The sequence below is a fragment of the Bufo bufo genome, chromosome 6 (genome assembly GCF_905171765.1).
Source record: "Bufo bufo chromosome 6, aBufBuf1.1, whole genome shotgun sequence".
Taxonomy (NCBI): domain Eukaryota; kingdom Metazoa; phylum Chordata; class Amphibia; order Anura; family Bufonidae; genus Bufo; species Bufo bufo.
In genome coordinates, this window is record NC_053394.1 from 207351970 (window position 1) to 207424058 (window position 72089).

Below are 72089 nucleotides of genomic sequence, written 5' to 3' on the forward strand. Positions count from 1 at the left end.
GTACAATATGTGACGAAAAAACAATCTCAGAATGGCCTGGATAAGTCAAAGCGTTTTAAAGTTATTAGCACTTAAAGTGACACTGGTCAGATTTCCAAAAAATGGCCTGGTCCTTAAGGTGAAAATGAGCCCGGTCCTGAAGGGGTTAAACACCCATTTAGGGCAAGATCCTGGAGCTGCTGTTGCAGGGAGAGGACATGGTCGATCTGTGCCAGCTACATGCATAAGTGAAACCCCTTCCTCAGGAGTGAGTAGGTGACAAAACCTGCAGCGGTATTTGGTCGGGCATAATGCTGCTCTACGAATGGTGAGGCCTGAACAAGTTCAGGCGATAGTAGATTGGGTTGCTGACAGTGGATCCAGTTCCTTCACATTGTCTCCCACCTAGTCTCCTGCTGAAAGACCACAGTTGGCACCTGCAGCCGATGTCCATCAGTCTTTATCCTCACCCCCTTCCAAATCAGCCAAGCAGTCTGAGTCATGCAGCAGTCTCTTCTGCTTTTTGATGACTCTGTTAGCAGGGTTTCCAAAGGGCCATCCACCTAGCCCTGCCCTAGAAGTGGAAGAGATTGAGTGCACCGATGCCCAACCACAAATTTTTCAAGATGAGTACATGGGAGGACCATCGCAGCACGTCTCGGATGATGACGAAACACAGGTGCCAACTGCTGGGGCTTTGAAAAGTGTGCAGACCGATGATGTGGAGGACGATGAGGTCCTCGACCCCACATGGAATCAAGGTCATGCAAGTGACCGATGTAGTTCGGAGGAAGAAGCGGTGGTCGCACAGAGCCACCAGCACAGCAGAAGAGGGAGCAGGGTGGAAAAGCGGAGCGGCCGTCCTCTAGACAGTACGCCTCCTACTGCCCACCGCAGCAAGGGACCGAGCACACCAAAGCCAGCTTCAAGGAGTTCCCTGGCATGGCAGTTCTTCAGACAATGTGCTGACGACAAGACACGAGTGGTTTGCACGCTGTGCAATCAGAGCCTGAGGCGAGGCATAAACGTTCTCAACCTGAGCACAACCTGCATGACCAGGCATTTAAGTGCAAAGCACAAGCTGCAGTGGAGTAGATACCTCAAAAACCAAGAAAGGTCTCTGGCTCCTCCTGCTTCCTCTTCTGCTGCAGTCGCGGCTTCTTCATCCACCTCTGGAGTAACAGTGCCACCTAGCACCCCGCAAACAGAGGATCTGCCAGCAACACCAACACCTGGGTCACCAAGCATCTCCACAATGTCCCACGGAAGCGTTCAGCTCTCCATATCCCAAACGCTGGAGAGGAAGAGGAAGTACCCCTCTACCCACCCGCGATCCCTAGCCCTGAATGCCAGCATTTCTAAATTACTTGCCTTTGAAATGCTGTCATTCCGTCTGGTTGAGACGGATAGTTTTAAAGGCCTTATGGCGGTGGCTGTCCCACAGTACGTCATGCCTAGTCGCCACTACTTTTCAAGGCGGGCCATCCCTTCCCTTCACAACCAAGTAGGGGACAAAATCAGGTGTGCACTGCGAAACGCCATCTGTGGCAAGGTGCACCTGACTACGGATACGTGGACCAGTAAGCGCGGTCAGGGCCGTTATATCTCCATAACAGCCCACTGGGTAAATTCAGTGGCGGCTGGGCCTGAGGTGGATAGCAGTTTGGCGCATGTCCTTCCACCACCGAGGATTGCAGGGCGCTTTAGTTTGCCTCCTGTTGCTGCCTCCTCCTACTCTGTTTCCTCATCCTCTACCAGCTCCTCATCCGATCAGCGTAACACCTTCACCACCAACTTCAGCACAGCCAGGGGTAAACGACAGTAGGCAGTTTTAAAACTTATCTGTTTGGGGGACAAACCCCACACCACGCAGGAGCTGTGGACGGGCCTTGATCAACAGACCAATGAGTGGTTTGTGCCAGTCAGCCTCAAGCCCGGCCTGGTGGTGTGCGATAATGGGCGAAATCTCGTAGCAACTCTGGGACTAGCCGGTTTGACGCACATCCCTTGCCTGGCGCATGTGCTGAATTTGGTGGTGCAGAGATTCCTTAAAAATTACCCCAACATGTCAGAGCTGCTGCATAAAGTGCGGGCTGTCTGTGAGCACTTTCAGCGTTCTCACCCTGCTGCTGCTCGCCTGTCAGCGCTGCAGCGTAACTTCAGCCTTCCCACTCACCGCCTCATATGCGACGTGCCCACAAGGTGGAACACCTTGCACATGCTGGCCAGACTGTGCGAGCAGCAGCAGACGATAGTGGAGTTTCAGCTGCAGCACGCACGGGTGAGTCGCTCGGCGGAACAGCACCACGTCACCACCAATGACTGGGCCTCCATGCGAGACCTTTGTTCCTTGTTGCACTGTTTCGAGTACTCCACCAACATGGCCAGTGCCGATAACGCCATTCTCAGCGTTACTATCCCACTTCTATGCCTCCTTGAAAAAATGCTCCTGGCGATGATGGAAGAGGATGTGGCACAGGAGGAGGAGGAGGAGGAAGAGGGATCATTTCTCTAGGGTTTCCGGCCAGTCATTCCCAAGTGGCTCCGAGGGTGGGTTCCTGCACCCACAAACCCAAGGTACACAATTGTCCAGCCAGGCCACAGTTCTGGAGGATGAGGAGGTGGAGGATGAGGAGAAGGAGATGGAGGAGGAGGAACCATGTTCACAGCAGGGTGGCACCCAGACCAGCTCATGGCCATCACTGGTGCGTGAATGGAGAGATACAGAGGACACAGACGATACACCTCCCACAGAGGACAGCTTTTCGTTGCCTCTGGGCAGCCTGGCACACATGAGCGATTACATGCTGCAGAGTCTCCGCAACGACCGCCGAGTTGCCCACATTCTAACTTGTGCTGATTACTGGGTGGCCACGCTGCTGGATCCCTGTTATAAGGACAACGTACCGTCCTTAATTCCGTCACTGGAGCGTGATCGTAAGATGCGCGAGTACAAGCACACGCTGGTAGACGTGCTGCTGGTGGCATTCCCACCTGACAGCGGGGGCACAGTGGAAGCACAAGGCGAAGGCAGAGGACGAGGACGATGTCGCCAACGCAACTGGGGCACCGCCAGCACCTCAGAAGGCAGGGTTAGCATGGCCTAAATTTGGAAAAGCTTTGTCAGCACGCCACAACAACCAGCACCACCAGCTGATATGGAACGTCTTAGCAGGAGGCAGCATTTCACCAACATGGTGGAGCAGTATGTGTGCACACGCCTACACGTACTGAATGACGGATCTGCCCCCTTCAACTCCTGGGTCTCCAAATTGGGCACATGGCCTGAGTTTGCCCTTTACGCCTTGGAGGTGCTGGCCTGCCCTGCAGCCAGTGTATTATCTGAACGTGTGGTTAGCACGGCAGGGGGCGTCATCACAGACAAGCGCAGCCGCCTGTCCACAGCCAATGTGGACAGACTCACGTTCATTAAAATGAACTCAGGACTTGTCCGTACCTTGTCCAGAATTTACATGTATACCGGCACTAACCACACTAACCAGCCATTGCTATACTGCAGCGCAATTGCTCATGTTTGTATTTTGGATATTTCACACTCTTTTGGAGTGTACCTTAATTTTAAAAAATTTAATTAAAACCAAAAACCTGTGTTGGCTATCTAGTCTTCCTCCACCACCGCTTCCACCTACTCCGCTATGTCCACCGCCTCCTCAAACTCCTACTCAAAATAGAACTCCACCTCATAAATCCATTTTTATTTTTTTTGTACGTGTTTTATTTTATATCATTTCACTACTTTGTCATTTACATTTTCTGGTGAAATTCACCAATTTTTGGGTGTATAGTACCACTGCTATACCTAGTAGGCCGGTTAAAAAAATAAAAATAAATTGTCATTAACATTTTCGGGTGAAATTCACCAATTTTTGGGTGTATAGTACCACTGCTATACCTAGTAGGCCGGTTTAAAAAAAAAAAAATCTCATTAACATTTTCTGGTGAAATTAACCAATTTTTGGGTGTATAGTACCACTGCTATACCTAGTAGGCCGTTTAAAAAATAAAAATAAAATTGTCATTAAAATTTTCTGGTGAAATTAACCAATTTTTGGGTGAATAGAACCACTGCTATACCTAGTAGGTCGGTTAAAATTTTAAAAAAATTGTCATTAACATTTTCTGGTGAAATTAACCAATTTTTCGGTGTATAATACCACTGCTATACCTAGTAGGACAGTTAAAAAAAATTAAAAAATTGTCAATAACATTTTCTGGTGAAATTAACCAATTTTTGGGTGTATAGTACCACTACTATACCTAGTAGGCCGGTTAAAAAAAATTGTCATTAACATTTTCTGGTGAAATTAACCAATTTTTGGGTGTATAGTACCACTGCTATACCTAGTAGGATGGTTAGAAAAATAAAATTAAATTTTCATTAACATTTTCGGGTGAAATTCACCAATTTTTGGGTTTATAGTACCACTGCTATACCTAGTAGGCCGGTTAACAAAAAAAAATAATTTGTCAGTTACATTTTCAGTTGAAATTCAACAATTTTTGGGTGTGTAGTACCACTGCTATACCTAGTAGACAGGTTAACCCCTTAAGGACACAGGACGTACCGGTACGCCCTATTTCCCGAGTCCTTAAGGACACAGGACGTACCGGTACGTCCTAACTTTAAATAGGCATTCCGGCGCCCCAGGGGTTAATCTGAACAGGATGCCGGCTGAAATCATTCAGCCGGCATCCTGTCACAACGCCAGGGGGGGTCATGTGCCCCCCCCCGTGTCGGCGATCGCAGCAAACCGCAGGTCAATTCAGACCTGCGGTTTGCTGCGCTTTTTGCAGTTTCTGATCCCCGCGGTCCCTGACCGCGGGGATCAGAAACTTTAGAGTGCCTAAAATCAAGATTTTGCACCCCCCCTGCACCCCTGCACGATTTAATGCCGGCGGGTTGTGAGGGGGGGGTGTCGCAGGTGGTGGGGGCGTTGCGGGAGGCGGGCGGTGCGGCAGGTGGGATCGCGATCCCCCGCCCGCCTCCCCTTGAAAATTTGTTGGCTTCTAGTGGGTTATACAAGGGTGCCAGCACATTGCTGACACCCTGGTATAAACGGCTGACATCTGTGCAGATGTCAGCCGTTTAACCCTTTTCATACCGCGGTCCGTACGGACCGCTGCATGGAAAAGGTTAACAGTTCAGGGAGCACCCTCCCTCTCCTATCAGGGGGCTGCTGTGCCTTTGCAGCCCCCCGATGGAGAGGGAGAGAGCCCCCCGACAGCCCCCCCCGAAGCCCCGTGCTCACCCTTCCCCGTCTGCGAAGTTGTGGCAGACGGGGAAGGTTCCCATGGCAACAGGACGCCTGGCGTCCACAGAACCCTATATAGGGTTCTGTACTGTATTATACAGACATCAGACCCACTGGATCTTCAAAAATCAAGTGGGTCTGGGTCCAAAAAATTTTAAAAAAAGTGAAAAAAGTTAAGATAAAAAAAAAACATTTATCACTGAATAAAAATAAAAAAAATAAAATACACTACACATATTAGGTATCGCCGCGTCCGTAACGACCTGATCTAAAAAACGGTCATGTTACTTTCCCCGCATGGTGAACGCCATAAAAATAAAAAAATAAAAACTATGAGAAAATTGAAATTTTGCCCACCTTACTTCCCAAAAAAGGTAATAAAAGTGATCAAAAAAGTTGCATGTACGCCAAAATAGTACCAATCAAACCGTCATCTCATCCCGCAAAAAATGAGACCCTACTCAAGATAATCGCCCAAAAACTGAAAAAACTATGGCTCTTAGACTATGGAAACACTAAAACATGATTTTTTTTGGTTTCAAAAATGAAATCATTGTGTAAAACTTACATAAATAAAAATAAAGTATACATATTAGGTATCGCCGCGTCCGTATCGACTGGATCTATAAAAATATCACATGACCTAACCCCTCAGGTGACCACCGCAAAAAAAAAACGGTGTAAAAAAAGGCATTTTTTGCCATCTTACGTCACAAAAAGTGTAATAGCAAGCGATCAAAAAGTCATATGCACCCCAAAATAGTGCCAATCAAACCGTCATCTCATCCCACAAAAAATGAGACCCTACTCAAGATAATCGCCCAAAAACTGAAAAACTATGGCTCTTAGACTATGGAGACACTAAAACATTTTTTGGGTTTTAAAGATGAAGTTATTGTATAAAACTTACATAAATAAAAAAAAATCTATACATATTAGGTATCGCCGCGTCCGTGACAACCTGCTCTATAAAATGACCACATTATCTAACCTGTCAGATGAATTTTGTAAATAACAAAAAAAAAAAAAGTGCCAAAAAAGCTATTTCTTGTTACCTTGCCGCACAAAAAGTGTAATATAGAGCAACCAAAAATCATATATACCCTAAACTAGTACCAACAATACTGCCACCCTATTCCGTACTTTCTAAAATGGGGTCACTTTTTTGGAGTTTCTACTCTAGGGGTGCATCAGGGGGGCTTCAAATGGGACATGGTGTCAAAAAACCAGTCCAGCAAAATCTGCCTTCCAAAAATCGTATGGCATTCCTTTCCTTCTGCGCCCTACCGTGTGCCCGTACAGCAGTTTACGACCACATATGGGGTGTTTCTGTAAACTACAGAATCAGGGCCATAAATAATGAGTTTGGTTTGGTTGTTAACACTTGCTTTGTAACTGGAAAAAAAATATTAAAATGGAAAATCTGCCAAAAATGTGAAATTTTGAAATTGTATCTCTATTTTCCATTAAATCTTGTGCAACACCTAAAGGGTTAACAAAGTTTGTAAAATCAGTTTTGAATATCTTGAGGGGTGTAGTTTCTTACATGGGGTCACTTTTATGGAGTTTCTACTCTAGGGGTGCATCAGGGGGCTTCAAATCGGACATGGTGTCAAAAAAACAGTCCAGCAAAATCTGGCTTCCAAAAACCAAACGGCGCACCTTTCACTCTACGCCCCGCTGTGTGGCCGTACAGTAGTTTACGGCCACATATGGGGTGTTTCTGTAAACGGCAGAGTCAGGGCAATAAAGATACAGTCTTGTTTGGCTGTTAACCCTTGCTTTGTTAGTGGAAAAAATGGGTTAAAATGGAAAATTAGGCAACAAAATGAAATTCTCAAATTTCATCCCCATTTGCCAATAACTCTTGTGCAACACCTAAAGGGTTACATTTTTTTTATTTATGTAAGTTTTATACAATAACTTCATTTTTAAAACCAAAAAAATGTTTTAGTGTCTCCATAGTCTAAGAGCCATAGTTTTTTCAGTTTTTGGCCGATTATCTTGAGTAGGGTCTCTTTTGTGACGTAAGATAGCAAAAAATTGCTTTTTTTACACCGTTTTTTTTTTTTTTTTTACGGTGGTCACCTGAGGGGTTAGGTCATGTGATATTTTTATAGAGCCGGTCGATATGGACGCGGCGATATCTAATATGTATACTTTATTTTTATTTATGTAAGTTTTACACAATGATTTCATTTTGGAAACAAAAAAAAATCATGTTTTAGTGTTTCCATAGTGTAAGAGCCATAGTTTTTTCAGTTTTTGGGCGATTATCTTGAGTAGGGTCTCATTTTGGCATGCATGCGACTATTTTGATCACTTTTATTACCTTTTTTGGGAAGTAAGGTGGGCAGAATTTCAATTTTCTCATAGTTTTTATTTTTTTATTTTTATGGCGTTCACCATGCGGGGAAAGTAACATGACCGTTTTATAGATCAGGTCATTACGGACGTGGCGATACCTAATATATGTAGTGTATTTTTTTTTTTTTATTCAGTTATAAATGTTTTTTTTTCACTTTTTTTTAAAAAAAATTTGACCCAGACCCACTTGGTTCTTAAAGATCCAGTGGGTCTGATGTCTGTATAATACAGTACAGAACCCTATATAGGGTTCTGTACTGTATTTTACTTACACTGAACAGATCTATGCTTTTAGCATAGATCTGTTCAGCACCATGGACAGCAGGACGCCTGAGCAGGCGTCCTGTTGCCATGGGAACCTTCCCCGTCTGCCACAACTTCGCAGACGGGGAAGGGTGAGTACGGGGCTTCGAGGGGCTGTCGGGGGGCTCTCTCCCTCTCCATCGGGGGGCTGCAAAGGCACAGCAGCCCCCCGATGGGAGAGGGAGGGAGCCCCTTGACCCTGACAGTTAACCTTTTCCATACCGCGGTCCGTACGGACCACGGTATGGAAAGGGTTAAACGGCTAACATCTGCACAGATGTCAGCCGTTTATACTAGGGTGTCAGCAATGTGCTGGCACCCTGGTATAACCCACTAGAAGCCAAAAGAACATCGAAAGTTGATAGAGCAGATATCAAATTGGATCGTGAACATCACGGGGACGTGCGACATGGTGGGGCAGTAAGTGTGCATACGCCTACACGAACTGACTGACAGGGGTCAGCCCCTGCGACTTCTGGGTCTCCAAATTGGGCACATGGCCCGAGCTTGCCCTTTACCCCTTCGAGGTGCTGGCCTGCTCTGCAGCCAGTGTATTGTCTGAATGTGTGTTTAGCATGATTGGAGGGGGTTATCAAAGGTTATATTTCCCAATGTTTTGAGGTGTACCCTAATTTTAAAAATAAAATTTAAAACAAAAAACCAGTGTAGGCAGTGGCGTACCTACCATATAGGCAGACCACGCAGCTGCTATTGGGCCCGTGAGGGGCCTGAAGTGGAGGAGAGGCCCCGCCCCCTAATTGCTCCTGTTTATCTTTCTAAAGCTAAAGGACTTTTGATGATGTCATCAGAGGTCCTGTAAGGGAACTGCACAGTGTAAAGTGTAGTTCCCAGGTTAGAACACTGCATCTGCCAGGACCTGTGATGACATCATCTTCAACATCACAGGTCCTGCAGAATCTAGCAAAGGAACTGCACCAAAAATGGTGTAGTTCCTAGGTTTCAAAGGTATATCTGCCAGGACCTGTGATGACATCATCACAGGTCCTTCAACCCCTAACAGCAAGTATTAGAAGTTCACAAGCAGCTCTGCATTGATCCATACAGACTGGAATGGAGTGGTAAGAGGAGGTCCTTCACTTTTCATCATTTACCCCCCCCTCCATGCCCTGTTTTTACTCATTGCTCACTCATGTATAATACTTCAGACAGTTACAGTGACCACTGCCTCATGTACCTCACACACACAGTGACCATAATGTATAACTGACCACATATTTCTGTAAACACTGCATCTACAGTATTATACCTTCTATGTCTCACATCAATACACTGCTCTGTGTGTATGTATATATATATACATATATATATGATCAGAAAAAGGAGCGGCACTCCAAAAGTAAAAGCAGTGAACCCTTTATTCACACCTGTGGACAAGTCTATTCCCTTTGGGACGTGCACCCGCCTTCTCTCATTGGAGCCAGTGCCGCCATTTTTCACTCTATACATATATATATATATATACATACACACACACTGCATATATTATACAGTATTATACATGTAATATGTACAGATATATAGTATATACAGCAGTGTACTGATATGTGAGGTGCGAGGTATAATAGATGCCTACAGATATACACTCACCTAAAGAATTATTAGGAACACCATACTAATACGGTGTTGGACCCCCTTTTGCCTTCAGAACTGCCTTAATTCTACGTGGCATTGATTCAACAAGGTGCTGATAGCATTCTTTAGAAATGTTGGCCCATATTGATAGGATAGCATCTTGCAGTTGATGGAGATTTGAGGGATGCACATCCAGGGCACGAAGCTCCCATTCCACCACATCCCAAAGATGCTCTATTGGGTTGAGATCTGGTGACTGTGGGGCCATTTTAGTACAGTGAACTCATTGTCATGTTCAAGAAACCAATTTGAAATGATTCGAGCTTTGTGACATGGTGCATTATCCTGCTGGAAGTAGCCATCAGAGGATGGATACATGTTCTCATTCTGTTTACGCCAAATTCGGACTCTACCATTTGAATGTCTCAACAGAAATCGAGACTCATCAGACCAGGCAACATTTTTCCAGTCTTCAACAGTCCAATTTTGGTGAGCTCATGCAAATTGTAGCCTCTTTTTCCTATTTGTAGTGGAGATGAGTGGTACCCGGTGGGGTCTTCTGCTGTTGTAGCCCATCTGCCTCAAGGTTGTGCATGTTGTGGCTTCACAAATGCTTTGCTGCATACCTCGGTTGTAACGAGTGGTTATTTCAGTCAACGTTGCTCTTCTATCAGCTTGAATCAGTCGGCCCATTCTCCTCTGACCTCTAGCATCCACAAGTCATTTTTGCCCACAGGACTGCCGCATACTGGATGTTTTTCCCTTTTCACACCATTCTTTGTAAACCCTAGAAATGGTTGTGCGTGAAAATCCCAGTAACTGAGCAGATTATGAAATACTCAGACCGGCCCGTCTGGCACCAACAACCATGCCACGCTCAAAATTGCTTAAATCACCTTTCTTTCCCATTCTGACATTCAGTTTGGAGTTCAGGAGATTGTCTTGACCAGGACCACACCCCTAAATGCATTGAAGCAACTGCCATGTGATTGGTTGACTAGATAATTGCATTAATGAGAAATAGAACAGGTGTTCCTAATAATTCTTTAGGTGAGTGTATAGTATATACAGCGGTGTACTGATATGTGAGGTACGAGGTGTCAATACACTGCTGTATTTACTATATACCTGTACACACTGCATCTATTATACCTCGTTCCTCACATATTAAACTACTGTATACCTGTATACACTGCATATATTATACCCCGTACCTCACATATCAGTACACTGCTGTATATACTATATACCTGTACACACTGCATATATTATACCCTGTACCTCACATATCAGAACACTAGGGAATATACTATATACCTGTAAACACCTCATCTATTATACCTCTTTTGTGTGCCAGGGCTGTTTTGTAATCCCAATCCGGCCCTGATGGCATAATATATTAAACGCAGCAGCAAGAATAGTTCATGGAACAAAAGGAGGGGCTATAAAAGGGGAATGGGGGCCCAATTTAGATTCCTGCTATGGGGCCCAGTGATTTTTATCTACGCCCCTGAGTGTAGGCTACCTCCTTCCTCCTCCACCGCCGCTTCCACCGACACTGCCACATCCACCGACACTGCCACATCCACCGCCTCCTCAACCTCCTACTCCATATGGACCTGGTCCTCCTAGATTAAGATTATTTATTTTTATTTTTATGTATTTTATGTTATTTAAAGTCATTTCCCTATCCACATTTGTTTGCAGAGCACTTGCCATGCTCTTAACCACATTTTGAAGACATTTGCAGCCCTCTAGCCCTTTCCATGACATTTTTACAGCCATTTTAGTGCTCAAAAGTTCGGGTCCACATTGACTTCAATGGGGTTCGGGGTCAAGTTCGGGTCCCGAACTTGAACTTTTTTCCGAAGTTCGGCCGAACCCATCGAACCCGAACATCCAGGTGTCCGCGCAACTCTACCTGTAGTCCCTATGTACTTTTGCATATGGACTGCAGGTGGATCACGTACATAGTGGATGCTAGGGGTAGTAGTCCTGGGTACTATCAATCCTAATATTATTTTTTTCTAATGTAGGCCCAAAATATATATATATATTCGAGCCTGTCTACAGCCTGCCCCCCACTACAGCCATATTGACTGCCACCTTTTGTGACATCAATAAAGAATGTCCAGTAAGTAATTTATTTATTTTTTTGTGGGTCTGTTGTATTATGAAAAGTTCAAATCTAAATTGAATTTTTTTTTTTTTTTTTACAGGCACTTCATCTTTAGGTGAGGCCAGGAGCTCTCCTCCTACGCGACATCGGCGACATGATACGGTATGTCAAGTTTGGTAGCATTCCCCATTGTAATATTTTGACAGTATTGTTATTTTTTTTTCACAGTCATCATGTAGGGAGGAGATGCTTCCCGGCCAAGCGACAGCAAGAGAGGAGGAAGTCGGGGGTGGAGGACAGCAAGCGGTAGGTTTTTTATTTAACTTTTTTTTTTTCTGTGATAAATATGTTTCACCTTTTTTTTTTTTTTGTGTGTTTTATTACAGTCATCTCGTCCCCTTGACTCAGAGAGAGGTCGTCGAGCATCAGCCAGAGGAAGTCGGGGAGTATGCTTTGGTCGTGTGAGTATTTTCAAACAAAGTCTTTTTATTTCTTCATGTTTACAACATTATGTAATTTTTTATTTTTTTGTTAGGGTTCCCGAGCCTCCGCCAGAACGGATGAGGAGGGCGTCGGCAGTTTTCATATTGATAACGACCTCCTCATCCAGATGGTGGAGGAACAACCACCATTGTGGGACCAGACCGACCGCCGCCACGCAGACCATCACTCAACCCGGCTCCTCAAGCTCCAGATTTGTAAGGCTATTGTGCCTAATTGGGACGACCTCAATGACAGTCAACAGGATGAGTGCTGTAAGTATATCGTATTCAATATGTATACTGCTTACACGTCTGCTTTTTTGTCAAAATTAGTTTTTGATCTGTTTGAAGTGGGTTACTGCTACCGATAGTTAACAACAATTTTTTTTATTGTTGTTGTGGCAGGTTCAAACAAATAGTAAACCTTTTTTGATGTCCCCAAAAATTTTATTTAAGACAAATTTTTATTTTATTTTTTGATGCCAGGGATGACAGTCATGGTTCGGTGGCGGTCAATGAGGGAACACTTCAAGATGGACTTTAACGAGGAGGTTAAGCGCCCGAGTGGGTCTGGAGGAACCCGCAAGCGGACCTACAGATATTCTACCGCATTGGGGTTCCTAAGACGCGAAGGTAAGATATAATGCGAAGGTAAGATATAATGTTTATTCTAATTAGGAATTTAGATCTCCAATGTACTGTATTGTGTGTGGCCCAGGCAGACTGTCATTTGGCACTCTGTCCGGGACATCCACATAGTATTGGGTGGAGTAGAGATGAGCAAAGCGTGCTTCAGATGCTACATCTGAAGTTGCTTAGAAAAAAAAATAAAATCATACTGTACAAACTTCTCGGTACACTACAAGAATGTACAGTATGTTATTTATTTTTTTACAACTTTACATGTAGCATCCCAAGTCTTTTGCGCGCCTCTATCCAAAGTTTCTCTAATTACTAAATTCTTTTTTTTTTCTTTGCTTTACAGCACATCAAGCAGTACTCTGGCGCCCGAAGCTCTTCGTGAAGTCCCTCCCGAAGGCGGTCCCTGAAGAGCCGCCCACCGCGGGTCCCTCTTGTCCTGCTGAAGCAGCTGGTCAGGACCTCAATGTTCCCCTACATGTGCCCTCTGGCGATGCAACGATGGCTACATTAGCCCTGCTTTTTGAGGCCCTCATGCGTTGCCAGAGGACTGGTAGGAGCCGTCAGGCGGACTACGAGGATCTCACAAGGCTCGTTTACGAGTCCTTGATGGGATTTACCAATAGAGTTGACGCTTTGGAGGACAGTGTGCGACGTCTGCAGGAGGGGGCGGTGCTGACGTCGCAGATGGGTCTGGTGCATCACTATTGGTTATCGTTGCTCCCCGTGATGGAACGGTTTACGCCCGACCAGTTGTTTTGAGGCCAGAAGACAGGTGGACAGCGTCTTGTGGTAAGTGCAGCACCGCCCCATATTCTTTCCCCCTTTATGCCCTATCCCCCATCCCACACCTATCCCCCATCCCAAACTACCTATCCCACTTCCCAAACTACCTATACCCCATCCCAACCTCCCCAACCTCCATCCCAGCCTCCCCATACCCCTTCCCATCCACCTTCCCAGTCCCAAACCACCGAGCTCTTTACCCAACACTTTTCTCCCTCTCCTCCTCATTACTTTCTTCCTACCACTTTCACCACTCAGTCAACTCTTGCTCGGGAAACTCCATCTCCTGCCCCATTCTGCCGATTGCACACTCCCTCTGTTGAACTTCCCCCAACATGCAGTTATATGTCCACAGTGGCACAAGAACAGGACAGAGGGGGACCGAACCGTGATCTGCCCTCTACCCCCTCAACCTTCTACTCCATCTAGGCCTTCTTATAGGCAGTTGTAGTTTTTTTTTCCCTTCTTTTTACTTATATATTTATTTTGTCAAAAACTGTATTTTCAAATAACTGTTACTTTTTTTTCTAAATGTTTTTGTATTTTATTTTAAGTGTAAACAAATAATTAACATCTCCCAGCGCTGTTGGAGCGACAGATACTTGGGTCGCTCCACCAGCGCTGGGAGATAACCTAAAGTGTGAAGAACAGGCCTCACATAATCTCCCAGTGCCAGTGGAGCGATACAAGTATGTGTTGCTCCTCCAACGTGGGGAGATTAGACTGACAAGTAGTGTATAGAACAGGCCTGACATAATCTCCCAGCACCAGTGGAGCGATACAAGTATGTGTCGCTCCTCCAACGTGGGGAGATTAGACTGACAAGTAGTGTGTAGAACAGGCCTGACATAATCTACCAGAGCCAGAGGAGCGACACAAGTATATGTCACTCCTCCAGCGTGGGGAGATTAGACTGACAAGTAGTGTGTAGACCAGGCCTGACATAATCTCCCAGCGCCAGTGGAGCGACACAACTATGCGTCGCTCCTCCAGCGTGGGGAGATTAGACTGACAAGTAGTGTGTAGAATAGGCCTGACATAATCTCCCAGCGCCAGAGGAGCGACACAAGTATGTGTCGCTCCTCCAGCGTGGGGAGATTAAGTAGACAAGTAGTGTGTAGAACAGGCCTGACATAATCTCCCAGCGCCAGTAGAGCGACACAAGCGTGGGGACATAAATATATGAAACAAGACTTAATGTATCGTGTTAAACAAAATTTAATGAACATAAAATTTAATATACAACTATTCTACATCAATACACTGTAACCACCCACATAAACAGGCAAGCAAACATAATCACATTAACGTTTCCTGAAAAATTAATCACAAATCGTTTATACAAATCGGTCCTGCCAGTCCACCTTTCCGGCATCAGAGCAGAAATAATCTGCAAACGAGTCTCTCATCCTTGCAACCGCTACACTGCAAATTTTAAATGCTGGCCATCTCGCCATCCTCCGGTATCTGCTCCACATTTAGGGGTTCTTTTGTGAGGAGGTAGTTGTGTAACACAACAGCAGACTTTACCCGCTCATCGACCGTTTCAACTTTCATATGAATGGGTTTAGTAAAAATCCTCCATTTGGCAACCAAAAGCCCGAATGTGTATTCCACCATCCTTCGAGCCCTGGTCAAGCGGTAGTTGAATGTGCATTTTTTATTTATTTAATCCGCGGCTGGAATATGGTTTCAGCAGATTTCCACACATTTGGAAGGCCTCATCGTCAACCAACACAACCGGCATGGGTAGGCCATCTGTACCTGGCAGTGGTTGAGGCGGTGGAAAATCAAATTGTCTATTATATAGACTTTGCCCCATAAAGTAATTAAAAAAAACCATAGAATCGTTTCTGCGTCCATAGGCCTCAACGTCGACGGCAACAAAACAATATTGGGCATCAGCGAGATTAAATACTCGGATCCGGTGCCTTGGGGCTTGATAATCCTAATATGTTTCTTGTCTACCGCACCAATACAGTTGGGAAACTGACAGACCTCCCAAAAATGTTCTGCAATTTCAGTCCACTTTTGACGAGTTGGATGTGGGATAAATTCCTCATGCAGTTGTTCCCACAAAACACTCATGTCTCCTTCACAATAATGGAAACTGTTGATATCCGAAGCCGAAATTGAGAATGGAGCGATGTGAAACTTTCTCCAGTTGCCAGAAATCTATAAAAAAAAATATTGGAGGGTAAATACCGTATTTTTCGCTTTATAAGACGCACCTGATGATAAGACGCACCTAGGTTTTTGAGGAGGAAAATAAGAAAAAAATATTTTGAACTAAAGGTGGTCTGTGGATGACGCACTGTTATGGGGGGATCTGTGGATGACGCACTGTTATGGGGGATCTGTGGATGACGCACTGTTATGGGGGGATCTGTGGATGACGCACTGTTATGGGGGCATCTGTGGATGACGCACTGTTATGGGGATCTGTGGATGACGCACTGTTATGGGGGATCTGTGGATGACACTGATGGGGGAATCTGTGGATGACACTGATGGGGGGGATCTGTGGATGACACTGATGGGGGGATCTGTGCATTACACTGATGGGGGGATCTGTGCATTACACTGATGGGGGGATCTGTGCATTACACTGATGGGGGGATCTGTGCATTACACTGATGGGGGGATCTGTGCATTACACTGATGGGGGGATCTGTGCATTACACTGAGGGGGGATCTGTGCATTACACTGATGGGGGATCTGTGGATAACACTTATGGGGCTCTGTGGATGACACTTATGTCATCCACAGATCCCCATAAGTGTCATCTACAGATCCCCCATCAGATGCATCAGTGTGGAGGGAGGAGGCGGAGATACTCATGGCGGGGCCCGGTGCAGTGACTCTACTCTAATACACCGGGCCCCGCAACTGTTAAACATTCAATCGGATCTATATCTAATAGTATATGCTCTGTACGGCTCTTACTGTAGTACTGTAAGTATAGCGCAGACCGGCATCTCCATCGGTCATGCGCCGCTTGCCGCACCTCCTTCCTCATGCGCCCGTCTGCTCCAGCTCCCTCTGTCATGCGCCGCCTGCCCCAGCTCCCTCTGTCATGCGCCGCCTGCCCGTTCATTCATAAAGTGAGATAAGCAGGCAGGCGGCGCATGACAGAGGGAGCTGGAGCAGACGGGCGCATGAGGAAGGAGGTGCGGCAAGCGGCGCATGACCGATGGAGATGCCGGTCTGCGCTATACTTACAGTACTACAGTAAGAGCCGTACAGAGCATATACTATTAGATATAGATCCGATTGAATGTTTAACAGTTGTGGGGCCCGGTGTATTAGAGTAGAGTCACTGCACCGAGCCCCGCCTCCTCCCTCCACACTGTCACTGATACTTCGCTGGCCGAGCTGTGCAGCATAGCGGCCAGCGAAGTATTCGCTTTATAAGACGCACGGCCATTTTCCCCCCACTTTTGGGGTGAAAAAAGTGCGTCTTATAAAGCGAAAAATACGGTACTTGTAAAATACTTTTCAAGAAAATACAATACAGGGTACATCAATTGTTCGCAATTGTTTGGGATCTTAAACTGGCCATTCATTTGTTCTGTTGTAATTTTCACCGGCCAAAGTAATTTTTGGGAAAATGCAATGATAGAACGGGCTCTCCATGGCGAACAGTAGGCGTATGCTTATGACTACAATTGCTCACAGTGCTTTCAACGTCTATAATGGTCGATATGTGAATAAAATTGTGACCATACAAGATGTTGAAGTCACAGTGAACAATACTAATGCAGAGCCTCCTTGGCATGCGCAATTCTGCACTTTGTTGAGTTATGCCGGAAAAAATGTGGAGATTTTTTTACCTGGGGTTCGGTAAGATTTCGTTAAGATTTCTGGTGTCACCTTTAAACCATGAAAATCAACTTTATAACATTATACAAAAAATAAAGTTAACATTATATTATAATAAAAAATATTATTTACCTTATGGTCAGCATTAGGCGTTCTGCTGGGGAAACACTGCGACGGAAAGTGGTGTCCTGTCTTTGGATGTGAGGTGACACCCGTTGTAACAGATCATCAAAACTTTCAACGATCATCCGTAATTAAAAAACTTGGCTCTGGCTACTGGCACATGATAGGGGGGGCTCTGGCTACTGGCACATGATAGGGGGGGGGGGCTCTGGCTACTGGCACATGATATGGGGGGGCTCTTGATACTGGCACAAGATGGTGGGGGGGATCGTATTACTGGCACATGATTGGGGGGCATCTATGGGGGCACATTTTACTGGCACATTATTGGGTGGCACTATGGGGGCACTTCTTACTGGCACATTATTGGTGTGCACTATAGGGGCATCTACTGAGGCCACAAAGAACGTGTATTTTATATGGGGGGCTCTGTACAGTAGCATTTTATACTGTGACACATTATGGTGGGTACTATGGGGAAGGGGGGAGAGAAGTACTATGGGGTCATCTACAGGGGCACTAAGAAGGGGTATTTTATACTTACAAATTATGGGGGACACTAAGGGCATCTACTGGGGCACTATATATGGGGCATTTTATACTGGTACATTATGGGGGGCACTAGGAGGGAGGGGGGAGAGGAGCACTATGGGGGCATTTACTGGGGGCACTATATAGGGGTATTTTATACTGGCAAATTATGGGGGCACTATGGGGACATTAGCTCAACCGGGGGCATTACAAGGGGGTATTTTTTTGCACTGTCACATTATAAGGAGAATTATTACTACTGGAGGGGCATTATGGTGGGCTTTTTTTACTCCCCCCATGGTATGACCCCCTAGTAGCAGCACCAACCTCTCCCTGCTCTGCTATCCCACTGCCCCTTCTCCAAATCCTTATTATGAAATCTTTCTCATTAGGATCAAACACAACATCAGCTCCATCGAGCCCCTGGCCAAAGTGTGGAAGTGGTGTCCGAGATCCCCAAGGGTCAAGCCAAGTAATTGTAAGTTTTCATGTGAAATATGTTTATGTTATACACATATAGCATACACTGTGCCACACAATATACAGTTTCTTCTGTATGAACGTCCACAAATTAAATCTCCAGAGTCAATACAGGACGTTAAAGTCAGCAAGGGCCTTGGGGGGGGGGGGGGGGGGGGCCTTATTGTTTTTCGCCCCAGGGCCCCATTTCACCTAGAACCGGCCCTGTATTCTTGCAGATGTTATTGGGTGCATCCAATAGCGACGCTGACAACGTCTGGCTCTAAGACGTTTTCTCCAGCGGGAAACAAGGATTAGAGCTTGAAATCCAAAACGAATATGGTCCGGCATCATCTTTGCAATCTTCAGAGGAATCATCTGAGGGGTAAGTGACCTTCAGTTGTCTTTTATAGCCACTGTACCATTTGCATAAGGCCTTTTTCACACTACTGTTTTTTTTTCCGTTTTGCGGGCCATTTTTTGCGTTCCGTATACGGAACCATTCATTTCAATGTTTCCGCCAAAAAAACGGAATGTACTCCGTATGCATTCCGTTTCTGTATTTCCGTTCCGTTGAAAGATAGAACATGTCCTATTATTGCCCGCAAATCACGTTCCATAGCTCCATTTAAGTCAATGGGTCTGCAAAAAAAACGGAACACATACGGAAATGCATCTGTATGTCTTCCGTATCCGTTCCGTTTTTGCGGAACCATCTATTGAAAATGTTATGCCCAGCCTAATTTTTTATATGTAATTACTGTATACTGTATATGCCATACGGAAAAATGTAACGGAAATGGAAACAAAAAAACGGACCACAAAACACTGAAATAGCCATACGGTAGTGTGAAAGGCCTTAGTGATTGATTCTCTTTATCTGTGAAAATTTTAATACCGGATCCGTCTTTCCGTTTGAAAACGGATGAGACGGATCCGCTATTTCGACGGATCCGGCAAAAACAATATCCGTTATCATACGGTTTGACGGATCCGGCCGTTCTTTCCGGCAACGGATCCGTTGTATGAAAACATGTACGATAACGGAACTGCTTGCCGGATCACTCTGCCGCAAGTGTAAAAGTACCCTAAGTTTATTATTGTACATTTATTACCCAGGTCAAAAAGAGAAACATTTAAGGTTACTTTCACAGTTGTGTTTTGGCTTTCAGTTTCTGAGATCCGTTCAGGGCTCTCACAAGCGGTCCAAAACGGATCAGTTTTTCCCTAATGCATTCTGAATGGAAAAGGATCCGCTCAGAATGCATCAGTTTGCTTCCGATCAGTCTCCATTCCGCTCTGGAGGCGGACACAGAAACGCTGACTGCAGCGTTTTGGTGTCCGTCTGACGAAACTGAGCCAAACGGATCCATCCTGACACACAATGTAAGTCAATGGGAACAGATCCATTTTCTCTGACACAATCTGGCACAATTGAAAACTGATCCGTCCCCCATTGATTTTTAATGGAGTTCATGACAGATCCGTCTTGGCTATGTTACAGATAATACAAACTGATCCGTCCTGGTACACAATGTAAGTAAATAGGAACGGATCTGTTTTCTATGACACAATAGAAAACGGATCCGTCCCCCATTAACTTTCAATGGAGTTCATGACAGATCCGTCTTGGCTATGTTACAGATAATACAAACAGATCCGTCCTGGTACACAATGTAAGTAAATGGGAACGGATCCGTTTTCTCTGACACAATAGAAAACGTATATATTATGTAGTATGAGACTGGCACTCCCTCGCATGGAAATAGAGCAATAGTAATAGTGTTGTTGCACAATATTTAATTGGCAAAATATATTAAAATACAACATCACAATACAATATTAAAATAACAATCACTGCAGCGGAGACAATATCAGTCCCTAAAAATACCTAAAATCTAAAACTTCAATAAAAACTCAAAAAAAGTCCAAAAAGAAGGGGACCATACGTCCTGAATGTGCAAAAATATCGCAAGCCAAAAGTGTCAGTCTATTCCTTATAATAGTATTGGCATTCCTTTCTTATATGCAATATAACATGCAAAATCCATGCAAGGCACCTTTTCAAATATTCAGAATTGTCCGATATAAATATTCGATAAAGTATCCAATCGGACACCAAGTTTTTACTCACAGGTGAATGTCGATTATCCTGCAGTCCCAAAATTCAATCCTTTTGATTTTTACTCACTGTATTTATTCACGTGGTTCTCAGTGATTAGCGTCCCACCTGGTTCGTTCGTCTCTGGTCTCTCTCGATCGTTATCCACAAATCTCAGATCCGGTTATACGATCAGGGTGTAATATCGCGAGAGGTGAACTTATACTTGTACTGACCAGTTTGAATGGCTGAAAATCCGGGTCTTTATCTTTGGAGCGCTCCAATTTCTTTGTGTATCTCCGGATATTAGTAGACGAGCTTCCAGTGGGGGTCACTTGTTGGGGATGTCTTTGAAAAGCACCAAACGCATTTCGGGAATCTCCTTTCCCCTTCCTCAGAGGTGACAGCCCAACTTACTGTGATTCCTTTTATATCCCTTTTAAGATGCATGTAAGATCAGATCTGGAGTAAGGGATCTGCTCTGGAACACCAAAATCTGGTCTGGAACCAAAAAACGCATATGCGGTTTCCATGCGTTTTTTTGGGGGACAATGCGTTTTTTATGGTATAATGTGTCCCATGGTCTAATTAATCTAGTCTATGAAAGAAATAGTCCAGAAAGGTTGCTAAATGGTCAATCCATAACAAAATATATCAATGTGCAGATATCCTGTAACAAAAAATCAATTCTAAGTGCTATATTGTGGATATTAACTTCATAAATAACATTACATAAATATGAAACATACAAGTGAAATAAATATAATATTACATATATTATCCTGATAGATAAAGTGACGGTGCATCTGTTCAAGTGTTAAATGGTGGGTAGGCCCATCACAGAGGAGGGGTCGCAGTGCTGAAAAACAGCCAGACATGCGACCCCTCGTCTGACGAGGGGCACACCCACCGTTAGATTCTTACAGGAATCCAAAAATCTCCAGGTCTGCATTGAGACCTTTCGGAATAAGGCTTCCAAATTCATAAATTTTCCTAGATTCTGCTCTGGACATGGTCTCTACATGTTTCCCTCCTCGCCAATTCTTATCGATCCTTTCCAGAGCAGTGAATGTTAGCCCCCTATAGTCTTTATTATGGGCCTCCTTAAAATGTCTAGAGAGAGAATGTTTCATATATCAGTTTTTTATATTTGTCAAATGTTCCGAAATCCTTGTTTTCAGAGCTCTTTTGGTCCGGCCTATATACTGTTTTTGGCATGGACATTGTATCAAATAAATTACACTGGTAGAATCGCATGTAAGAAAATGCTTGATTTCTACCGAAAACAAGTTCTGAGTTGAGGTGACCTGAGTTGTTCTTTTTGGAAATGTCGTGTTTTTACACCCACGACATTTACCACACCTATAGAAACCCTTGAGTCCAATCCAATTGTGCATTATACTTAGTTTTTTATCTTTATATTTAATTGATGGGGCTATCTTAATCCCTAGATTGGGTGCCCTAGTATAAGTTATTTGGGGTGCCACAGGTACCAATGGGCCCAAGAGTTTATCTTGTAAGATATGATGCCAATGCCGTTTAATGATTGACCCTATTTGTCTGTGTTGGATGGAGTAAGGTAAGATCAATCTAAAATTCGCATTATTAGGTGTAGTTTGTTGTATTTTTGGTAAAAGAAACGTTCCTCTCGGTATGTTTCTTATTTTCTCAAGTGCTTCCTCTATGGTTTCGGATGGGTATTCTCTCTCTAAATAATTTTCTTTCCTACTTGACGCCTCCATTTCAAATTGTGAATTCTCCGTACAGTTTCGTTTTAGACACCGAAATTGGCCAAAGGGGACATTTAGAAGCCAATTCGGTAGATGACAGCTCGAATATCGAATAAAACCATTCCTCGCTATCAGCTTTTGATACGTGCTACAGATGTATTTTCTATCTTTCTGGGTGATCAAAAGATCTAAATATTCTATTTCCTTTTTATTCTCATTAGATGTGAACACTAAATTATAATCATTTTGATTTAGACCAGCTATGAATGCTACGAGTTCTTCTTCTTTTCCTTTCCATATCAGTAGCACAGCATCTATGTACCTTTGCCAGAGCACCAGGTAGCCCCCACGCTGTGGATCAATACATTGCTGCTCCCAATGTGCAAGGAACAGATTTGCATAGCTGGGGGCAAACCTGGTGCCCATGGCGGTACCTTTTAAAGTCCCCCATTGACTTTCAATGGAGTTCATGACAGATCCGTCTTGGCTATGTTACAGATAATATAAACGGATCCGTTCGTTGTATTATTGTAACAGATCCGTTTTTGCAGATCCATGACGGATCCGCCCAAAACGCCAAAATCCGTGAGCATAATGAGCTGATAATAACTTTGCTCAATTTTATTCTGTACCGCAATATTTTCATGTTTGACCGTTCCCTCTACCGCCAGCTCAGGGGGGTGGCGATTGGCAGCCCCTGTGCCCCGACCTTCGCCAACCTCTACCTGGGCTGGTGGGAGAGAGAGAGACGGTGTTTAGTGACGAGATGGAGGAATGGACCTCATCCATTTTATTATGGATGAGGTTCATTGACGATATATTCATCTTGTGGAGAGGTACAAAGAAGAAATTTTCTGACTTTATATCTAGGCTGAATGTAAACACTTTGGGCCTATATTTCACATCTGTGATTGATGTAAAACACCTGACTTTCTTGGACCTCTCGATTGAGATTGACCCCTCTGGATTTTTGAGAACAAAAGTGTTCCGCAAACCCACGGCCACTAATGCACTCTTGCCAAGATCATGTGTCTTTGGCGCGTGATCCCGCGAGACCCACCTCTGGAGGTCACTGGTCTCGCGGGATTGCGCGCCCGAAGTCAGGGCCGGTGCAAGGATTTTTGTCAACAGAAGCAAATGTACATATTGCCCCCCTCCCCCATCATTTCACATTTCTGCCCCTCATGATTCATGTCCATTTCTTGCCCCCCCCCCCATCATTTCACATTTCTGCCCCTCATGATTCATGTCCATTTCTTGCCCCCCCCATGTGCTAATATCATAGTGCCATCCTCTCCCCTTGCCCCCTAATGTGCCAGTATCAAGTGCCTCTCTCCTCCCCCCTTCATGTGCCAGTATCATGGCGCCAATAGCCCCCCCTCCCCGTGGCAGTAAAGTAGCAGTACGATATTTAAAAAAAAAAACACTTTCAGAAAGGTTTCTCCTGGGATTTTAACTCACAACCTTTCACATCAGAGGCAAGGCATTTACCGTCACAGCTATGAGAGCTGTATAGACAGTTTTATGCGCAATAGTTACTCTTGATGCCGTACAAGGAATGGGCATCGCAGTGCGCATGCGCCGGCCGCCGGACTGAGTGCGCAGGTACAGGATCTCGGCGAAACAACAAGTTAGTAGATAGGCGGTCAGAGGGAAAGGATGGGCGGAGGGAAGGAAGGGGCGGGAGGAAGCGAAGAAAAGGTTGAGCTAGCAGGGCACCTACGAGCGTAATGCCGCCCCTGGGCACTTGCGAGCCCTCATTTGCATAAATATCTCGGCAAAAGACAACTTTTCCCATTTTTTTATACAAAGTTGGCATTTGACCGAGATATTTCTCTCACCCAGCATGGGTATATGTAAAATGACACCCCAAAACACATTGCCCAACTTCTCCCGAGTACGGCGATACCAGATGTGTGACACTTTTTTGCAGCCTAGGTGGGCAAAGGGGCCCACATTCCAAAGAGCACCTTTAGGATTTCACAGGGCATTTTTTACACATTTTGATTTCAAACTACTTACCACACATTAGGGCCCCTAAATTGCCAGGGCAGTATAACTACCCCACAAGTAACCCCATTTTGGAAAGAAGACACCCCAAGGTATTTCGTGATGGGCATAGTGAGTTCATGGAAGTTTTTATTTTTTGTCACAAGTTAGTGGAATTTTGATTTCAAACTACTTACCACACATTAGGGCCCCTAAATTGCCAGGGCAGTATAACTACCCCACAAGTAACCCCATTTTGGAAAGAAGACACCCCAAGGTATTTCGTGATGGGCATAGTGAGTTCATGGAAGTTTTTATTTTTTGTCACAAGTTAGTGGAATATGAGACTTTGTAAGAAAACATAAAATAAAAAAAATCATAATTTTCCGCTAACTTGTGACAAAAAATAAAATATTTTGCCGAGATATTTATCTCACCCAGCATGGGTATATGTAAAATGACACGCCAAAACACATTGCCCAACTTCTCCTGAGTACGTCGATACCAGATGTGTGACACTTTTTTGCAGCCTAGGTGGGCAAAGGGGCCCACATTCCAAAGAGCACCTTTAGGATTTCACAGGTCATTTTTTACACATTTTGATTTCAAACTACTTACCACACATTAGGGCCCCTAGAATGCCAGGGCAGTATAACTACCCCACAAGTGACCCCATTTTGGAAAGAAGACACCCCAAAGTATTTCGTGATGGGCATAGTGAGTTCATGGAAGTTTTTATTTTTTGTCACAAGTTAGTGGAATATGAGACTTTGTAAGAAAAAAAAGAAAAGAAAACAATCATCATTTTCCGCTAACTTGTGACAAAAAATAAAAAAATTTAGGAACTCGCCATGCCCCTCACGGAATACCTTGGGGTGTCTTCTTTCCAAAATGGGGTCACTTGTGGGGTAGTTATACTGCCCTGGCATTTTAGGGGCCCTAATGCGTGAGAAGTAGTTTGAAATCAAAATCTGTAAAAAATGCCCTGTGAAATCCAAAAGGTGCTCTTTGGAATGTGGGCCCATTTGCCCACCTAGGCTGCAAAAAAGTGTCACACATCTGGTATAGCCGTACTCAGAAGAAGTAGGGCAATGTGTTTTGGGGTGTCTTTTTACATATACCCATGCTGGGTGAGAGAAATATCTCGGCAAAAGACAACTTTTCCCATTTTTTTATACAAAGTTGGCATTTGACCAAGATATTTATCTCACCCAGTATGGGTATATGTAAAATGACACCCCAAAACACATTGCCCAACTTCTCCTGAGTACGGAGATACCACATGTGTGACACTTTTTTGCAGCCTAGATGTGCAAAGGGGCCCAAATTCCTTTTATGAGGGCATTTTTAGACATTTGGATCCCAGACTTCTTCTCACGCTTTAGGGCCCCTAAAATGCCAGGGCAGTATAAATACCCCACATGTGATCCCATTTTGGAAAGAAGACACCCCAAGGTATTCAATGAGGGGCATGGCGAGTTCATAGAAATTTATTTTTTTTGGCACAAGTTAGCGGAAATAGATTTTTTTTTGTTTTTTCTCACAAAGTCTCCCTTTCCGCTAACTTGGGACAAAAATTTCAATCTTTCATGGACTCAATATGCCCCTCACGGAATACCTTGGGGTGTCTTCTTTCCGAAATGGGGTTACATGTGGGGTATTTATACTGCCCTGGCATTTAGGGGCCCTAAAGCGTGAGAAGAAGTCTGGAATATAAATGTCTAAAAAATATTACGCATTTGGATTCCGTGAGGGGTATGGGGAGTTCATGTGAGATTTTATTTTTTGACACAAGTTAGTGGAATATGAGACTTTGTAAGAAAAAACAAAAACAAACAATTTCCGCTAACTTGTGCCAAAAAAAAATGTCTGAATGGAGCCTTACAGAGGGGTGATCAATGACAGGGGGGTGATAAGGGAGTCTATATGGGGAAAAAATAAACGAACCAGCACCTCCACAATAAGTGAATATGAGAACGCAGGTGCACGCTACCTTGGTCTAAACACACTTGGATTAGTAGAACCACAGGTAACAGCACACTGCTAGTAAATTGCACAAAGATATAAGCAAACACTGAAAGAATAAATGCTTGGTGGTCATACTTACTGCAAATGCAGCTAGAAGCTCTTTGCGAATATAATTGATCAAAAATATTTCAGGCCCATCTACCAAATCGACAAGGTAGGTTCTAATCAGATGGGTCCTACTCTAACATGCCTCTCCTGGGCTTACAGCCTACAATCTGGGCAAAGTAGTACCAAGCTGTATCCTACGCATGCCTCTCCCAGGCTGTGAGCCTGCAGTATGGGCTGAGTAGAATACAGCTGTACAAGCTATCTAATTAAAAGCACATGGTAAATGGGCTGGTGGTGCACGGTTCAATCTCACCACCATCGATTTGGTAGATGGGCCCGAAATATTTTTGATCAATTATATTCGCAAAGAGCTTCTAGCTGCATTTGCAGTAAGTATGACCACCAAGCATTTATTCTTTCGGAGTCTATATGGGGTGATCACCCCCCTGTCATTGATCACCCCCCTGTAAGGCTCCATTCAGACGTCCGTATGTGTTTTGCGGATCCGATCCAAGTATCCGTGGATCCGTAAAAAAACATACGGACGTCTGAATGGAGCCTTACAGGGGGGTGATCAATGACACGGGGGTGATCAATGACAGGGGGGTGATCAGGGAGTCTATATGGGGTGATCACCCCCCTGTAAGGCTCCATTCAGACGTCTGTATGTGTTTTGCGGATCCGATCCATGTATCCGTGGATCCGTAAAAAACAATACGGACGTCTGAATGGAGCCTTACAGGGGGGTGATCAATGACAGGGGGGTGATCAGGGAGTCTATATGGGGTAATCACCCCCCTGTCATTGATCACCCCCGTGTAAGGCTCCATTCAGACGTCCGTATGTGTTTTGCGGATCCGATCCATGTATCCGTGGATCCGTAAAAAACATACGGACGTCTGAATGGAGCCTTACAGGGGGGTGATTAATGACAGGGGGGTGATCAATGACAGGGGGGTGATCAAGGAGTCTATATGGGGTGATCAGGGGTTCATAAGGGGTTAATAAGTGACGGGGGGGTGGGTAGTGTAGTGTGGTGCTACTTATTACAGAGCTGCCTGTGTCCTCTGGTGGTCGATCCAAGCAAAAGGGACCACCAGAGGACCAGGTAGCAGGTATATTAGACGCTGTTATCAAAACAGCGTCTAATATAGGTATTAGGGGTTAAAAAAATCGCATCTACAGCCTGCCAGCGAACGATCGCCGCTGGCAGGCTGCAGATCCATTAGCTTACCTTCCGATCCTGTGAACGCGCGCGCCTGTGTGCGCGCGTTCACAGGAAATCTTGCGTCTCGCGAGATGACGCATGGATGCGTCCAGGAGGAATGAATCGACCGCCTCCAGGACGCATCCGTGCGTTAGGCGGTCCGGAGGCGGTTAATGATGCTATTTCATTCGCATGTTTTATTGAATGAATAGCAGTGCCCTTCGATACACAGTGTATTTTATATATCCTCTGCCCTCCTGTCCATTCGATATGGTCGTCCCTCCTATTTGTCTCTCTTCCTGTGATCTTCCTTTACCTGCCAGATATAGAGACCTCCCATGAGACAGGATCCATTTGGATCCATTATGCCTCTAGTAGGAGAGGTTCTGTTTAATATGGATCACTATCTATGGCAGGTATGGCTTCACCTGTTCCGATTTATAGACATTAGTTTTATCTAGATTTGGAGATATCTCATGGGCCCGTGTCCCCGTTTAGATTAGTACCCTAGCATTTGTCACTAATATACTTACTCCCCACTGCCATAGCGAAGGATGACGACAGGAGGAGGCGTGGCCGGCGATAGCGGTCGTGCATGGATTGGCTGCCTGTCAGAAGTAAGTGATGACGGCAGTAGGAGGCGTGGCCGGCGGGAGCGGTCGGACGCCCATTGGATGCCTGTCAGAGGCTTGGCAGTGAGAGGGGAGGATCCATCTACAGTGTCGGGAGGCTCGTTGTTTGCTGCACGCACGCCATCAGAGGCGTGCAGCGTTATAGTCAGCAATTAGATCAAGTGTACTGGCGTGATTGCTGTGTACCCACCATCAGGGTCGCAGTGTATAGTCTCGGCCGGACACTTAGATCAATGCTCCTGATGAATCACCGACACAAGTCGGAAGGGAAACGCGTCGAGCATTAGCACTGCAGTATAGATTTGATACATGCAGGCTGACTCTCTTCCCATTACTGAGCCCCAATAGGGAATACTCCTCCTACATATTGGTCCTATACAACAATAGGGTACGTACTGTCTTGCAGGCATGCTCAACCTGCGGCCCTCCAGCTGTTGCAAAACTACAACTCCCAGCATGCCCGAACAGCCTAACGCTATCAGCCTACAGCAGGGCATTGTGGGAGTTGTAGTTTTACAACAGCTGGAGGGCCGCAGGTTGAGCATGCCTGGATAGGGACTGCAGCCCTGAGGGACTAGTGCAGATTTACTCCTAGGACTGCAGCAGGAGTGTTCCTTTGTTTTCCATACTCCTACACACATAAGGAGTTTTTGTGATAGGGTCAATTTAGGAACCAGCATATTATTCTGAATCAGTTCCAGTTTACCCTATCAGCCTATATTTGTGGAGATAATTTCTTAATAAAATGAAATAAAGTATTTTTAACGTACTTTATTTAGGCAGTAAACAGCGAGAGTGAAAGTAGCCTAAGTAACAAAGAGGGACAGAAGAGGGACACTTGGGAGGCATGTGATCTATAACACCCCATTGCGAGCTAGGTGTGAACGCAGGGACATTGTAGAATATAGGACAGCGCCACCTGCTGCAGAAATGCCATGAGGTCACAAAGAACGTTTCAGACCACGCCTCAGCCACGGTCCCGGCTTCATTCCCGCCCTCATCAGGCCCAATAGCTAGATAGGCTGCACAGGTTTCTGCCGCCTGTGGAAATAGTCAGAATGTACTGTAGGTGAGCGTTCTCCTGCTTTTCAGCATTCTTCCTCACCTATCAGGACCAGGCAAACCTCGAAACCTTAACAATTAGGAGGCTTATGCGCTCGACGTGCGGACAGTTGTGCAGGCGCCACGGAGGGCAGCCCTAGGCTGGCGGAGGCGGGGCGAGTGGGAGGGGCTACACAGTGACAGGCTCGGTGTCTCCTTCACTTTGCCCTCCACTCGCACGCTCCGGACAGGACAGGCCGCTCAGCAGTAACTCCAGGTATTGGCGCGGCCGGCGCTTCGCTTTGGTTTCCCCTCTGGTCACTGGGAGTACGTGACCGGTAGGAGGAGCGGGCAGCGGTGTGCAGCAATGGATCTCTAGGAGCAGGGACGGGAGGTGCTGGGTGTCCAAGGCCTCATGCGCGAGCGGGGCTGTATGCTGCGCCCATGCATTGCCATTGTGTGTATATACGTGGTATGTAATAGCATTCCTCCCTGCGGCCTTGTGTGTCCTCCGGTTGGCATGCTGGAAGTATTAATCACCATATGAGATGTGTGCAGAGAATCCTGCTTAGGAAATGGGTTCACTTCCCGTCTGGATGTGTGCATGCTTTCAACATGGCTGCCCCCACTGTGCGCCTGCATACTCTTGTAGGCTGGGCTATATATAGGATATGTCAGCCCTCGTGTATGACCTTAGCCATGATACACAAGTCCAGGACGTGGGATTACAGACCTGGAGATGATGTATGAGGTGACCAGAGGTGTGAGCCTGGCTCTGTAGATGAGCTGGACCCGTGACAGTCCTCATTACATTCATGCTGTGCCCGCTGACATTCCACAGTGTGGTGAAGGCCATGGCAGAGGAGAGTGCCAAGCTCTGGCAGACTTACATTATAGGACGGCCCCTCCAGATGACAGCTTTTAATGGTTACCAGCATGTTCTCCTCCCACCATACTATATACTGCTAGCCATCTCCTCCTCAGGCAGGGTGTGTTCTGAGTGATCAGTAAAGTATGCAGGAAATAAGCAGATACTGTAACCAAAGCAATGGCTGCTTTATCTGCAGGATATAGACACATGAAAATGGGGGATATGCTCATAGCAACCGGTGTACAGCTGTCAGTATTCAAAACTGCTTAATTTTGTTAATTGCACCACAACTCCGATCTAGTCGGTGTTCAGTAGACACTGCAGAGCACCCAGCGCCACAGCCTATTTCAAACAGTTGATTGGCTGCAGTCGAATCTCCACCAATCTGATATTGATGACCTATCCCGAGAACACCTCTTCAATATGTAAAAAATCTTTTGATGGTAGTGTCCTTAACCACCTCCGGACCGCCTAACGCAGGATCGCGTTCCGGAGGTGGCAGCGCTGCGCACAGTCACGCATATACGCGTCATCTCGCGAGACGCGAGACTTCCTGTGAACGCGCGCTCACAGGAACGGAAGGTAAGAGAGTTGATCTCCAGCCTGCCAGCGGCGATCGTTCGCTGGCAGGCTGGAGATGTGTTTTTTTTAACCCCTAACAGGTATATTAGACGCTGTTTTGATAACAGCGTCTAATATACCTGCTACCTGGTCCTCTGGTGGTCCCCTTTGTTTGGATCGACCACCAGAGGACACAGGTAGCTCAGTAAAGTAGCACCAAGCACCACTACACTACACTACACCCCCCCCCCCCCCGTCACTTATTAACCCCTTATAAGCCCCTGATCACCCCTAATCACCCCTGATCACCCCATATAGACTCCCTGATCACCCCCCTGTCATTGATTACCCCCCTTTCATTGATCAACCCCCTGTAAAGCTCCATTCAGACGTCCGCATGATTTTTACGGATCCACTGATAGATGGATCGGATCCGCAAAACGCATCCGGACGTCTGAATGAAGCCTTACAGGGGCGTGATCAATGACTGTGGTGATCACCCCATATAGACTCCCTGATTACCCCCCTGTCATTGATTACCCCCCTGTCATTGATTACCCCCCTGTCATTGATTACCCCCCTGTAAAGCTCCATTCAGATGTCCGCATGATTTTTACGGATGCACTGATAGATGGATCGGATCCGCAAAACGCATCCGGACGTCTGAATGAAGCCTTACAGGGGCATGATCAATGACTGTGGTGATCACCCCATATAGACTCCCTGATCACCCCCCTGTAAAGCTCCATTCAGATGTCCGCATGATTTTTACGGATGCACTGATACATGGATCGGATCCGCAAAACGCATCCGGTCGTCTGAATGAAGCCTTACAGGGGCATGATCAATGACTGTGGTGATCACCCCCCTGTCATTGATTACCCCCCTGTAAAGCTCCATTCAGATGTCCGCATGATTTTTACGGATGCACTGATAGATGGATCGGATCCGCAAAACGCATCCGGACGTCTGAATGAAGCCTTACAGGGGCATGATCAATGACTGTGGTGATCACCCCATATAGACTCCCTGATTACCCCCCTGTCATTGATTACCCCCCTGTCATTGATTACCCCCCTGTAAAGCTCCATTCAGATGTCCGCATGATTTTTACGGATGCACTGATAGATGGATCGGATCCGCAAAACGCATCCGGACGTCTGAATGAAGCCTTACACGGGCGTGATCAATGACTGTGGTTATCACCCCATATAGACTCCCTGATCACCCCCCTGTCATTGATCACCCCCCTGTCATTGATCACCCCCCTGTCATTGATCACCCCCCTGTCATTGATCACCCCCCTGTCATTGATCACCCCCCTGTCATTGATCACCCCCCTGTCATTGATCACCCCCCTGTCATTGATCACCCCCCTGTCATTGATCACCCCCCTGTCATTGATCACCCCCCTGTCATTGATCACCCCCCTGTCATTGATCACCCCCCTGTCATTGATCACCCCCCTGTCATTGATCACCCCCCTGTCATTGATCACCCCCCTGTCATTGATCACCCCCCTGTCATTGATCACCCCCCTGTCATTGATCACCCCCCTGTCATTGATCACCCCCCTGTCATTGATCACCCCCCTGTCATTGATCACCCCCCTGTCATTGATCACCCCCCTGTCATTGATCACCCCCCTGTCATTGATCACCCCCCTGTCATTGATCACCCCCCTGTCATTGATCACCCCCCTGTCATTGATCACCCCCCTGTCATTGATCACCCCCCTGTCATTGATCACCCCCCTGTCATTGATCACCCCCCTGTCATTGATCACCCCCCTGTCATTGATCACCCCCCTGTCAGGCTCCATTCAGATATTTTTTTGGCCCAAGTTAGCGGAATTTTTATTTTTTTTTCTTACAAAGTCTCATATTCCACTAACTTGTGTCAAAAAATAAAATCTCACATGAACTCCCCATACCCCTCACGGAATCCAAATGCGTAAAATTTTTTAGACATTTATATTCCAGACTTCTTCTCACGCTTTAGGGCCCCTAGAATGCCAGGGCAGTATAAATACCCCACATGTGACCCCATTTCGGAAAGAAGACACCCCCAGGTATTCCGTGAGGGGCATATTGAGTCCATGAAAGATTGAAATTTTTGTCCCAAGTTAGCGGAACGGGAGACTTTGTGAGAAAAAAATTAAAAATATCAATTTCCGCTAACTTGTGCCAAAAAAAAAAAATTTCTATGAACTCGCCATGCCCCTCATTGAATACCTTGGGGTGTCTTCTTTCCAAAATGGGGTCACATGTGGGGTATTTATACTGCCCTGGCATTCTAGGGGCCCCAAAGCGTGAGAAGAAGTCTGGTATCCAAATGTCTAAAAATGCCCTCCTAAAAGGAATTTGGGCACCTTTGCGCATCTAGGCTGCAAAAAAGTGTCACACATCTGGTATCGCCGTACTCAGGAGAAGTTGGGGAATGTGTTTTGGGGTGTCATTTTACATATACCCATGCTGGGTGAGAGAAATATCTTGGTCAAATGCCAACTTTGTATAAAAAAATGGGAAAAGTTGTCTTTTGCCAAGATATTTCTCTCACCCAGCATGGGTATATGTAAAATGACACCCCAAAACACATTCCCCAACTTCTCCTGAATACGGCGATACCACATGTGTGACACTTTTTTGCAGCCTAGGTGGGCAAAGGGGCCCATATTCCAAAGAGCACCTTTAGGATTTCACAGGTCATTTACCTACTTACCACACATTAGGGCCCCTGGAAAATGCCAGGGCAGTATAACTACCCCACAAGTGACCCCATTTTGGAAAGAAGACACCCCAAGGTATTCCGTGAGGGGCATGGCGAGTTCCTAGAATTTTTTATTTTTTGTCACAAGTTAGTGGAAAATGCTTATTTTTTTTTTTTTTTTTCATACAAAGTCTCATATTCCACTAACTTGTGACAAAAAATAAAAACTTCCATGAACTCACTATGCCCATCAGCGAATACCTTGGGGTCTCTTCTTTCCAAAATGGGGTCACTTGTGGGGTAGTTATACTGCCCTGGCATTCTAGGGGCCCAAATGTGTGGTAAGGAGTTTGAAATCAAATTCTGTAAAAAATGACCTGTGAAATCCGAAAGGTGCTCTTTTGAATATGGGCCCCTTTGCCCACCTAGGCTGCAAAAAAGTGTCACACATCTGGTATCTCCGTAATCGGGAGAAGTTGGGGAATGTGTTTTGGGGTGTCATTTTACATATACCCATGCTGGGTGAGAGAAATATCTTGGCAAAAGACAACTTTTGACGAAGCAGAAAATGTATATCGTGGCTCACCCGTATCTGATGTATGATGATGGTGCTATATTTTATGGGAGGTTCACCCGTCCACCCAGTGAAATGAATAAAATATAGAATAAAATAAGCACTCACCACCTGGTATATTGTCAATTGTTTATCTCTTCAAAATATTTAAAAATAGTAGCAACACATATAACATTAATAATATTAAAACATAATTGCATAGATAGCTGGTGAATATGGTTGATGAATACCACTGATCTCTTGGTATCTGGAATATATATCCTGCCTTAGGTATACCTAATACATTAGCACCATGTGAATATTAAATAAATATAAATATAAATATAAACATATAAATATATCAAAAGGTATTCCCAAAAGTGTAAAAAAATAAAAAAGTGTAAAAGAAATATTGAATTGTTTCCTAAAAATGATTCAAGTGTTTCCAAAATTGATAGTTCACAAAAAACAAGTGTCAAGGTAAGAATGTTGAAACAAAGTGTCAAGATAATATTCAATGTAATCAGAATCCTCGTGCAGTATAAAATATCCAGACAAGCAAATTTGAGACCTTAAGGTAGATGTTTAGGGTAGATGTATGAAATCTCCCAATATCCGTCAGTATTTCCAATATTAGCAAACAATATGGCTTGGAGGTTAGAGGTTAGTATATGGGGTTAGGTTTTAGTGTATAGGGATTGCGTCTGGGGCGTCCCCCTGATGCTCACCCTCTTACCTTCCCCTGCGTGCTGTTCACTGCTTTTAGGTGGTCAGTCTCGGTGCGACTCGCTGTGTATCACCGCTGGATATAGTAAAAACGATAGTTGTTCACGGGATCTTTCGGCGTTTGTTTGTTGGTCTCGTGGCCTTCCTCTGACGTTATCAAACCTCGTCTGGTTTGCGTGTCACTCTCCCGGCAACTCTCGTGTTAGCTCGCGGTATATTCGAGCCCCGCTCCTGATTATGGATCAGTGTATGCGTCGATCCGTGTAGGGAGCGATTAGCTCAGATACACTTTCTTTAAATTCTCTCCTAGGTCTAGATGGGTAGTTGGTCCTCTCCAAATCAGGCCAGACGTATTTTTATACAAAGTTGGCATTTGACCAAGATACTTATCTCACCCAGCATGGGTATATGTAAAAAGACACCCCAAAACACATTCCTCAACTTCTCCTGAATACAGAGATACCAGATGTGTGACACTTTTTTGCAGCCTAGGTGGGCAAAGGGGCCCACATTCCAAAGAGCACCTTTCGGATTTCACAGGTCATTTACCTACTTACCACACATTTGGGCCCCTAGAATGCCAGGGCAGTATAACTACCCCACAAGTGACCCCATTTTGGAAAGAAGAGACCCCAAGGTATTCGCTGATGGGCATAGTGAGTTCATGGAACTTTTTATTTTTTGTCACAAGTTAGTGGAATATGAGACTTTGTAAGAAAAAAAAAAAAAAAAAAAAAAAAATCATCATTTTCCGCTAACTTGTGACAAAAAATAAAAAGTTCTATGAACTCACTATGCCCATCAGCGAATACCTTAGGGTGTCTACTTTCCGAAATGGGGTCATTTGTGGGGTGTTTGTACTGTCTGGGCATTGTAGAACCTCAGGAAACATGACAGGTGCTCAGAAAGTCAGAGCTGCTTCAAAAAGCGGAAATTCACATTTTTGTACCATAGTTTGTAAACGCTATAACTTTTACCCAAACCATTTTTTTTTTACCCAAACATTTTTTTTTTATCAAAGACATGTAGAACTATAAATTTAGAGCAAAATTTCTATATGGATGTCGTTTTTTTTGCAAAATTTTACAACTGAAAGTGAAAAATGTCATTTTTTTGCAAAAAAATCGTTAAATTTCGATTAATAACAAAAAAAGTAAAAATGTCAGCAGCAATGAAATACCACCAAATGAAGGCTCTATTAGTGAGAAGAAAAGGAGGTAAAATTCATTTGGGTGGTAAGTTGCATGACCGAGCAATAAACGGTGAAAGTAGTGTAGGTCAGAAGTGTAAAAAGTGGCCTGGTCTTTAAGGGTGTTTAAGCTATAGGGGCTGAGGTGGTTAAAGGGAACCTGTCACCGGGATTTTGTGTATAGAGTTGAGGACATGGGTTGCTAGATGGCCGCTAGCACATCCGCAATACCCACTCCCCATAACTCTGTGTGCTTTTATTCTGTAAAAAAACTAAACGATTTGATACATATGCAAATTAACCTGTTATGAGTCAGGGACAGGACTCCTCTCAGGGAAATTTGCATATGTATCAAATTGTTTTTTTTGTTTTTTTTTACACAATACAAGCACACAGTTATGGGGACTGGGTATTGCGGATGTGCTAGCGGCTAGGGTTAATCTAAGGATGACCCTTTTGATCTCTTATAACCTGAGCAATAATTCTTTGCGTCATCTTCTAAGTTTAAGTTTTTGTGTGTGTTTTTTATTTTTTCCTCTAAGGTAAAAATGGCTGTCCCACCATCTTATGCTGACCTTGGCAAATCTTCTAGAGATGTCTTCAGCAAAGGATATGGTAAGACTACAGTGGCCCTTAATGTAATGCATGATTTTATTTGGTTGTTCTGACTGACCTGACACGGGATGACATGTTGCATGTGAACATGGGTTAATAAGGATATATATATACACTGCACTGGAGTTTCTGCTCATTTTCCATGCAGAGTTTAGTGTGGGTTTTTTACCCAATCTGCACCATAAATCTGCATGTGTTACTTGCAGATTTTCATGTGGTTCTGCCCTAAATCCTTCACTCCTTTTCATTACAAAGGGTGAAATCAATTGACTTGCTGTGGATTTCAGTATATCTGCACTGCAGGGAAAATGGCCACGCAGTGCACATAAGATTTAGAAAATGTCATTTACTTAGCTGGTACTGTATTAGGCTGGGTTCACTTGGGCGAGATTTCCACGCGGGTGCAATGCGTAAGGTGAACGCATTGCACCCGCACTGAATCTGGACCCATTGACTTCTATGAGGCTGTGCAGATGAGCGCTGATTTTCACGCATCACTTGTGCGTTGCGTGAAAATCGCAGCATGCTCTATATTGTCCATTTTTCACGCAACGCAGGCCCCATAGAAGTGAATGGGGCTGCATGAAAATCGCAAGCAAATGCTGGTGCGGTGTGATTTTCACGCATGGTTGCTAAGATGACAGTCTATTCACTGTATTATTTTCCCTTATAACATGGTTATAAGGGAAAATAATAGCGTTCTTTAATACAGAATGCTTAGTAGAAGGTCAATTGAAGGTTAAAAAAATAATAATAATTAACTCGCCGCCTCCTCTTGATCGCGTAGTTGCTGATCTCTTCTTACTACTTTAATCATGAGCTGCCGGCTAAAGGACCTGTGGTGACGTCACATCCCATGGTCCATCACCGTGGTGATGGACCGTGTGATGAGCTCAGTGACGTCACCACAGGTCCTGAAGAAAGAACAGGAGACCGGCAGCTACGCGATCAATTGGAGGAGGTGAGTTAATGTTTTTTATTTTTTTTGAACCCTCAATTGACCTTGTACTAAGCATTCTGTATTAAAGAATGCTATTATTTTCCTTTTTATAACCATGTTATAAGGGAAAATAATTACATCTACACAACCTTGAACCCAAACCTCAACTTCAGTGAAGAAGTTCGGGTCTGGGTGCCACATTCAGTTTTTTCACACACGTGCAAAACACATTGCACCCGCGCGATAAAAACTGAACAACGGAATGCAATCGCAGTCAAAACTGACTGCAATTGCGTACCTACTTGCACGGGTTTGCCGCAATACACCCGGGACACATCCTGAACAAATCCGTCACGCCCGTGTGAACCCAGCCTTACTCTTCAGACTTTCCACCTGAAAGTCCATTTGTAATACGCATTGTATGTATATATCTGAAATAATGTTTAATTTCACCTGATTTGTAGTCAAATTTTTATTTTATTTTTTACATTTACCCATGGGAACTAAGCTAATGCAGACAATTAGCCCTTTTTCCGCGATCTCGTGCTTTCTTTTTTTACATGTGTATTTATGATGAGTTTATTCTAGGTCTGGGCACGCCAGCTGTTGCGAGACTACATTTCCCAGCATGCTCCATTCACTTCTATGAGAGTTCTTAGAAGAGCAGAGCAAGTGTGCATACTGGGAGTTGTAGTTTCACAACAGCTGGAGTGCCGGAGGTTGCCTACCCCTGTTCTAGATGGTTGTTTTTAATGAAATATCTTAATGTTCTTATTCAGGTTTTGGACTGGTGAAACTTGATGTTAAGACCAAGTCTGCGAGCGGAGTGGTGAGTTTTATGCCTCATTAAAGGGGTTGTCTGGTATCTGGAAAGAAACAAGACAACACATGGGCTCCTTCTGCAAACAAGAACTGAGCATTATTTAACTGACATCCCACATTGCCGCTCTGGTTCTTGTGGCCGGACACTGTTTACCTGGCTGCAGTGGTGACATCGTGTGGATAAAATGTGAAAGCTGCAGCTAATCACTGGCCTCCCAGGTACACTGCTGAGGCCGCTGGTTGGCTGTAGCAGTTATTTCTTGTCGACGTGATGTCTTGCAGCTGTGCAGGATCTGTTGGGTAAGTAATGCTCAGTTTTTGTTTGTGGAAGGAGCATATGTGGTGTTTTTTTTTTTTTTTTTTTTTTTTCCCCTGAAACAGAACAATCCCTTTAATTATGTAACCAGAGAGAGTAAACTTCTGTAGTCACGTTTTCTTCATATTAGAGCTTATGTTTGAGATAAAGGGGGTGTATCCTGCAGAGTTAAAGGGAAATTGTCACCACCAAAATCCCTCCTAAACCACCCGCAGTACATCACAGATGAAGCCACCCGGCTTCCAATGATGTCTTTGACTAATTTATCTGATGCGCAAGATAGCAGGAAAACTGCTGTCTGTATGCAAATGAGAAGCTTGAAGTCAAACTTGCCATGTCCCCTTCATGTGTGATTTCCCCAGGGGATTTTGTGCCTCTGCTGTACGATCTTGTTTTTGGCGCCTGTGTAAGCGGCTCTGCTGTAGTGAACTTGGCTTCAGAGGGCTCACTGAACCAGCATTAAAAATAAGATTGTACAGCGCAGGCGTCATGGGCGATCGTGGCAAGCTTGACTTCAAATGTTATGGCTGCTGCCCCTTGACTTCAAGCTCTTCATTTGCATACAGCGAGAGGCGGAATAAAAGTTCTTTTCCTGTGATCTGGTCTCTGGTTACTTTTCTGATGGCATCATTAGAAATCAGATGACTTCAGCTGTGAGGTACTGTGGGTGGTTTAGGGGGCATTTTGGTGGTCACAGGTTCCGTTTAAGAGCCACTACAAAAAGTACCTATCCTGGCTTGTCCTAGCATCAACCCATTCATTGCCAAGCGTGCTGGACATTTTCTACCTCAAGTAGCCAGGACAATACTCAGTTTTAATTTGTACAAATAAAACTTAAATTGCGAAATAATAATAAAACAAAAAAAAACTCTAACCTCCCATATAGTTTTTGGAAATAGACACCCAACACATTGTCAAACTGACCACGTCATGCAATTTGTGTCCAAATGTAATTTTTCGGAAAGTGCATAAGTTGGTAAAAGTGACTCAAGCAGAAGGTAGCCCGCAGTCTGATAATAATCATAGGTTTCATCCTGTAGTCCAATGCTGCATAACCTCAAAAAACACAGTTTTATTCTCAGTCAGCGCTATATTGCCGGACAGCTTGGTCAAGGGGTCAGCGGCCTCCTTGCTTCGAGTCAAGGTAACCACGCCCCCTAACCGTCCCCTCTTGTCTGAGAGTGACAGCCTGCAGTTCGGCTGCGGTTGCCAAAGTCTTGCACATGCGCGGTGCGCTCTGTACTCGTGCGCGATCCCATCTTCTGCCAGGAGTTGAAATTTTGCAATAGATGGAGGGCCGCAGTTTGGGCATGCCTGGCTTAGATCATTTGTATAGCTACCACGACGCTCATATATAATGCTACAGTACAGTGGACATGGCATCTGAGCAGAGGGGGTTGGAGCATCCTGGTTAATGCACTGCCCCAGACGCCTTGTCCGCTCTCTGGTATACCTAATGGATGTGAACAAGATCTAGGTATAGAACAAAGCACTACAGTCAGCCTTAATTTGTCAACTATGGAGTGCTTGACATGGTGGTTTTCCATTTTTGCTTTTTACTTCCTACCTTTCCAGAACCATAACGTAACTTTTTTGTTCACATAGCCGTATGAGGGCTTGTTTATTGTGGGACAAGTTGCACTTTCTAATTTAATATCGCATATGATATAGTGGGAAGCTGGTAAAATAATTCCAATCTTGGAGGAATTGGGGAGGGGGGGAAGCAATTCCGCCAATGAAACTTCCGAAGTCGATTCACATAAAACTTTGTTCCAATACTGTATGGAGCAGGAGCTTCGGAAAGTATTAGGGTACATTCACACGACCGTATTTTTGGCTCTGCATGCGTTCCGCAATTTTGCGGAACGGGTGCGGACCTATTCATTTCAATGGGGCCGCAAAAGATGCAGACAGCACATAATGTGCTGTCCGCATCCGTAGGTCCTTTCCGCAGCCCCGCAAAAAAGATAGAGCATGTCCTATTCTTGTCTGCAATCGCGGACCAGAATAGGCATTTCTATCATGGGGCCGGCTACATTCATACGGCCGGTATCTGTGTTTTGCGGACCGCAAAACACATACGGTCGTGTGAATGTAGCCTTAGACTGTATTGGCTCCGATGAGCCCGAAGTTATTGCTTTGCAAAGTCTTCATAAATTTGTACTGTAAAAAATAAATAAATTCCTGAACTCTGGTTCGGTTCCAAGTTCAGACTTTGCGGAGCAATAACTTGGGTTCATCGGAGCCAATACATTCTAATACTGTACGGAGCAAAGTTTTATGCAAATTGACTTTGGATGTTTCATCTGAAGTCAATTCGCTCATCCCTGGCCAAAATTTTTGGGGCTTTGTTTTTAGTGTTCACTACTCAGTAAAATTGACCTGTTCCCTTTATTCTCTGGGTCAGTACAATTACACTGATACCACATAGTATTTATTTTTTTAATACAGAAATTTTGAACGTGGGCGACTTGAATTTTTTATTTTTTTTTGAGCCCTCAAATGGACCCCAACATGCAATTATTAGATTACAACTTGGATAAATTAAGTTGTTGTAGTTTTATTCCAGCCGCCTCTCAGCAGAGGATAGATCATCAGTTTAAATAAACTGCAGAACCCCTTTAATGAGAGCACTAAACTAGTTTTCTATTGGCTAACACGGTACCAGACTTCTTTCTTCTGACAAAACTGGAGTGAGTGGTGTGTAAAAATGCAAAAAGTCACAAGCCCTATTTTTGTGACTTTTATCACACCTTCACTCCAGAATTCTGGCGTAAAATCGGGACCTATGTATACAGTGGTAAAAATGCCAGTCAGTATGTATGATTGTTCATAGATTATGTATACAAGCTCGCTCTACTGCTCCATTAATATGGGGTACTTGTTGTACAGATGATCATTTGGTTGATGGTGCTCTCTCCCAAAACCTACTGTTTGGCCAAGCAGGCATGTTTTCTGACTGAGGAGAGTGGAGTAAGCTGCTGATACACTTATGAATAATCTCCAAGAACAATAGGATTGGCATGTTCAAATCCAAGTCAGGAGCACCCCATAAACATAAGGGTGTTTGACTTTATTTTCTTCTGTATTTCATGAATATTGTCTACTTATTTTTCAGGAATTTACAACATCAGGCTCATCAAACACAGACTCTGGGAAAGTGAATGGTAGCTTAGAGACCAAATACAAGTGGGGAGAGTATGGACTTACTTTTACAGAGAAATGGAACACAGATAATACTTTGGGGACAGAAATTACTATTGAAGACCAGGTAAGAAGCATTTTGCCTGTTTGTTATTTAGATTTTGAGCAGCATATAGTCTTTTAATATCAGTCTATACATTGAACTTTATAGTGTACCTGTTAATATGAATGCATCCAGAATTGTGGGTTCTGTAAGTTCTTCTTTTGTGGCTTTTCCTAATGTAGTGCTGCTTCCTCTCACAGCGTGCAGTATCGCCTCTCTTCCTCGCCGTGTACTGTTTTTTTTAGTGAATAGAAAGGGTTTTGAACGTGTACGTGCTTTTTGCACACAGGGGAAGGAATACTAAAAGCTCCAGGAATGTTAAATTGTTAGTTCATCCCCAGTAATCATGAAAAATACTTTCATTGTAAGATTTGAGGGTTTAGATGAGTCTCAGGTTTTTATTTTTTTATTTCCTTTTACAGCTTGCTAAAGGCCTAAAGCTGATGTTTGACACAACATTTTCACCGAACACAGGGTGAGTATTTTTTATTTTTATAATTCAGTGTAGGTCCTGCGGTAAACAGTGAGAAGGCCACGCCACTGCCTTCTCAAACAGCTGATCGGCGGGGCTCCTGGGTGTCGGACCCCTGCTGGTCAGATGCTGATTATCTATCCAGAGGATAGATCATCAGTTAAAAAAAAAACTGCAGAACCCCTTTAAAGGAAATATGTCATCAGAAAATGATCTGTTTAAATCACTTTTTTATGTTTAACCTAATTTTTTTTAATATTTGTTTTTAATTTTTCATGTCACTTTGTTTAAATTTTAAACTAAAACCAAAAATCCTTCAGTTTTTGCACTTGCCACTATGTCTAATAATTGCCGCCACTTCTTGGTTTATAAAGATTAATTAATTAACTTGAGTTAACTCATTCTAATCCTGCCTGTAAATGATGCCACCTCTGTGTACAGATTGATAATCTCCTATTGTGAATGGTGGATTCTGTCTTCTTATTTATTCTTTCCTTGTACAATTACCTTTGCACAGGTCACAGAGCATGCCTAGAAAACTCTCCCATAAAAGTCAGGTCCCCTCCTGACCATTGTCTGGCCCCTGGGCTGCCGTAAATTACTTTTCCTAATGCTTTGTAAATGCTGTTAGGAACAGAGCAGGCAAGATGGCCGCCCTCATAATCATGTTCCGGAAATAAAATTAAAAAAATCTACAATCAGAAAAAAAATTCTGTCTCCCTCTCACTAAACTCTTGCCCTTTCAGTCCTAAATGCTGCAGCCAGGCTCATCTATCCATCCAACCGCTACACTGATGCTACTAGTCTGTGCCAGTCACTTCACTGGATGCCCATCCACCACAGAATACAGTTCAAACTTCTCACCCTCACCCACAAAGCTCTCCACAGTACTGCACCTCCATACTACATCTCCCTCATCTCCATCTATCTCCGTTCTGTTAGCGACCTAAGATTAATAACCTCCATATTTCATACCTCACTCCCGTCTTCAAGACTTTTCTCGAGCTGCACCTACTCTCTGGAATACTCCGCCCAGGAATACTAGGTCAATTCACAACTTCTCCACCTTAAAAACACATCTTTTCAGGCAGGCTTATCAAGCTACCTAAAATGACTTTTCCCAGACTAAACCTTTCCCCCACCAACTCCTCTGGCCTAAATTCGATCCTCTAGTAGTCCCAAACCCGAAGCAGATTGGCCAGCACCACTCCTGTCAGTTCAATAATGGCTCAAATCCTACTTATCACAATCAACTACCTTATGTGTCACCCCCAATTCCTCATAGATTGTAAGCTCTTGCGAGCAGGGCCCTGACTCCTAGGGTTTCAGTTGCATATTAGCCAGTTACGTTTGTTTTGTTCATGAACCCTATGAATTTGTAAAGCGCTGCTGGGAGTTATTGCCTGATTGGAGTCGGTAAGGAATTTTTTATTCCCCTAAAGTGAGGAAAATTGGCTTCTACCTCACAGGGTTTTTTTTTTTTTTTTTGACTTCCTCGAACTGGATGGACAAATGTCTTTTTTCGGCCTTATGTACTATGTAATATGGTGGCGCTATATAAATACATTTTATTATTATAGATTAGAAAAAAATGCCCATATCTGTTTTTAACTGACAGATAACATTTTTGGTGGCACATTTCCTTTTGAGTTTGGATTCTCGAAGGTTATAGAGACTGGTTCCATTTTTTTTCATGTAAAATGGAAGCCTTGAAACTTCCCTTTATGCGCATTTTTCACATGTCGAACATGCTGTCAGTTTTCTGGACTGTTCCATTTTTGCACTTGTTACAATTAATTTATTTTTAACTCCTGATGCTTTCCATGCAAGTGGTCATCTATGAAAAGTATGCTTGCTCTGTCTACTCTAGATTGGAACTATTCTGGCTCTTGAATGTCTATATGCCAGATTAACAAAATGTCTGTCACATGCAATTCTTTTGGAAACTCGTCATTTGTTTCCGTAAATTACCATTAATACATTTTTTGTTTAATCAGCAAGAAGAGTGGTAAGGTTAAAGCTGCCTACAAGCAGGAGTATGTGAACCTTGGCTGTGATGTGGACTTCGATTTTGCTGGTCCTGCCATCCATGGCTCAGCTGTGGTCGGCTATGATGGTTGGCTTGCCGGTTATCAGATGACCTTTGATAGTGCCAAATCAAAGTTGACCAAGAATAACTTTGCAGTCGGTTACAAGACAGGAGACTTCCAACTTCACACAAACGTGTAAGTATATTTCAAGATTGTCTTCTAATCCATGCAGTTATTTTTTTTATTTATTTTTTTACCCTATAAGACGCACCGACCCATAAGATGCACCTAGGTTTAGTGGAGGACAACAAGAAAAAATAATTTTCGTTAGACCTCAGATCAGACCCCCAATTTTAATAAGACCCCAAGAAGACCTCAGATCAGACCCACGATCAGACCTCAGCTCAGACCCCAATGTGAATGACCCCCCCCCCAATCGGACCTCACATCAGCCCCTACTGCCTCTCATATTGGCCCCCATTGCCTCAATGACCAAGCTCAAAGATCAAGCAGTGCTTGGGAAAAACTGTTAAGGGGTTAAAATAGGTTCCCGGCCTTAGGATCCATTCACGCATCCGTGTGTGTTTTGCGGATCAGCGGAAAACACTGACACCGGCAATGTGCATTCCGCATTTTGCGGACTGCACATCGCCGCCACTATAATAGAATATGCCTAATCTTGTCCGGAATAGCGGACAAGAATAGGACATGTTCTATTTTCGAGAACGGAAATGCGGGTCCGCATTTCTGGATGTGGGCCGCACTTCGTGCGGCCCCATAGAAATGTATGGGTCCGCTAAATGCGGAACAGAATTGCGGACTGGTGAATGGACCCTTAGAGAAGCCCTTTAAACAGTTATTATGAAATCATAGATCTCTATTTTCTGGAGACTGCCCCTCATTTTATTCTACCTAGAATAGAATTGGAAATTCCACCATGTCTTCTTGTGTGTAGGCAGATGATACCCATGAACTATAGACCTTTACCTGTTGTAAATCAGATCAGCCCCTATTGCCTCATGTTTAATAAAATAAACCACTTTACCTCTCCTGCTCCTCACCGTCTGCACTCTTCCTCCTCCTATTGTCAGCTGTGCTGTTAAAAGGGGTGCACAGCGTGAGGTCACAGAGTGCCCTCACTCTGTGCACAGCCCACAGCCGAGCACCAGGAAGCGGTGAGTACAGAGCCTTCTCCGCTTCCTGGTCCTCCGTTACTAATGACCGCTTCCATAATGGAAGTGCTACTTGGTATTCGCCCCATAAGACGCAGGGGCATTTTCCCCCCACTTTTGGGGGGGGGGGGGAAATGCGTCTTATGGCGGCTACAAATATGCTAATTCAACATCTCCTCGTGGTTGGTCAGGCGCAATTGGGGACATGGTCCCAGGTCTTTCTCTGGCAGTAACACCTCTATGGTTTAGGAAAACAAACAACTTATTCTGTGGTTATTTTATGTATTTAAAGGGTTTCTATCACCTCGTTTTGACATAATTAGCTATCAGACACTAGCAATCCGCTAGTGTCTGCTCTACCAAACAATGCTATTATAATATCTTTGTGTGCAGCCGTTTGCCTAAAAAACGAACTTTTATTGATATGCTAATGTGCCTCTAGGTGTTATGGGGGCGTCTTTTCAGCACCTAGAGGCTCGGTCTACTCACACAAAATGCCGCCCAGCGCGTCCCTCCAGCCCGCCCATCTCCTCTGGAATGCGATCCTCCCTCTGAGCCAGCGGACGAATTCTCGCGCCTGCACAGATATCTCCACTGCGCCTGCTCCAAGGAACAGACTACGCCCGGCAGCAAGCAGTGGAAATGTCTGTGCAGGGAGCGGTCAGACATTCACTGCGCCTGCGCCGAATACAGACGCGCAGGCGCGAGAATTCGTCCTCTGACTCAGAAGGAGGATCGCATTCCAGAGGAGATAGGCGGGCTGGAGGGACGCGCTGGGCGGCATTTTGTGTGAGTAGACCGAGCCTCTAGGTGCTGAAAAGACGCCCCCCTAGCACCTAGAGGCTCATTAGCGTATCAATAAAAGTTCGTTTTTTAGGCAAACTGCTGCACACAAAGGTATTATAATAGCATTGTTTGGTAGAGCAGACACTAGCGGATCGCTAGTGTCTGATAGTTAATTATGTCAAAACGAGGTGATAGAATTTGACTTCGGAATTAAAGGGTTTCTATCTTATATATTTGATTCAGCAGTCTAAAAAATGTATATATCAACTAAGATATATGACCACTGAGGCCTAAGTATAACAAGGTTCTGGTTGGGTTGTAGTGGGAAATTTTAAGAAGCTGTCTTGTTGTAGCTAAGGCTACTTTCACATTTGCAGCACAGCATTCCGGCAGGCTGGTCCAGCAGAGAACAGCCTGCCAGAGATCTCTGGATCCGGCAATGCCAGATGCTAACGGAATGCCCGCTGGCCCCATTAACTATAATGGGTTCCATTGGAGATCCAGCCACATCCCGGCAAATATGCAGAGAATCGGTCGGACAGAAACCACTGCACAGCGGTTTTTGTCTGGCAGATTCCTGGCATTCTGGGCTGGAACCACCTGACTAAAGGCTTTACTGGATATGTGAAAGTAGACTAAAAACAAACATGACAGCAACCTCTGTATGGGAGAGAGCCTGGCTTTAGCATAGTTGCTCATGTTGTGGATACATTTAGCAAAGTGCTAAAGATATATTGTAATCTTGTAGTTTTCGAAAGGATAATTGTGTATTTCTGAATGTAGTAATGTCTAATTGTACTTGCACATTGAACTATACTGACCTGTGTACTCTACCGTCTCTCTTCAGCAATGATGGGTCTGAGTTCGCTGGTTCCATCTATCAGAAAGTTAGTGATAAATTGGAGACAGCAGTAAACCTTGCTTGGACATCTGGGAACAACAGTACCCGCTTTGGAATTGCTGCTAAATACCAGTTGGACTCTCATGCATCAATCTCTGTGAGTATTGAATTAGCACCGCAGTTTAGTTTGTACGACCAGAGGTGCTTGTGCGTGTTCACCATATGTGACCACCAAAAACATTGAATCTCTTAACCCTTCCCCGCACTGTACATGTACAGCACTGGGAGGGCTTTCAAACATGGTGCATGTGCCATGGCCGGCGGGTCTCTGCTGTTTCAAACAGAGGCCTGTGGATCATGTCCGTGACAAGCAATAATGCCAATTGTAGTCATTAAAGCCTATTGATGCCATGGTCAAATGCGTCTACGACATCTAAATAACATGGAAGTGCAAGCTTCAGGATCTTTTGCTAAGACCGGCACCTCTAGTCAGCAATCGCAGATGCCGTCATTAATAATAGTACGCATAGTCTCTCTGAAGAGACCAAGTGTATTAGAGCTGCAGTTCCTATGTTGGCCAGCAGGTGGCTAACATAGGATATCTGCAAAATCAGCCTATACTGTATCTTAAAGGGTTTCTACCACCAGAAATACTGTTATGTAGCTGACTGACATTAGCGATGCGCTAATGTCAGCACTACATAACAGTATGTTTTTTACCTTTTCTCCCTGCAGCCGTTTTGGTTAAAAAAAGCACTTTTATAATATGCTAATGAGCCTCTAGGTGCTATGTGGGTGTAAAATCAGCACCTAGAGGCTCCGTCCACTCACCCTTTATCCCGCCCAGGTCCTCTGTTCTGCCCGCCCCTCTCCTATTGATTGATGGCACGGTCCGCCGCATTGCTGCCGAAATACCGCACCTGCGCCGTTCACTTCTGTATTCGGCGCAGTGAGTGAAGGCCGCTTTCCTGATGCCAGCTTCCTCACTGTGACGTAGTTGCCGCAGTGAGGAATCTGGCACCAGGAGCGCATCATTCACTCACTGCGCCGAATACAGAAGTGAATAGCGCAGGTGCAGGATTTCGCACAGCAATGCGGTGGACCGTGCAATCAATCAAGAGGAGCGGGGCGGGCAAAAAAGAGGACCTGGGCGGGATAAAGGGTGAGTGGAAGGAGCCTCTAGATGCTGATTTTACGCCCACCTAGCACCTAGAGGCTCATTAGCATATTATAAAAGTGTTTTTTTTTTACCAAAAACGGCTGCAAGGAGAAACGTAAACATACTGTTATGTAGTGCTGACATTAGCGCATCGCTAATGTCGGCACATAACAGTATTTCTGGTGGTAGAAACCCTTTTAAATATAAAAATTGTAATCACCCCCTCTCTCCCTTCTCTAAAATAAAAAATACATACACAATAAAAAAATAGGGCATCACTGCTTCTGAAAATGCCCTTACTATTAAAATATAAAAATATTTATCCCATATGGTGTAATGGAAAGTGTATAAACGTCTGATTCTTCTTCTTTTTTTTTTTTTTTTTTTTGTGCTTCTTACCCAAAAAATTGGATCAAAAAGTCATACACGCCATGTATCAATAAAAACGATAGAACGTCCCGCAAAAAAAATTAGCCCCCACAGCTCAGTAGACATAACAATAAAAAAGTTATGGGGGTTAGAATATGGCCATGTAAAATAAATTTTACCCTAAAGTTTTTCTTTCAGTATTAAAACACAAGAAAACGAACCATATGTGGTATTGTTCTAATCCTTCTGACCCAGAGAATAAAGGGCACAGTTCAGTTGTTTTGCATAGAGAATGCCGTAAGGACAAAACCCATAAAACTGTGGCTTAATTGTTTATTTTTTTTTCCAATTCTACCCTATTTGTAATTTTTTCACTTTATTGTGTGGCATTAGAAAGCACAACTTATCCTGCAAAAAAAAATAAGCCCTCATACGGCTATGTGAACAGAGAAATAAAAAATGTTATGGCTCCGGGAAAACGGGGAAGAAAAACGAAAATGCAAAAATGAAAAAACCTCCGGTATCCAAGGGGTTGTCTTACTTGAGCAAATAGCATTTGTTCTGTAGAGGAAGTTTATACAAGGCACTTATTAATGTATTGTTATCCATATTGCTTGCTGGATAAATTTTTCCATGACATTATATACTGCACATTTCCGTGGTTATGACCACCCTGCAATCCAGCAGCAGTGGCCATGCTTGCATACTATAAGAAAAAGCACTGGCCTATGTGCACCTCCAAAGCCCCGGCCATGGAAACGAGCAGTGCATAATATGAAGGAAAAATGAATCCAGCCAACAAAGGAAGCAATATGAATAATAATACATTAGTAAGTGCCTTTTATTAACTTCCCCTATGTAATAAATGCCATTTGCTGTATTTGAAGGGGGAGATGTTTAACATAAAATGTACAAAGGACTATAATCTAACTAAGATGTGTTTATTTCAATTAGACAAAGGTGAACAATGCCAGCCTTGTTGGAGTAGGGTACACCCAGACTCTCAGGCCAGGTGAGTGCTGGAACTGTTCTTCGATTGTAAGGAATCTGACTGTTAGCGATTATTTATATTTTGGAGATTTAAATGGCTAATAATCATAAGACCACTAGGAAGCTGTAGGGAGAAGCACACTGTCCCAGTGGCTACACACCAAGTAATTGTTTCATGTAATTTTCCCCTCCAAGCTGGCCTTTAGAGAAGACAACAGCTCCGTAGTGGGTGTTCCGATCAAACATGGCATGTTATTTCTCTGTACGACTGTATTCTGCCATAGGCATCTAAGGGCTCTTTCACACTTGCGTTCTTGTCTTCCGGCATAGAGTTCCATCGTCGGGGCTCTATGCCGGAAGAATCCTGATCAGGATTATCCTAATGCATTCTGAATGGAGAGAAATCCGTTCAGGATGCATCAGGATGTCTTCAGTTCCGGAACGGAACGTTTTTTGGCCGGAGAAAATACTGCAGCATGCTGCGCTTTTTGCTCCGGCCAAAAATCCGGAACACTTGCCGCAAGGCCGGATCCGGAATTAATGCCCATTGAAAGGCATTGATCCGGATCCGGCCTTAAGCTAAACGTCGTTTCGGCGCATTGCCGGAGCCGACATTTAGCTTTTTCTGAATGGTTACCATGGCTGCCAAGACGCTAAAGTCCTGGCAGCCATGGTAAAGTGTAGCGGGGAGCGGGGGAGCAGTATACCTACCGTCCGTGCGGCTCCCCGGGCGCTCCAGAGTGACGTCAGGGAGCCCCAAGCGCATGGATCATGTGATCGCATGGATCACGTCATCCATGCGCATGGGGCGCTCTGACGTCATTCTGGAGCGCCCCGGGGAGCCGCACGGACGGTAAGTATACTGCTCCCCCGCTCCCCGCTCCTACTATGGCAACCAGGACTTTAATAGCGTCCTGGGTGCCATAGTAACACTGAACGCATTTGGAAGACGGTTCCGTCTTCAAATGCTTTCAGTACACTTGCGTTTTTCCGGATCCGGCGTGTAATTCCGGCAAGTGGAGTACACGCCGGATCCGGACAACGCAAGTGTGAAAGAGGCCTAAAGCATGTCGGTAACTATAATAGGGCTACATTGAAGTCTGTGGCTGCTATTTTACAGCTTCATATGCCTCTGGGGGCTTTGGAGCCATCACATGTAAGTCTGTAGTTAGTCTATTCGCACCAGCAATGGCTTCGGAATAATTCAGCTAATTACATTATATCTGATTGCCAGATATACTTTCTTCACCTTTTGTTTGTTCATCTTTAGATTTATTTATTTTTGTGTAGTTGCATTTGTCAGGAAAGTTATAATGCTAAGAATTTTTAAAGGTGTTTTTCCTGGAGTTAAATATTGAAAACCTACAGTATCTTTAGGATACGTCTTCAATATCTGATCAGAGGGTTAGGCTCCTGGCACTCCTGCTAATCAGCTGTTTGAAGGGGCCTGGGACATTGTGTCCACTTGTCACATAGCCGTTGTGCAGCTTATTCCCTTTTGAAGTGAATGAGATTGAGCTGCAATATGAAGCACAGCCACTAAACAATGTACAGCAGTGTTTGGTAATGCTATGAAGAGGATCAAACAGATTGGCGGGGGTGCCAGAGGTTTGACCCCCCCCCCCCCCAATTAGATATTGATGACCTTTCCTGAGGATAGGTCCTCAATATTTAATTCCTGTGAAATCCCTGTAACCGTGTTAGGGCTGTAAAACGGCTGTCTTCTCCCAAGGCCAGTAGTTTTTTAGTTTTTTTTGATAAAAGGTGAGTCTTCAGCCTTATGCAATAATATTTGACTTTTGTGTGTTAGGCTACTTTCACACCAGTGTTTTTGCTGGATCCGTCATGGATCAGCAAAAAACGCTTCTGTCATAATACAACTGTGTCTTCATCTGTTCTGAACGGATCCGGTTGTATTATCTCTAAAATAGCCAAGACTGATCCGTTTCTAAAACCATTGTAAGTCAAAAGGGCATGGATCTGTTTTCTTTTGTCTCTGAGAAAATGGATCTGACACTATTGACTTACATTGTGTCATGACGGATCCATCTTGCTCCACACCACATTGTGGACAGAAAAACGCTTCTTGCAGCGTTATTCTGTCCGCGACGGGGATGCAACCAAATGGAAAGCTTTCTGGTGCACTCAGTTCCCTTTAGTTCTGTTTTTTGTCCCCATTGACAATTAATGGGGACAAAACAGAAATGGATCCTCTGACTGATCTCAATAGCGGAAAGGGAAAGCACAGATGTGAAAGTAGACACAGTTGGGTTTTTATCCAGGTACACTTTCTCTGGATGATGTATCGGAGACTCTATTCTCCTTAGAAGGGAGAGAAATTGTTCTGAGATCAAGCATCCAACGAAGAACGCTTTTAGCATACCATATTGTGTGTGTGTGTGTGTGTGTGTGTGTGTGTGTGTGTGTGTGTGTGTGTGTATATACAGTTTTGTATTGGAAGCCAAACTGCATACGGTCTGGAGTTTTCTTACTATATCGATTATTTAATTAAAGGGGTTCTGAAGTTATTTAGTGATCTATCCTCTGGATAGATCACAATCATCTGATCGGCAGTTGGGGTCCTACACCCGGGATCACTGCCGATCAGCTGTTTGAGAAGGCAGTGGCGCTGGCAGTAGTACCGTGGCCTCCTTGCTGTTTACCGCAGGCCCAGTGACGTCACGACTAGAATCAGTGGCCTGGGTGGGTCTAAGCTCCATTCAAGTGAACAGAGCTTAGTCCCGCCCGGGCCATTGATACTAATAGAGGATAGATCATCAGTTTAAAAAAACTGCAGAACCCCTTTAAAGACAAGTTAGCGGGTTTTTATATTCTTTTTAAAGAATGTGCTCTCTTGACTTCATACAGGAAAATGTTGAATGACCAAATGCACTTTTTTTTTTTTCTTTCTTTCTTTCAAGAAATGATTGCAGTGATGTGTTTAACTGATTATTTAAACTTTTTATTTTATTTTATTTTTTGTCTTTTCTCAGGTGTCAAACTGACTCTTTCTGCATTGGTAGATGGAAAGAATATAAATGCTGGTGGCCACAAACTTGGCATAAGCCTGGAATTGGATGCTTAAGCTTTTTATCCTCTGCTATTTGCAATTACCAAGGGATATCCAGGAAACAAGGCCTTACCTAATATATTTGTTTCATAATCATAACCAGCAAAGCTTATTTTGCCTCCTTCTGTTCTCTCCTTCCCAGTTCATAGGACAGGAGCTGCACTGAGGTAGAATTTCTATACTTTCTGGATGAGCCTAGTTAAATTTGGCAGTAGCTTCCCTCTTGGGATCCTACAGAGAAGCACTCCCTTAAACGTTATTTATATGTGTATTTAACTATTAGGCAGTGCTTCCCATCATGGTTTATATAGACCTCTGAAGAGAGGAAACACAAAATGTACATGTGTATGCATGTTTGTTTTTATGTTCCTTTTTAACATTTAATAACGCTAAGTCCGACACAAATCTCGAAGCCCTAGATCTGCTCATCCAGAAGGACAACAGTTTTGAGTAAGACACCTTTATTTTGTGAGGGTTTTTGATATCCCAAAACAGGAAAAATATGAATAAAACTAACTTACATGTGCAACTTGTGCTAATGTCTTGCTTTTCAATTTCACCTTTGTACAGAACATGATAATAGAGATACTCAAGGCAAATGGTATAACGCGCAGTAATCGGTATAATGGACCTATTAATGTTTTAACATGCCAGTTCAGTAAAATCTTTGAAATTAGTCCACCAAATACAAGTTCCTAAGGTGCACTACTCTACCCTACAGGTCCTTAGCGCCACAGACAAAGTATTGAGAACTCTCCATTTAAAGGAAATGTCGCTAAATGTTATCTGCCAGTTAGTTTCAAAAAAATTTCCAAAACCAACTTTAACCACCTCAGCCCCCAGTGCTTAAACACCCTGAAAGACCAGGCCACTTTTTACACTTCTGACCTACACTACTTTCACCGTTTATTGCTCGGTCATGCAACTTACCACCCAAATGAATTTTACCTCCTTTTCTTCTCACTAATAGAGCTTTCATTTGGTGGTATTTCATTGCTGCTGACATTTTTACTTTTTTGGTTATTAATCGAAATTTAACAATTTTTTTTGCAAAAAAATGACATTTTTCACTTTCAGTTGTAAAATTTTGCAAAAAAGTGTCACACATCTGGTATCTCCGTACTCAGGAGAAGGTGGGGAATGTGTTTTGGGGTGTCATTTTATATATACCCATGCTGGGTGAGAGAAATATCTTGGTCAAATGCCAACTTTGTATAAAAAAATGGGAAAAGTTGTCTTTTGCCAAGATATTTCTCTCACCCAGCATGGGTATATGTAAAATGACACCCCAAAACACATTCCCCAACTTCTCCTGAGTACGGAGATACCAGATGTGTGACACTTTTTTGCAGCCTAGGTGGGCAAAGGGGCCCATATTCCAAAGAGCACCTTTCGGATTTCACAGGTCATTTTTTTCAGAATTTGATTTCAAACTCCTTACCACACATTTGGGCCCCTAGAATGCCAGGGCAGTATAACTACCCCACAAGTGACCCCATTTTGGAAAGAGACCCCAAGGTATTCGCTGATGGGCATAGTGAGTTCATGGAAGTTTTTATTTTTTGTCACAAGTTAGTAGAATATGAGACTTTGTATGAAAAAAAAAAAAAAAAAAAAAAATCATCATTTTCCACTAACTTGTGACAAAAAATAAAAAATTCTAGGAACTCGCCATGCCCCTCACGGAATACCTTGGGGTGTCTTCTTTCCAAAATGGGGTCACTTGTGGGGTAGTTATACTGCCCTGGCATTTTCCAGGGGCCCTAATGTGTGGTAAGTAGGTAAATGACCTGTGAAATCCTAAAGGTGCTCTTTGGAATATGGGCCCCTTTGCCCACCTAGGCTGCAAAAAAGTGTCACACATGTGGTATCGCCGTATTCAGGAGAAGTTGGGGAATGTGTTTTGGGGTGTCATTTTACATATACCCTTGCTGGGTGAGAGAAATATCTTGACAAAAGACAACTTTTCCCATTTTTTTATACAAAGTTGGCATTTGACCAAGATATTTCTCTCACCCAGCATGGGTATATGTAAAATGACACCCCAAAACACATTCCCCAACTTCTCCTGAGTACGGCGATACCAGATGTGTGACACTTTTTTGCAGCCTAGATGCGCAAAGGTGCCCAAATTCCTTTTAGGAGGGCATTTTTAGACATTTGGATACCAGACTTCTTCTCATGCTTTGGGGCCCCTAGAATGCCAGGGCAGTATAAATACCCCACATGTGACCCCATTTTGGAAAGAAGACACCCCAAGGTATTCAATGAGGGGCATGGCGAGTTCATAGAATTTTTTTTTTTTTTGGCACAAGTTAGCGGAAATTGATATTTTTTTTAATTTTTTTTTCTCACAAAGTCTCCCGTTCCGCTAACTTGGGACAAAAATTTCAATCTTTCATGGACTCAATATGCCCCTCACGGAATACCTGGGGTTGTCTTCTTTCCGAAATGGGGTCACATGTGGGGTATTTATACTGCCCTGGCATTCTAGGGGCCCTAAAGCGTGAGAAGAAGTCTGGAATATCCAATGCATTTGGATTCCGTGAGGGGTATGGTGAGTTCATGTGAGATTTTATTTTTTGACACAAGTTAGTGGAATATGAGACTTTGTAAGAAAAAAAAAAAATAATTCCGCTAACTTGGGCCAAAAAAATGTCTGAATGGAGCCTTACAGAGGGGTGATCAATGACAGGGGGGGTGATCAATGACAGGGGGGGTGATCAATGACAGGGGGGGTGATCAATGACAGGGGGGGTGATCAATGACAGGGGTGTGATCAGGGAGTCTATATGGGGTGATAACCACAGTCATTGATCATGCCCCTGTAAGGCTTCATTCAGACGTCCGGATGCGTTTTGCGGATCCGATCCATCTATCAGTGGATCCGTAAAAATCATGCGGACGTCTGAATGGAGCTTTACAGGGGGGGTGATCAATGACAGGGGGGTGATCAGGGAGTCTATATGGGGTGATCAGGGGTTAATAAGTGACGGGGGGGGGGGGGGGTGTAGTGTAGTGGTGCTTGGTGCTACTTTACTGAGCTACCTGTGTCCTCTGGTGGTCGATCCAAACAAAGGGGACCACCAGAGGACCAGGTAGCAGGTATATTAGACGCTGTTCTCAAAACAGCGTCTAATATACCTGTTAGGGGTTAAAAAAAACACATCTCCAGCCTGCCAGCGAACTATCGCCGCTGGCAGGCTGGAGATCAACTCTCTTACCTTCCGTTCCTGTGAGCGCGCGCGCGTTCACAGGAAATCTCGCGTCTCGCGAGAGGACGCGCCGGCGCGTCCAGGAGGAATGAATCAACCACCTCCAGGACGCGTCTGTGCGTACAGCGGTCCGGAGGTGGTTAAGGACCATTTCAGTTATGAATTCATTTTGTGGGGTTTACATGACAAATCACCCAAAAGTAACCCAATTTTAGAAACTACACACTTCGAAACTTCTAAAAAGTTATTTGAAACTGTTTTTACAAACTTTGTTAACCCTTTTAGGTGTTTCACAGGAATTGATGCAAAATGGAGGTAAAATTTTTAAAAATATTTTTTTTTTCCTCAGTAAAACAGCAAAACAAATCTCAATTTATTACCCTACTTGTGGTTTCCAAAAACACTCCATATATTGTACTCGTGTATGGGTGCATAGCTGGGCTAAGAAGGCAAGGCATGGTTTTTGGAGGGCAGATTTTACTGGAATGGTTTTAGGGTCCCATGTTGCATTTGAAAAGACCCTGAGATATTCCTGAAGAGAACGCTCCCCTTTTCCCCCAAATGACCCCATTTTGGAAACTAAAGAATTTGAGGTGTATTGAGTGCTTTGACCCCACAAGACTTTCACAGAATTTAAACACTTGGCTTTAAAAATGAAACAGTACATCTTTTATCAAGAAAATCGCTTTAGTCCCACATTTTTCACCTTCAAGGGGTACACGGGAGAAAATGCACTGCATATTGTTACCCATTTTCCCCTTATTACGGCAACACCCCATATGTGGTCAAAACTTGATGTATGGGCACATGGCATTCAGAAGGGAAGGCATGCCATTTGGTGTTTGTAGGGCAAATTTTGCTGCAATTCTCTTTGGGAGCTATGTTGCATAAGACACCCTGAGGTACCCTTGTAGTAGAACCCCCCAATACTGACCCTCAGCTGTGTAGTGTGACTGGAAAGGTGTTTCATAGACTTCAGAAACACTTGACTGTCAAATTGAAATTACATTTTAGACAAGAAAAAGTAGATTTAGCCCCAAATTTTTCTAGGGGTAACGGGAAAAAATGCACCCCACTTTTTGCAACCCATTTTCACCTGAATAGGTCAACACTAGGGTTGCGCGAACCTGAACTGTAAAGTTCGGGTTCAAACCGAACTTTAGGATTTTTGGACCCCGGACCCATCAACAAGCTTCATACTACTTGCCCCAAGAGGCCATCACAGCCATGCCTACTAATGGCATGGCTGTGATTGGCCAGAGCAGCATGTGACCCAGCCTCTATATAAGCTTGAGTCGCGTAGCGCTGCACGTCACTCTGCTCTTACAAGTGTAGGGAGAGGATTCTGCTGGACTTGTGATTTCAGGGAGAGAATAGGAGAGAATCTAACTCTGCGATCTACCTAGAAATAGTTGTGTGGGTGCAGGACACAATCGTTTTACCCTGCCCTGAGGCCATTGACCAAAAAAAAAAAAAAAAGTATAATTCTGTTAGTTAGGTGGGTGGCGGCGGCCATTTTATGCATGCTCAGTGCACCAGCACTGCATCTGAGCTTTTGGGACATTGCAAATCACCATTTTTTTGGGGCAAACTACAACATTGGTGGGGGGGCCCACTGCGCCACCAATGAAGAGAAATCTCTCATTAATTCATATACAGCAGGCGGGAGCTGGCTGCAGAATCACATAGCCGGCTCCCGACCTCTATGAGCGGTAGCTGCGATCCGCGGCACCTAAGGGGTTAACTACCGCAGATTGCAGCTACCGCTCATAAAGGTCGGGAGCTGGCTATGTGGTTCTGCAGCCAGCTCCCGCCTCCTGTATATAAATTAATGAAAGACTTATCTTCATTGGTGCGGTGGCCACAGCCCCTCCCCTTTTGTCCTCTCTCCTCTAATTGGCGGCAGCAGCAGCACAGGGGGAGAGACACTGCTTCCTTCTCCCCTGTGCTGCTGAGGGAACATGGAGAGCGCTGAGAGCAGCGCGTTTTGTGTTCCCAATAAGTTATCGGTATATCAGCAAAATAGATGCCGATACCGATAACTGTCAAAATCCTGAATATCGACCGATAATATCAGTAAAACCGATAATCGGTCGATCCCTAATCAGCACTGAGCCGGAGGATCCAATTGGCTGTCCGTCAAGACACTGGACGATCCCTGATCCAAATTAAGGCCCTTACTGGTGCTGACTGCAGCCCCATAACCATCAGACGGCATCTGAGACTGAAGGGCTTCAAAAACAAAAAACATCTTCAAAGACCTAGTCTCCTTGAACGCCACAGAACTGCTCGTTTGGACTTTGCAAGAGAGCACCAAACAAGGGACATTCAAAGGTGGAAGAAAGTTTTATTCTGATGAGAAAAAATTTAACCTTGATGGTCCTGATGATTTCCAACATTACTGGCATGACAAGCAGATCCCACCTGAAATGTTTTCTATGCGCCACAGTGGAGGGGGCGCCATAATAAAAAAATTGAAAATTGTCAGTTACATTTTTTGGGTGAAATTCACCAATTTTTGGGTGTAATATACCCCTCCTCTACCTAGTTGAAAGCTTAATAAATTTCAATAATTTTTCTGTTACATTCTTGGGTTGACGTGAATAAACACCTGCTATGCATAGGTGAAGGGGAATAAAATGTTATAAATTATTCAGTAATTAATGCGCACCACATCCTTACATTCAATGCTTAAACTTTGAAAAGTTGTTACACTTTTATGCTTTAATCATTTCTCCCATATTTCAACTCTAATTTCAAATTTGAAAAAATGGATCCTCCCTTAAATTTGGTCTCTTTTTTTTCTCACGCTCCCTCTCCGGCCTGGAACCCTGATTCCCCGCCACCCGTGATCACCATGGTAGGCGCATAAAAGAACATCGAAAGTTGATAGAGCAGATATCAAATTGGATCGTGAACATCACGGGGACGTGCGACATGGTGGGGCAGTAAGTGTGCACACGCCTACATGAACTGACTGACAGTGGTCAGCCCCTGCAACTTCTGGGTCTCCAAATTGGGCACTGAGCTTGCCCTTTACCCCTTGGAGGTGCTGGCCTGCCCTGCAGCCAGTGTATTGTCTGAACGTGTGTTTAGCATGACTGGAGGGGGTTATCACAGGTTATATTTCCCAATGTTTTGGGGTGTACCCTAATTTTAAAAATAAAATTTAAAACCAAAAAGCAGTAGGCTACCGCCGCTTCCACCTACACTGCCACATCCACCGCCTACTCCATATGGACCTGGTCCTCCTAGATCAAGATTATTATTTTTACGTATTTTGTTATTTTAAATCATTTCCCTATCCACATTTTGCCACTTGCCATGCTCTTTACCACATTTTGACACCATTTGCAGCCCTCTAGCCCTTTCCATGACATTTTTACAGCCATTTTAGTGCTCAAAAGTTCGGGTCCACATTGACTTTAATCGGGTTCGGGGTCAAGTTCGGGTCCCGAACTCAAACTTTTTTCTGAAGTTCGGCTGAACCCGAACATCCAGGTGTCCGCTCAACTCTAGTCAACACTCCATATGTGCTCAAATCCTGTTGTATTGGCGCATGGCAGGGCTTTGAAGACAAACTGCAAAATATGGATTTTCCCCACGCCTCCACAACGGCTCCACCTGGAGGTTGGCCCACCTTCTCAGGGACAGGAAACAATAGCGAGATCAGCCAATAAAGGGCCCCCTCTCTCTTACCTCTCCAGTTGTTTCCTGTCCCTCAGAAGGTCGGCAGCGTGGATCAGCAGCTTGTGTGGCCTTTTCTTGGTTTGTAATCCCGGCTCTGCCGGAGGGCCGTCGCAGGGGGAGGGATCGCGGGACACATTAAGGGTCCATTCACACGTCCGTTGTTTCTTTCCTGATCTGTTCCGTTTTTTGCGGAACAGATCTGGACCAATTCATTTTCAATGGGTCCTGAAAAAAAAACGGACAGCTCAATGTCTGATTTTTTTTTTTTTTTCATGACCCATTGAAAATGAATGGGTCCAGATCTGTTCCGCAAAAAACGGAACAGATCAGGAAAGAAACAACGGACGTGTGAATGGACCCTAAGGGGATGTCAAGCGATGCAAGGTGCCCACCGCCGTTCGTGCCCAGCGCCTCCTTTCCAGACTTCTGCGCCGCCTCCTAATCCTCTGTGCCGCCTCTCGCTCTTCCTCCCTCCCCCTGCTGTAAGATCTCGCGCGTGCGCACAGGGCTCTGCCTGATGCGCCTGTGCGGACTTCTCCATTTGGCTTCTTACAGCGAAGTGCGCATGCGCCGGCACTTCGCTCAACCCCCTGTATGACCTGCACTCTGGCGCCAGCCTCTCAGAGCCCTGTGCGCACGCGCGACATCTTACAGCAGCAGGAGGAGAGGGATGGGAGAGCGAGAGGCGGCACAGAGGATTAGGAGGCGGCGCAGAAGTCTGGAAAGGCGGCGGGGGGTGCGGCGGGCACCTTGCATCGCTTGACATCCCCTTGGGCAATTTATTTCTTTGAGTGACAGCTTAGTAAAAGCTGTTTTTTTAGCAAAATAAGGCTTCAGATCACATTTATAAGCCCACATTAGGAATCGTGATGAGGCCCTGAACATCAGCATATGTTTAGCTGACAGGGGTGAAACCTGGTGACAGAATCCCTTTTAAGGCCTGTCCCTCCCTCCTCTTGGTGTAAATCCGGCAGGTGCTGGTCACCCTGGGCTTTACCTCCCGCGTCCTGTAAAGTACAGACCGGCGGATCTGTGGGCATCAGGTGGCGTTCCTGTGCCTGGGAGCGCTCCTAAGAGACTCCCCGTGCGCCGTACTGACAGAGTTCAGACGTCGGCACAGGGGGAGGGGCTGTGACGTCACCGGACCTGGAAGTAAAAACAGTGAGGGCTGCTGGCGTCCCAGGCAGCTGTCTGTTCTGAACAAGCATGTCCCTGAAAGCCCACAGATACTCCCAGGCCCTCAAGCCCGTTAAGCCTCCTCCCTATGTGTTATTGGGGTATCTTTAGAGGGCACTTTTTGATGTTTTTTTTCTGTTACTACAGACACCTCTCTTTGGTGGCGGTTCCCAAAAAAAAGTGTTGTGACAAGGTGGTCTCCGATGAATCCCCTACCCCTACCCTGATTGTAAATCTGAGTAACCATGATTAAAGAGGAAGTTGGGGCTGCTGTAGATGTAACGTTGTCTACCATCCTGTCCAGACCCTCTATGTCAAGTGCCTCTGTTAGGGAACAGGACTCGGACATAGACGAGGGAGAAATCACATCCGACTCAGACTCCTCTATTTCTGAGGAAGTTTATAGGAAACCTCTCTGTTCAATTGAAGAGACAGATTCCTTACTAAAAACCATCCAAGCCACAATTACCTTAGAAGAAACCAAAGAACCGCTTACAGTACAAGATCCGATGTTTGGGAGACAGGAAAAAGCGAGTTTTTCCAGTCCACAGCCTGTGGAAAGAACCTGACAGAAGACAGTCAGCATCAAAAATATTTAAGAGAAAATATCCTTTTTCGGAGGAAGATTCGGACACATGGGACTAGACCCTTAGAGTGGACGTCCCAGTGGCAAGAATTAAAAAAAAAAATCTGCATTACCCTTTTGAGGATCTGGGTTTACTCAAAGATCCCATGGATAAAAAAATGTGATAATAAAAGGATAAAGTCTCTATTGAAAATACTTGTCCTCTCTAGCGCTGCAAATCCAAAATACAATGTGGGAAAAGTCCGCTATGTAGGTAAATGTAGGAGAGGATTGCGCTGCAGGAAAGAAATCTTTTTGTAGATAAAAGTTCCTTTTTGAAGGTCTTCAACCAATGGGATCACAAACCAACCTTACAGACCTTCACTGGTATGGAAATCTGTGGTATAAAGAAAAACGCACTATGGTGTAGCGAGTTCAGACATCTAACGCACCATGTGAATAGAATATACTCACAAGATTCCAGATAGGTAAGTGCACGTAGAGATCTTAAAGATGTTTCCTATAGGGCTCTGCTGAAAGGAGAAAACTATAGTGTAGTATGCAAAGACACGGTGCACGCCTGCAGAAGGATTGTACTCACAGAACTTCACTGGAAAAGTGCATGAAAGGATCCTGACAAAATCTTCACAGACAGCTGGGCAGATCAAACAGGCGGAGGTCCAGGGGCGTCAGTATAGAAGATCCCAAAAATCAATCAGCAGATTGGATACCTCTATACCTGGATGGCATCGAACCACAGCTTTCAAAGAAGATCTCAGTGGAGGAATCGCAGATGTAATACACACCAAAGGGTCAGATGGAAATATATTTAATATATTTGATAAAAACAAAAAGTTACAGCTAAAAACCGTATTAAAATATCTATGCAAAGCCCGACCCGGGTTTCGCCATGATGCTTCGTCTGGGGCATTGATGGGTAATGAGATACCGCTGGGTTTAAATTAGCAGGAAAAACCTCCCCCATCCCACGTCATAGACATCCAAAACAGGGCATGGAACAGACACACACAGACAGACTAAAATTGAACAAATAAAATGCAGCAAGGAGACAAAACCTAATAAACTGGCAAAAATTAACATTAAAATAAGCAAGCATTAACGTCGCACTCAATATTTAACCCTTGCGGTTGAATGGTGCCCAAAAGGAACATCCATTCCACCTCTTTTTTATTTATTAACGCTATAAAATCCCCTCCTCGAGTGGGGGTATGTACTAATTCTAATCCAAAAAACCGCAGACCTTTGGGATTTTTATTGTGGTAGATCTTAAAATGTAATGAGACACTGTGGGTCTCGAGACCCTTTTTGATGTTACAGATGTGCTCCTGCACCCGAGTTTTGAGACTCCGTGTGGTCCTACCGACATATTGGAGCCCACAAGGACATTCCAACAAATAGATTACACCAACATTATTACAGGAAAAACGGCCTCTGATTTTCAGGGTAGTGTCTCTTGTTTTTTTGGTTATAATGGTGTCTACAAATCTTGCTCGGTCTTTTAAGTTGCGGTTTTTGTATGGTAAGCAAAAGCCGCACCATGTAAACCTGCCTTTATTAGTACTAATAGGTTTTTTACTAGTGGCAAGACTGGCACTACGAACCAATTTGTTGGTGAGATTGTCGGCTCTTTTAAAAACTACAGGAGGCCTTGCTGGCAGGTCTTTTTTCAGAACAGGGTCATTCTGAAGAATGTGCCAATTTTTTTGAATCATATTTTTAATACAGCCCATTTTGCTTTTGTATTGGGTCAAAAATGTATATCTAAAATCCTTAATAAATTATTTTTTATTATTAGTTATCTGTGGTTTAATATTGGTGCGTTTTTGTTCTATCTCATCCTTACAGTTATCTAAAAATTCTTTTTCGTATCCTTTTTCCAGAAATCTATTTTTGACCATCTGTCCCTGTTCTCTGTAGTCCTCTACCTTACTACAGTTTTTTGAGATACGCTGGAATTGGCTTTTGGGAATGTTTTTGAGCCATGACGGATGATGACAACTTTTTAGCTCAATATACGTGTTCACATCCACACTTTTGAAAAACGTCTTGGTCTTAAATCTGCCATCTTCCACAAAGATGGTCAAATCGAGGAAATCTACAGCAGTAGCACTAATACTGCTGGTGAATTTTAAATTAAAATTATTGACGTTAATGCCCGCTATGAAGGCATCTAGACCCTCCCTCTCACCTGACCAGATGAGAAGGCAGTCGTCTATATACCTTCGCCACACTAATAGGTGCCCCCCTTCTAAATCTTTTTTGAGGATCTGGTCAATATTCTCCCTCTCCCACATAGTCATAAAAAGGTTGGCGAGGCTTGGGGCGAATTTCGCCCCCATCGCCACGCCAGAATGCTGCAGATAAAAATTATCTTTGTAAAGAAAATAATTGTGAGTGAGACAAAAAACTACACACTCCAAAATAAAACTTTTTTGATCTGACCCCATATCTGGATCTTGATCCAATGCTTCCTGAACCCCTCTGATACCCAGAGTCTGAGGGATGCAGGTGTAGAGAGATGAAACATCAACTGTGGCCAACCACACTGGTCCATGTACCTCACCAATGTCATCCATAAGATCAATAACATCCGTAGAATTTTTGAGGTAAGAGGGAGCCACTGTCACGTACTTTTGCAAAAAGAAATCGATATACTCGGACACCCTACTGTTCAGGGAATTAATCCCTGAAACAATAGGTCTCCCCGGTGGATTAATGGGATCCTTATGTATTTTTGGCAAAAAATAAATGACAGGAGTAACAGGGCATTTGAGGAAAAGATATTCAAATTCTTTCTTGTTTAACACTTCCTTCTCCAAACCCTTCTTTAAGATAACCTCCAGTTGTCCCTTGAACAGAACAAGTGGGTTATTCTTCAAAACTAAATAGGTGTCTCCATCAGAAAGCAGTCTATCCATTTCCCTAGTATATTGGTCAACATCCATTATGACAACTCCTCCCCCCTTGTCAGCCGGTTTAATCACTATCGTATCATTCCTTTCCAACTGTTTTAATGCCTCTTTTTCCCCCCTAGAGAGATTTTGTTTTTTAGGTTTATAATCTATCTTCTCTAATTCGTTTAGGAGGCTACGTTTAAACGCATCAATGCACTCGTTATTTTTATTTTTTGGGCAAAATTTTGATCTACTGCGTAGATCGGTATGTACGACCCCTGTAGTAGTCGCAATATTTGCCGGCAGGGATGGTTGTAAGTTCAAATGATACTTGGCTATATTCAATTTTCTAATGTATCTATGTATATCAAGGAATAAACTGAACTTATTGATGCCATTACTGGGTGCAAATTTTAATCCCTTCTGTAAGACCAATTTCTCTTCTTTGGATAACGGATGTCTGCTTAAGTTGAAAATTCCTATTGGCTCCCCTTGCTTTTCTTCCCTCCTGGGATGGGATTTCCGTCCCCCACCTCTAAATCCTCGATGTAGCTTCTTTTTTGGGGCGTTCTGGTTGTCTCTTTGATTATTCTCTCCTGGGGGGGGGGGGGTCCCTCTGTATCCCCCGCATACTTTGATGGGGAAAATTTTGACTCAGGTCTCTCTCATGTGAATCTGCTATAACTAATGACTTATCCTTACCATCCTCCATCCCCATTTGTTCAAAGGTATTCTGCCATACATTAGTGCTCCTCCCAACCAATTCCGGAGGAATGGCTTGGTCTGGTTTGGCGGTGTTTCCTCCACTAACCTTTTTATTTTTTGAATTTTTTATAGGACTCCTACAGTTATTCAAACTGAGTTGATCCCTGGTAGGGTATGTGGGAACATGCCCGGACCTGGGTGACTGATGTTGCTCTACATTATTATATGGACGCTGCCTATATCTTTTGTGATTTTAATTATTATAATTACCCTGATGGTAATAGGGTATATGATAATCCCTACCTCCATAGGGGGCATGATATTGATTATCTCTACGTCCATTGGAATTGTAACCTTGATCCTGATATTGTTCATAAAATCTTCTATTACTGTAGGGGTCCCTATTCTCATACGATTGTAGTGGGTGCTGTAAATTACTTGTAATTATCTGTTCTCTATTCACTGCCTGTGTTACAGATATATCCATACCCCTATCATTAAATCCTTTATGTTCCACATTAGTTGGCGACTTCCATTTATACACTCTATTTTTCTGGTAGTCCTCACAGACTTTTAGGAACTTTTTACACTTTTTTGTTTTGACTTCCGCTTCCACTTTCATAATATTTGTTTGACATTGTTTAGAAAATCTTATATATTCGGTAGTCTCCCTATGTGGTGTCAAAAGAGCTTGTAATCTCTCAATATTTGCATTAATCTTTTTTAGTTTTTGTTTCCTTTTACATATAATGAACGTAATGGCTCTAAAGCTACATTCATTCATTAGGAGCTCCCACTCCTCTTTTTCTTCCTTAGCCTCAGAGTTTAAAGGTAATTGCCATCTTAAACCTTCCGAATATATAAGATTTTCTAAACAATGTCAAACAAATATTATGAAAGTGGAAGCGGAAGTCAAAACAAAAAAGTGTAAAAAGTTCCTAAAAGTCTGTGAGGACTACCAGAAAAATAGAGTGTATAAATGGAAGTCGCCAACTAATGTGGAACATAAAGGATTTAATGATAGGGGTATGGATATATCTGTAACACAGGCAGTGAATAGAGAACAGATAATTACAAGTAATTTACAGCACCCACTACAATCGTATGAGAATAGGGACCCCTACAGTAATAGAAGATTTTATGAACAATATCAGGATCAAGGTTACAATTCCAATGGACGTAGAGATAATCAATATCATGCCCCCTATGGAGGTAGGGATTATCATATACCCTATTACCATCAGGGTAATTATAATAATTACAATCACAAAAGATATAGGCAGCGTCCATATAATAATGTAGAGCAACATCAGTCACCCAGGTCCGGGCATGTTCCCACATACCCTACCAGGGATCAACTCAGTTTGAATAACTGTAGGAGTCCTATAAAAAAATTCAAAAAATAAAAAGGTTAGTGGAGGAAATACCGCCAAACCAGACCAAGCCATTCCTCCGGAATTGGTTGGGAGGAGCACTAATGTATGGCAGAATACCTTTGAACAAATGGGGATGGAGGATGGTAAGGATAAGTCATTAGTTATAGCAGATTCACATGAGAGAGACCCGAGTCAAAATTTTCCCCATCAAAGTATGCGGGGGATACAGAGGGACCCCCCCCAGGAGAGAATAATCAAAGAGACAACCAGAACGCCCCAAAAAAGAAGCTACATCGAGGATTTAGAGGTGGGGGACGGAAATCACATCCCAGGAGGGAAGAAAAGCAAGGGGAGCCAATAGGAATTTTCAACTTAAGCAGACATCCGTTATCCAAAGAAGAGAAATTGGTCTTACAGAAGGGATTAAAATTTGCACCCAGTAATGGCATCAATAAGTTCAGTTTATTCCTTGATATACATAGATACATTAGAAAATTGAATATAGCCAAGTATCATTTGAACTTACAACCATCCCTGCCGGCAAATATTGCGACTACTACAGGGGTCGTACATACCGATCTACGCAGTAGATCAAAATTTTGCCCAAAAAATAAAAATAACGAGTGCATTGATGCGTTTAAACGTAGCCTCCTAAACGAATTAGAGAAGATAGATTATAAACCTAAAAAACAAAATCTCTCTAGGGGGGAAAAAGAGGCATTAAAACAGTTGGAAAGGAATGATACGATAGTGATTAAACCGGCTGACAAGGGGGGAGGAGTTGTCATAATGGATGTTGACCAATATACTAGGGAAATGGATAGACCGCTTTCTGATGGAGACACCTATTTAGTTTTGAAGAATAACCCACTTGTTCTGTTCAAGGGACAACTGGAGGTTATCTTAAAGAAGGGTTTGGAGAAGGAAGTGTTAAACAAGAAAGAATTTGAATATCTTTTCCTCAAATGCCCTGTTACTCCTGTCATTTATTTTTTGCCAAAAATACATAAGGATCCCATTAATCCACCGGGGAGACCTATTGTTTCAGGGATTAATTCCCTGAACAGTAGGGTGTCCGAGTATATCGATTTCTTTTTGCAAAAGTACGTGACAGTGGCTCCCTCTTACCTCAAAAATTCTACGGATGTTATTGATCTTATGGATGACATTGGTGAGGTACATGGACCAGTGTGGTTGGCCACAGTTGATGTTTCATCTCTCTACACCTGCATCCCTCAGACTCTGGGTATCAGAGGGGTTCAGGAAGCATTGGATCAAGATCCAGATATGGGGTCAGATCAAAAAAGTTTTATTTTGGAGTGTGTAGTTTTTTGTCTCACTCACAATTATTTTCTTTACAAAGATAATTTTTATCTGCAGCATTCTGGCGTGGCGATGGGGGCGAAATTCGCCCCAAGCCTCGCCAACCTTTTTATGACTATGTGGGAGAGGGAGAATATTGACCAGATCCTCAAAAAAGATTTAGAAGGGGGGCACCTATTAGTGTGGCGAAGGTATATAGACGACTGCCTTCTCATCTGGTCAGGTGAGAGGGAGGGTCTAGATGCCTTCATAGCGGGCATTAACGTCAATAATTTTAATTTAAAATTCACCAGCAGTATTAGTGCTACTGCTGTAGATTTCCTCGATTTGACCATCTTTGTGGAAGATGGCAGATTTAAGACCAAGACGTTTTTCAAAAGTGTGGATGTGAACACGTATATTGAGCTAAAAAGTTGTCATCATCCGTCATGGCTCAAAAACATTCCCAAAAGCCAATTCCAGCGTATCTCAAAAAACTGTAGTAATGTAGAGGACTACAGAGAACAGGGACAGATGGTCAAAAATAGATTTCTGGAAAAAGGATACGAAAAAGAATTTTTAGATAACTGTAAGGATGAGATAGAACAAAAACGCACCAATATTAAACCACAGATAACTAATAATAAAAAATAATTTATTAAAGGGACTCTGTCACCACTTTCTAACCCCCCCTTTTCAAAGTATTGTTATCTGCATGGCGCCCCTGTGATTATAAATGTGTTGTTAGAAGTTAAATTCGCCGTCTCCTTTTGATAAAAAGAGCTTTTATCTAACCTGTCAATCTTCTTGATAAGGTGCCCAGGGCGTTTCTTTTCGTCTCAATCTGCCGCCCGCCGCCGCCACCGTTGGTGCCCAGCTCCTCCCCTCATGCTTTCAGCGCCGCCTGAATGTAATCAAATACGCCTCCGGCTCTCTCTCAGTGCCCCCTCCTCCTTTTCAAAGATCCCGCGCGTGCGCACAGGGCTGTGCCTGATGCGCCCGTGCGGACATTTACAATCAGCCTCATTGAGCGAAGTGCGCATGCGCGCACTTCGCTCAACCTCCTCATCAGACGAGCACTGCAGCCGGCTGGCTGCAGTGCTCGTCTGATGAGGAGGTTGAGCGAAGTGCGCGCATGCGCACTTCGCTCAATGAGGCTGATTGTAAATGTCCGCACGGGCGCATCAGGCACAGCCCTGTGCGCACGCGCGGGATCTTTGAAAAGGAGGAGGGGGCACTGAGAGAGAGCCGGAGGCGTATTTGATTACATTCAGGCGGCGCTGAAAGCATGAGGGGAGGAGCTGGGCACCAACGGTGGCGGCGGCGGGCGGCAGATTGAGACGAAAAGAAACGCCCTGGGCACCTTATCAAGAAGATTGACAGGTTAGATAAAAGCTCTTTTTATCAAAAGGAGACGGCGAATTTAACTTCTAACAACACATTTATAATCACAGGGGCGCCATGCAGATAACAATACTTTGAAAAGGGGGGGTTAGAAAGTGGTGACAGAGTCCCTTTAAGGATTTTAGATATACATTTTTGACCCAATACAACAGCAAAATGGGCTGTATTAAAAATATGATTCAAAAAAATTGGCACATTCTTCAGAATGACCCTGTTCTGAAAAAAGACCCGCCAGCAAGGCCTCCTGTAGTTTTTAAAAGAGCCGACAATCTCACCAACAAATTGGTTCGTAGTGCCAGTCTTGCCACTAGTAAAAAACCTATTAGTACTAATAAAGGCAGGTTTACATGGTGCGGCTTTTGCTTACCATGCAAAAACCGCAACTTAAAAGACTGAGCAAGATTTGTAGACACCATTATAACCAAAAAAACAAAAGACACTACCCTGAAAATCAGAGGCCGTTTTTCCTGTAATAATGTTGGTGTAATCTATTTGTTGGAATGTCCTTGTGGGCTCCAATATGTCGGTAGGACCACACGGAGTCTCAAAACTCGGGTGCAGGAGCACATCCGTAACATCAAAAAGGGTCTCGAGACCCACAGTGTCTCATTACATTTTAAGATCTACCACAATAAAAATCCCAAAGGTCTGCGGTTTTTTGGATTAGAATTAGTACATACCCCCACTCGAGGAGGGGATTTTATAGCGTTAATAAATAAAAAAGAGGTGGAATGGATGTTCCTTTTGGGCACCATTCAACCGCAAGGGTTAAATATTGAGTGCGACGTTAATGCTTGCTTATTTTAATGTTAATTTTTGCCAGTTTATTAGGTTTTGTCTCCTTGCTGCATTTTATTTGTTCAATTTTAGTCTGTCTGTGTGTGTCTGTTCCATGCCCTGTTTTGGATGTCTATGACGTGGGATGGGGGAGGTTTTTCCTGCTAATTTAAACCCAGCGGTATCTCATTACCTATCAATGCCCCAGACTAAGCATCACGGCGAAACCCGGGTCGGGTTTTACATAGATATTTTAATACGGTTTTTAGCTGTAACTTTTTGTTTTTATCAAATATATTAAATATATTTTCATCTGACCCTTTGGTGTGTATTACATCTGCGATTCCTCCACTGAGATCTTCTTTGAAAGCTGTGGTTCGATGCCATCCAGGTATAGAGGTATCCAATCTGCTGATTGATTTTTGGGATCTTCTATACTGACGCCCCTGGACCTCCGCCTGTTTGATCTGCCCAGCTGTCTGTGAAGATTTTGTCAGGATCCTTTCATGCACTTTTCCAGTGAAGTTCTGTGAGTACAATCCTTCTGCAGGCGTGCACCGTGTCTTTGCATACTACACTATAGTTTTCTCCTTTCAGCAGAGCCCTATAGGAAACATCTTTAAGATCTCTACGTGCACTTACCTATCTGGAATCTTGTGAGTATATTCTATTCACATGGTGCGTTAGATGTCTGAACTCGCTACACCATAGTGCGTTTTTCTTTATACCACAGATTTCCATTCCAGTGAAGGTCTGTAAGGTTGGTTTGTGATCCCATTGGTTGAAGACCTTCAAAAAGGAACTTTTATCTACAAAAAGATTTCTTTCCTGCAGCGCAATCCTCTCGATAAAAAATGTGAGTCTGCTTAAAAAAACTTGGGAATCCTCCACCGCAGTTTTGAGACCCGGAATCTCGGCAATCTACACAGCCGGGACCCTGTCCTTGTGGTTAGGTCAATTGGAGGAGCACATATACAGTCATGTGAAAAAATTAGGACACCCTTTGAAAGCATGTGGTTTTTTGTAACATTTTTAATAAATGGTTATTTCATCTCCGTTTCAACAATACAGAGAGATTAAAGTAATCCAACTAAACAAAGAAAACTGAAGAAAAGTCTTTTCAAGATCTTCTGTAAATGTCATTCTACAAAAATGCCTATTCTAACTGAGGAAAAAGATAGGACACCCTCACATGTATTCCCTCTTAAATTGGCTCAGATCTCACACAGGTATATCACACCAGGTGCACATAATTAGTAGATCGTTACTCTGCATGTTGAATGAGGCTTGCCCTATTTAAACCTCAGACATTTAGTTTGGTGTGCTCCTGACTGTTGAAGTGAGAGCAAAAGAGCTGTCAGAGGACTTCAGAAAAAAGATTGTAGCAGCCTATGAGTCTGGGAAGGGATTTAAAAAGATCTCAAAAGATTTTGAAATCAGCCATTCCACTGTCCGGAAGATAGTCTACAAGTGGAGGGCTTTCAAAACAACTGCCAACATGCCCAGGACTGGTCGCCCCAGCAAGTTCACCCCAAGAGCAGACCGCAAGATGCTAAAAGAGGTATCCAAAAACCCTAAAGTGTCATCTCGAGAACTACAGCAGGCTCTGGCTACTGTTGATGTAGAAGTACATGCCTCTACAATCAGAAAGAGACTGTACAAGTTTAACTTGCATGGGAGGTGTGCAAGGAGGAAACCTTTGCTTTCCAAGAGAAACATCGAGGCCAGACTGACATTTGCCAGCGATAAAGTTGACAAAGACCAGGACTTCTGGAATAATGTTCTTTGGACAGATGAGTCCAAAATTGAATTATTTGGACACAACAGCAGAGGACATGTTTGGCGTAAACCAAACACAGCATTCCAAGAAAAGAACCTCATACCAACTGTGAAGCATGGAGGTGGAAGTGTCATGGTTTGGGGCTGCTTTGCTGCAGCAGGACCTGGTCAGCTCACCATCATAGAATCCACGATGAATTCTACTGTGTATCAGAAGGTGCTTAAAGAACATGTGAGACCATCAGAAAATTAAAGCTGAAGCGGAACTGGACCATGCAACATGACAATGACCCAAAACATACTAGTAAATCAACCAAAGATTGGCTGAAAAAGAAGAAATGGAGAGTCCTGGAATGGCCAAGTCAAAGTCCAGATTTGAATCCCATTGAGATGCTGTGGGGTGACTTGAAAAGGGCTGTACGTGCAAGAAACCCCTCAAACATCTCACAGCTGAAAAAGTTCTGCATTGAGGAGTGGGGTAAAATTTCCTCAGA

General features: G+C 43.9%; 1 protein-coding gene across 1 annotated transcript; it reads left to right on the forward strand.

Moving 5' to 3' along the window:
* The first annotated feature begins 29398 nt into the window (after nucleotides 1–29398).
* Nucleotides 29399–53224, forward strand: VDAC2 (voltage dependent anion channel 2). Its single transcript, XM_040435406.1, has 9 exons — nucleotides 29399–29530; nucleotides 36405–36477; nucleotides 38197–38246; nucleotides 41674–41826; nucleotides 42225–42277; nucleotides 44272–44499; nucleotides 47110–47260; nucleotides 49586–49643; nucleotides 52615–53224. Exons 2-9 carry the CDS (start codon nucleotides 36411–36413, stop codon nucleotides 52704–52706), a joined length of 852 nt encoding a protein of 283 aa, XP_040291340.1. The 5' UTR covers nucleotides 29399–29530; nucleotides 36405–36410; the 3' UTR covers nucleotides 52707–53224.
* The last annotated feature ends 18865 nt before the right edge of the window (nucleotides 53225–72089 follow it).

What these genes read in the sequence shown, in the direction of transcription:
- VDAC2 (XM_040435406.1), top strand. Translation starts at nt 36,411, where the DNA reads ATGGCTGTCCCACCATCTTATGCTGACCTTGGCAAATCTTCTAGAGAT. An exon ending in TGTCTTCAGCAAAGGATATG is followed by an intron (nt 36,478 to 38,196) that starts GTAAGACTACAG and finishes GTTCTTATTCAG; the next exon opens with GTTTTGGACTGGTGAAACTT. An exon ending in CCAAGTCTGCGAGCGGAGTG is followed by an intron (nt 38,247 to 41,673) that starts GTGAGTTTTATG and finishes CTTATTTTTCAG; the next exon opens with GAATTTACAACATCAGGCTC.